Source organism: Leptonychotes weddellii, chromosome 6, assembly GCF_054177405.1.
Source record: "Leptonychotes weddellii isolate Sample4059 chromosome 6, ASM5417740v2, whole genome shotgun sequence".
NCBI lineage: Eukaryota > Metazoa > Chordata > Mammalia > Carnivora > Phocidae > Leptonychotes > Leptonychotes weddellii.
The window spans coordinates 99814471-99869328 of record NC_138374.1 but is presented as its reverse complement, the minus strand read 5'-3'; the positions used below and the strand labels follow the sequence as shown (position 1 = coordinate 99869328).

General features: G+C 41.8%; 1 long non-coding RNA gene across 1 annotated transcript; it reads right to left on the bottom strand.

The window, feature by feature from the left end:
• Positions 1–19001: 19001 nt before the first annotated feature.
• LOC145722299 (uncharacterized) lies at positions 19002–35125 on the bottom strand. Its single transcript, XR_014146454.1, has 2 exons — positions 32285–35125; positions 19002–32074 (listed from the first exon to the last, which is right to left on the bottom strand). It is a non-coding gene; the product is annotated as an uncharacterized LOC145722299 (long non-coding RNA).
• Between the last annotated feature and the right edge of the window lie 19733 nt (positions 35126–54858).

Below are 54858 nucleotides of genomic sequence, written 5' to 3'. Positions count from 1 at the left end.
ATAGCAGGAGGGGAAGAATGAAGGGGGGAAATCGGAGGGGGAGACGAACCATGAGAGATGATGGACTCTGAAAAACAAACTGGGGGTTCTAGAGGGGAGAGGGGTGGGGGGATGGGTTAGCCTGGTGATGGGTATTAAAGAGGGCACATTCTGCATGGAGCACTGGGTGTTATGCACAAACAATGAATCATGGAACACTACATCAAAAACTAATGATGTAATGTATGGTGATTAACATAATACAAAAGTAAAAAAAAGAAGAGTGTGCAACTCTTGATCTCAGGATCGTGAGTTAGTGCAAAGGACTCCATTTTGGATTTCTTTTTAAAATTTATTTATTTATTTATTTATTTTTAATTTGAGAGAGAGAGAGCGTGCGCACAAGCAGGAGGGGCAGAGGGAGCAGAAGAGAGAGAATCCCAAGCAGACTCCATGCTGACTGCAAAGCTCCCCCGCCCGGGATCGATCTCACCACCCTGAGATCACCGCCTGCGCTGAAACAAGGCTCGGACACTTAACTGAGGGTGCCACCCAGGCACCCTGGATTTCTCTTTTTAAACACTTTAGAGGAGTTGAAATCAAGAAAGGCTTAGCCAAGTAGGAGCTAACATCCAGCAGCCAGCGCAAAAAAAAAAAAAAAAGTCCTGTGTTGCTAGGCAACAAGGGCAGGACGTTGTTTGGCAAGATGATGTTCACAGGGACACTACCTGGCTGTGCCCCTGCTTAAAAGAGACTTGCCTTTACTGGGGCAGAAGCTAACTGTCCTGAGGTCTTTGAGAGCTATTTTAAATCAGCAAAGTTTTTGATCGCTCAGAGCAAGCATTCTCCAGTAGCCCGCACAGCTCTGTTTTAAGTATTCTAACGTCTCCTTGCCGGTTCCGTTGTATGTTCTCACCGGTAAGCCGGCAGCCAGGTCCCGCCAGCTGCTGAGTTCTGATGGGCGAGAACAGATCAGATGACGATGTCCTGAAACAACTTACTTCATTGTTACACCGAAACAACTTCACCTCTAAAAACAGTTTGTCTTTGTCATAAACAAGTGGACTTGAAATCCTACCAAACCAATAGACAACATAGGCAGAGCTGGAGGAATGTGGACTGCCTGGCCCTCGGGGGCGGGGAGGGCTGTCCATTGTATTCTTGGATAACACCTGGGAGGCTCCATTGCTGGAGAAGCCCAGGACCCCCAACGGGCAGCCAATCCAAATGAGGACAACCTGTCACCAATTTAAAGCTGCCCCGCCCCCCACCCTCCCAACAAAGATTTTCATGTGGCGGTTTCCCTACAGCCGGAGGCAATTCAGGTGACTGGGTTCTGATCAGAATTTCACAGGCCTGGGGTGTCCCCTGCAGCCCTAGTCCGGCTGACAAGGCCTGGACTGCATGTGCCCACTGGGCAGGTCAGGATAGCTAGAGGCCTGGAACAAAGTAATGTTGAGGGAGGGCAGGTCACAGGACGGGTCTATTAGGAGTACAGGTCAACAGCCTACATCTGCAAGGCCTACCTACCCATTGTGGAGTTTTCCCCACAAGGCAAAGCTGGGGGTTTTCCGTCTGCTTTGCCAGGGAAGGCACAGCTTTCGGCTCAGAGTGATTTTTCAGAAGATTGGCTCCCCCCCACCCCCACCCCCACCCCCATGCTGGAGGCTACGCAGGTGATTGGGGCCTGGTGGGAGGTCGACTAGTTTAAAGGGCGGGGTCTGCCCAAGTCCAGCTTCCGAGTGCATACTGCGCATGTGCAGGCTACACAGGTAAAGCCAGAACACAGAACAGGGCAATGCTGGGCAAGGCCCAGTTACCTGAGGAGGCTTTTGAAGGTACCCGACATCTGCCTAATCCCAAACCTTCACCTACGCAAATAAACATTCCCACTGAAGGCAGACCTGGAGTAATATGGAGCGAGGGCCTTGCCAGAGTTAGATCAGCGAGCTGGCTGTGGTATCCTCCAATAAGGACACCTAGGAACCTTGATTGCTGTAAAAGTCCCGGACCCCAGCTGACGGTAAGTCTCTTTGCTCTGAACGGCTCCCACTGGTTGTTTCAGAGCGATTTTCAGGGGGTTGGGTCCCTGCACCCTTGAGGTTGTGCAGGTGGCTGGGGATGAGTCCTACCTCCAAAGGCCTGGTGGCCTCAGCTGCCAAAAGGATAGCTAATGGGGCACATACTCCTGGCAAACGCCATACAGGTTAACATAGCTGTGGACCTGAGAAAAGATGAGTGTCGTGTGAGGCCAGGTCACAAGAGCAGGCTATTGGAAGTACCAGGCATCTGCCTAATTCTAAGGCTTAACCTACCCAAATGCGTATATTCCCCATCAAGCAGAGCTGGAGAAATCTGGACTGCCTTACTAGGACCAGGTGGGATGCCCCCTTATACGATACACCTGGAATCCTTAATTGCTCAGGGGTTGGGACCCCATCAGACAGCCAGTTCAAATGGGGACTGACAGTTCCCAGTTTAACCTGGAGCCTCAGAAAGATTTTGCCTAGCAGGTGATAGGCAACTGGTTTGAGCTTCACAGGCCTGAAGGACTCCACCAGCCAAAAGCTGGCAGACAGGGTGCAGAATGTGCATTGCAGGTCCCGAGGATTGCCAGGATCCTGGAACAGGGCAATATCAGGTACGACCAGGTCCCAGGAGGGGGTATCGAGGCTACAAGGCATTGACCTAATGCACAGGGCCTACCTATGCATTGTGGAATTTTTTCCTCCGAAGGTAGAACTGGATGTTTTTCAACTGCTTCGCCAGGGAGGGGACCTGCTGGCAAGACAGGTGATCCTCCATTTGGAGGCACCTAGAAGTCCTGGTCCCTAGAGAAGCCCAGGACCCCTCAGGCAGCAAATCCATATAGGGACTGATTGTCACCCATCAGCAGCTTTCAGCTCAGAGCAATTTTTGGGAGATGGGCTCCCTCCAGGCTGAAGGCTATGCAGGTGTTTGGGGCCTGGCCAGACTCCCATAAGCTTGGAGGGCTGGGTCTGCTCGAGGCTGGTTTCAGGGGGTGTAGGACATGTGCAGGCCATGCAAGTCAGGACGGCCAGAGACATGGAACAGGGCAAAGTTGGGCAAGTCCTGGACATCCGCAGGGGCTTTTGAAGGTACCTGGCATCTGACTGATTCCAAGACTTTACCTACCCAAATCCACATTTCCCACTAGCGGTAGACCTTCAGTAATCTGGACTGCCTTGCCAGGTTTGGATCAGTGGGCTGGCTGGGATAGCTTCAGTAGCAGACCTCTGGGAGCTTAGATTGCTGCAGAAGCCCAGCACCCAAGCTGGTAGTAAGTCTACATGGAGTTTGACTCATCCATTTCAGAGGGCCCGGCTGCCTAAAGCTGGCTTAGGTGGGTCCTGCACACGTGTGGGCCTCCCACGTCAGGGTAGCCAGTACTTGGAACTGGGAAAGCACGTGTAAAGGCCCTGTCACAGGAGGGGGATGATGTGGGTACCTGGCATCTGTCCAATATCAAGGCTTAACCTGCATAAAGGCTCATTTTCCCCCTGAGGGCAGAGCAGGAGGAATCTGGACTACCTTGGCAGGGTGGGCTTGGGCAGATTGGCCTGAGTACCATTCAATAAGAGATACTTAGGAGCTTTGGTCAGGGGAGAAGCCCCAGACCCCATTAGCTAGCTGGTTCAAGTGCAGACAGACAATTGCCAGCCTAAGCAAGAGTCTCTGAAAAATGTTCAGTTGTGGGGTCTCCCCAAGCTGGAAGTTAGCAGGGGGTTTTATACCAGCATGAGCTCCACAGACCTGGAAGACCCCAGCACCAAGGCAGCCTGACAGGGTGGGTACTCTGCACATGTGGGCTGTGTGGGTCAGGCTAACCAGGGACCTAGAACAGGGCCCGGTCTAGGCCAGGTCCCAGGAGGGGTTATTGGAGAAACTGGCATCTCCCACATTCCGAGTTAACTTCCACAGATGTGCATATTCCTCCTGAGGGGAGAGCTGGAGTGATCTGGACTGCCTTGACAGGGCTGGGTCAGGTGGGATGGCCAATAAGCAACAACTGGAGGCCTTCATGGCTGCTAAAGCCTGGGACAATAGCAGATGGTAAGCATACTGGGGACTGTCACCCATTTTAGCACCTACCTCAGAGCAATTTGGGGGCAGGGGTCGGCCTCCTCCACACTTAAGACTATGCAGGTGGTTGAGGATGGGTCCTAGTCCCACAGCCCTGGAGGGCCCTGAGGACGGTTGCCGGACAGAATGGCTGGGGTACTGTTCCCAGTAAGAAACACCTGGGAGCCTTGGTGGCTGGAGGAGCCTGAGAACCTATTGAGCAGCAGCCCGTTCAAATAGGAACTGAGTTACCAGTTTAACCTCATATTTCCAGAGAAGGGAAGGTGTGGGGCTCTTTCCCCCTTTGAAGTCTCACAAGTTTTTGTTCACTGGCGTGAGCTCCACAAACCTGGAGGACCCTGAAAGCAAACAGAGGACTGATGTGCAGAATGCACTGCAGGGTGAGCAGGTTATGGTGGCTAGGGACCTGGAACAGGGCAATGTCAGTGAGGCCGAGTCACGGGTAGGGCTTATTGGGGGGACCTGGCATCTGCCTAATTCCACCGCTGAACCTACAAGAATGCATATATTCTCCCTGGAAGCAGAGCTGGAGGAATGCTGAATGCCCTGCTAGGGCGGGACCCGGAGGCCTGGCCACCTAGCCTCCTGTAGGACACACCAGAGCACGTGGGCAGCCAGTCCAGTTGGGAACTGACTGTGGCCAGATTACAGCTGCTGCCTCCGAAAGAATTTCGGGGTGGGTTCCCTTTACCCTGAGGCCATTCAAGCATTTGGGGGTTAGCCTCCACTCTATAGGCCTGGAGTGCCCCCCCACCCCCCACCCCGTGTAGTTCAAGGTCAGGGGACAGCGTGCAGCCTTGATTGCTGGGGAATCACCGGACCCCCTCATGCAGACAGTCCAACTGGGGCAGACTGTTGATAGATAAAGCTGTTGCCTCAGGAAAATTGGCTGGGGGTGGGGGAGATGGGGGGTGGGAGGTGGGGAGGGGTGGGAGGTGTTGGGCTCCTGCACCCTGAGGCCATTCAGGTGGTTTTGATCGGGCCAGAACTCCACAGGCCTGGAGTGCCCTCTGCAGTCCAAGACGGGTGGCAGGGTGGGGACGGCACGTGCACGGGCCAACAGGTCAGAGTAGCCCAGCACCTGGAACAGGGCAATATCCAACACAGCAGGGTTATGGGAGAGGGCTGTTGGGGGTGTCAACCTCAAAATAAAATTGCCAGTTATTTTTACTAGTAAAGCGAGTTTTGGGGGTGGGGAATAGCAGAGGAATTGTGATTCGGGACAAACAAACTATGGCAAATCATAGGCAAGCTGGAAGAAAGGGAAGGTCTGCTTTTATTAGGTTTTTAGGAGGAAAGTGGGGAGGGTTTTTATTTTTTTTAAAAGATTTTATTTATTTTTTGAAACAGCATGCACAAGGAAGGGCAGAGGGAGAAGCAGGCCTCCCGCCGAGCAGGGACCCCGATGTGGGGCTCGATGTGGGGCTCGATCCCAGGACCCTGGGATCATGACCCTAGTGGAAGGCAGACACTTAACGACTGAGCCACCCAGGCGCCCAGTGGGGAGGGTTTTTGAACAAAAGTTCATTGGAGAAAAGTGCGAGGTTGTGGTGGTTTCTCATTGGCTGTAAGAGGTGGTCAGGGCACTGTTGCTGGGACAAGGAGAGCTCTTCCTTCCTTAAAAGCAGGAGGTAAATTTCTATATGAAAAGTGTCCTCCCTTGTCAAGGTAAGAATTCTCTTCCTTCCCCTTGCTGGATATGCAGGCTGCGAGGAGTGGTAGGAGTATGACCGCTCCCTTTTCAGGGCTTCCCCCATTCAATTTTTAATGGGGTTTCCTTTACTCGGTTTCATAGGGGTAGCTGGATTCCGCCTAATTCCAAGCCTTAACTTCCACAAATGCAAGTAATTCCCCTGAAGGCAGAGCTGGAGGAATCTTGAATGTTGTGCCAGGGTTGGATGGGGGCAGGGGTGCTGGCTGGGGTATCCTTCCATGAGAGATACCTAGGAGGACTGGTTAGTGCAAAAACCCAGGATAGCAGCAGACATTAAGTGTATATGGGGTCTGGCACCCATTTTAGCAATCGCCTCGGAGTGATTTTGAAGTGGTAGGCCCCCTTCACCCTTGAACAATGCAGGTGGTGAGGGATGGCTCCTAGCTCCACAGGCCTGGAGAGCCCTGGTTGCACAGAGGGGACAGTCTGGGTTTATTGCACATGTGCAAACCCCCCAGACAGGGACCGGTAACTGGGTAAGTGTCAGGGTCACCTGAGCTGAATGGGGTGGGGGAGGTACCTGGATTCCACCTTATCCCAAAGCTCAACTGACACAAATGTACATAGTTGCCCTGAAGTTACAGCTGGAAAAATCTGGACTGCCTTGCCAGGGCATGGCTGGTTGGGATGGCTGGGAGTCTTGATTGCTGGAGAGGCCTGGGACCTCATCAGGCAGCCAGTCCAAATAGGGACAGACTGTCACACAATCTAAACCACACTGAAGCCATTCAGGGGGTTGAGTCATGGCCAAAGCTCCACAGGCCTGGAGTGCTTCCTGCATCCCAAGGCCAGGTGACAAGGTATGAAGTGCCCTGGTACGAGCCCCACAAACTAAAATAGCCAGGGACCTGGAACTGGGCAAAAACTGGCAAGGTTGGGTCATAGGAGGGGTGCTGTTGGGGGTACAATAGCACCCATTGTTTCCCAATCCCACCCATTGTTTCATAGTTCCCCCCGAAGGCAGAGCTGGAGGTTTTCCAACTGCCTTGCCGGGGAAGGGCCATGCCTGCACGAAAGTTATCCTCCACTGGGAGCCAGCTGGGAGTCCTGCTTCCTAGAAGCCTGGGACCACATCAGGCAGCAAGTCCACATGGGGACAGACCATCCCCAGTTAAAGCTACCACCTCAGACAGATTTTCAAGGCTCCTTCCATCCTGAGGCCGTTCAGGTGGATGCATTCCAGCCAGAGTTCCCTAGGCCTGGAGAGCCCTTTACAGCCCAAAGTTCACTGACAGGGTATGAAGTTCACAGGCTATGCAAGTCAAGGTAGCCAGCTACCTGAACTGGGCAGTGTCAGGAGAAGCTGGGTCACCAGAGGAGGCATTTTGGGGGTTACAAGGCATTGGCCTAATGTGCAATGATAACCTACCCATTCTGGAATACTCCCCCTGCCTTCAGGGCAGTTTTCCAACTGCCTTGCCATGGAGCAGCCATGCTGGCAGGATAGGGTATCTTCCTCTGGGAGGCACCTGGGAGTCCTGGTTCCTAGAGAAGCCCTGAATCCAACAAGCAGCGAGTCTATGTGGGGACTGTCACCCACTGCAGCTTTCTAATTTTTTTTTTAAGATTTTATTTATTTATTTGACAGTGCACACACAAGCAGGGAGAGGGAGAAGCAGGCTCCCCACAGAGCATGGGGAGCCCGATGCAGGACTTGATTCCAGGACCCTGGGACCATGACCTGAGCCGAAGGCAGTCGCTCAACCAACTGAGCCACCCAGGCGCCCTGCAGCTTTCTAATTAAAGTGATTTTCGAAAGGTGGGATCCCTCCACACTGGAAGCTCTATAGGTGGTTGGGGCTGGCCAGAGTTTCACAAGCTTGGAGAGTCCGGTCTGCTCAAGGCTGGCTTACAGGGTACAACTGTGCATGTGTGCATCTCCAAGTCAGGGTAGCCAGGTATTTGGGATAGGGTAAGCATCCAGGGAGGGCAGCTCAGGAGTTCAGACTCTTGGGTTACATGGCATCTGCCTAATTACCAGCCCGAACCCACACAAGTGCAGTGAAGGCAAGGCTAGAGTAATCTGGATTACCTTGGCATGGCTGGATAAGGCTAGCTGGGTGGGGTATCCTCCAATAAGACACCTCTGAGAGGCTTGATTCCTATAAAAGTCTGGGACCAGACAGTAAGGCTAAATGGGGACTGAACTATTGCCCATTTTATCAGCCACCTCAGAGCAATTTTCAGGAAGGGAGGCCTCCACCAATCTTTGAAATGCAATGTTAGGAAATGAATTTTAGTTCCACAGGCCCGGAGAGCCCCGACTACCCAAAGGTTATTTTCAGGGCATACACTGTGCATGTGTGGACCATGTAGATGATGGCAGCCAAGAACCTGAAATAGGGCAAGATTTGGGAGAGAGCAGGTCACAAGAGCGTGCTGTTAGGGTACCTGGCATCTGCCTAATTCTAAACCCGAACCTATACAAATGTGCATATTCCCACTGAAGACCAAGATGAAGAATCTAGCCTGCCTTGCCAGAATAGAACCAAGTGGGGTGCTGTAGGATTCTCTCCAATAAGAGATACCTAGGAGCCTTGTTGGTGCAAAAACCTGGGATCCTAGCAGACATTAAGTCCACATGGGAACTGACCTCTCTCATTTTAGCAGCCACCTCAGTGATTTTCATGAAATGGGTTCCCTCCAACATTGAGGCTATGCAGTAGTTGTAGAGGGACCCGAGCTCCACAGGTCTGGAGGGCCTGGGTTGCCCATGGGCAGCTGACAGGATGCATACTGCATATATGTGGGACATGCAGGTCAGGCTTGCCAGGGATCTAAAACAGGGCAAGTGTCTGGGGACACTGGGCCATAGGAGTGGGTTACAGGGAGTTCCTGGCATCTAATTCCAAGCATTAAGCTACACGAATGTGCATATTGGCACTGAAGGTAGAGCTGGAGGAATCAGGTGGGATTTCTGGGGTGCCCTCTGAAAAGATATACTTGGGAGCCTTGATTGTTGGAGAAGCTCAGGATCCCATCAGGTAACCAGCCCAAAGTGGGACTGACAATTGCCAGTTTAGGATGGAGCCTCAGAAATACTTTTGGGGGGTGGGCTCTCACCACACTGAATGCCAGCTGGTCAGGCACTGACCAAAGCTCCACAGGACTGGATGGTTCTGGCTAACCAAGGCTAGATGACAGAAGGCATACTGAGCATACATGGAATGCTCAGGTCAGGGAAGCCAAGGACCAGGACCTGGGCAATGTCGGAGGATCCAGTTCACATGATTGGGCTTTTGGAAGTTCATGGCATCTGCCTAATTGCAAATCCTAACCTACACAATTTTGCATATTTTCCTTGAAGATAAAACTATTAATCCGGACTGCCAAGACTGAGCCAGGTGACCTAGCTGGGAAACCTTTATTAAAAACACCTGGGGGGGCGCCTGGGTGGCTCAGTCGTTAAGCGTCTGCCTTCGGCTCAGGTCATGATCCCAGGGTCCTGGGATCGAGTCCCACACTGGGCTCCCTGCTCGGCAGGAAGCCTGCTTCTCCCTCTCCCACTCCCCCTGCTTGTGTTCCTGCTCTCGCTCGCTCTCTCTCTGTCAAATAAATAAATAAAATCTTTAAAAAAAAAAAATAAAATAAAATAAAAAAAAAATAAAAACACCTGGGAGCCTTGGTTATTGGTAAGCCTAGGTCCCCATTAGGTTGCCGGTCCAAATGGAGCTCTTCGTACCTTAAAGCTAATGCCTTAGAAAGATTTTTTGGGAATTCTGCACCCTGTACCCTGTGGGTATGCAGGTGGATGAGGACCAGTTGGAGCTGTAGAGGCCTGCAGTGCCCGGCTGCCCAAGGCTGGCATGTGGGTGCATACTGCACATTTGCAGACTGTACATGTTGGGTTCGACAGGATCTGTTACGGGAAAAATGTCAGCAGAAGCCTGGTCATATGATGGGGCTGTTTAGGGTATGAGGCATCTGCCTGTTTCCAAGCCCTAACTTAAACAGATGTTCATATTTCCCATGAAGGCAGATCAGAAGTAATGTACTGCCTTGCCAGGGTGGTGTCTGGCAGATGGCCAGATATCCTCTAATAGGAGACACCTGTTACCTTAGATTGCTAGAGAAACCTGGAACCTAATCAGGCAGTCAGTCCAAGTGTGGAGTGACTTGCTTGTCTAAAGCTGCCTCCTCAGAAAGATTTTTGGGTAAGGGATCCTTCTACCCAGGAAGCTATGCAGGTGGTTGGAGACGAGCCTGAGCTCCACATGCCTGGAGGGCCCTGGCTGCCTGTGGCTAGATGTTGGTGGGGGGTGGGGGGTAAGCCATGCAGGTCAGGACAGCCAGAGACCTGGGACAGACCAAGTATTGGAAGATGCCACGTTACTGTGCGAGCTTTTGTGGTTCAAAACATCTGCCTAAGTCCAAGCCCTAATGATCGTTAATGTGCATATTTGCCCTGAAGTTATGGTTGGAGGAAACTAGATGCCTTTCCAGGGTGAAACTGAGCAGTCTGTCAGGGGTATCCCTCAGTAAGAGACACCTGGGTACTGTGATTGCTGGAAAAACTTGGGTCCTCATCAGGCAGCTAGTCAGATGTAGACTGTTTAATGTTAATGCCTCAGAAAGATTTTGAAGGTAGGCTTTTTCTGCCCTGGAGGCTAGGCAGGTGGTTGTAGACTGGCCCAAGCTCCACACTGGAGGGCCCCAGCTGCCAAAGGATGGCTGTTAAAGTGCATACTGTGCACATGCGTGCTGCACAGGTCTGAGAAGCCAAAGACCTGGAACTGGGAGGTGTCTGGAGTATTCTGGTCTTGAGAGCAGTCTCTCAGGGGTCCATGGCATCTGCCTCATTCCAAGCCCTAACCTACACAAATGTGCATGTGGGGGTCAAGGGTAGTCTGCCCCAAAATGTGGCACTTCAGCATATTGATTATTTTGAATTAGAAGTTATTTAATAAATAGCCAATGCAAGAATACCCAGACCCCCACTTTGTCTTGAGAAAGCAGGAAATAGATCTCTCATATGAAAGATACCCTTTCTGTACAGGAGGTAGAAAGACATCCTTATCACCAGAGATAGAGAATTCAGAGAAGAGAAGGCTATTTAAATAAATATTGTTACTTTTACTAATTTACTACCCCCAGCCCAAATTCCACTTAGAATTCCTTACTAATTGAAGCCCTCAAACATTAGTTTTTCTTTTTACTGTCAATTCCTCACAAGTTTATTGTTTCTTTGTCTAAAAAGTATGAAAGCTGCCTGCCTTGGTCATTTCTTTGGGTCTCAATTTTAATATTGGGCCTATGTACACAGTTAAGTTTTGGGTTTTTTCTCCTGTTAATAGGGCTCCTGTCCATTTAATTCTTAGGCCAGCCAAGAATTTTGAATAATAGAGGAAACTTTTTCCTCCCCAACAGTTGGCATAGTTAGCAGGATAAACTTCTGGCTGGACATTGCTGCAGCTGAGAGATCCTAGGACATCTGACAAAAGCCAGCAGAAGGAATTCTTATCACAGCAGCCCTTGGGGAGAGTCCTGTTTCTCTCTAAATTTAGATCAGTGGGAGAAAATATTTGTGGAACTAGTTTCTTGGGCTTAGCAATTCTGGTAAATTTGGTAGCATACTCTTGGTTTGATTGATCCATTTTCTCCCAGAGATGGTCACAGTTTTTCTATTTGTGCCATTTGTCATAAAAAAGAATTGCCATAGAGAAAGGCAGGCATAGGATCTATCAGCCCGCTGTTTGAGCCAGGTTCACAAAGTAGAGAGTTCATGATTCTCATAAAACTTGCTGGCGTCTGTTTAGACAAATTTTGCTGTGGGTCCTATTTGTAAAAACTGGATGAGGTTTTTCATTTCACTGTGTTCTATGTCCTGAGAGCCTGGATTTCTGACCAGTGACAATATTCTCTCTGGTCTCCACCATCTGGAGTGTATACTTACTTGGATGTACCTTAGTGGCCAGTGAAATTGCCTGGGCTTTCAAGGCACATATTTGCAAGCAGTACTCTCTTTGCCAGCCATACCAGCTCTCAGAAGAGTTTGTCACAGGACGTCCTAGCCCTTAAGGGACTTTATCATCTTAATCTTTGTTGCTTGTTGGTGCTGGAAAAGTCTCATTTCAGTAGCATGTGCTCAGTGTCACAAGTTAGCAGGCCTTTGACTAGAGGTGTCTCAAATTTTCCTGGGACCAGAGCTACCATGTTTTCTATACCACCCTTACTGCCTGTGCAGCAAAGGCTTTTGCTTTCTTAAACTATTTTTGGGAGTAAACTTTTGGATCATTGGGCTACATCATCTTGCCCTCTCCAGGGATGCCTCTTGCATCTATGAGCTAAGCCTGGAAAATTGCCTCCAGGTCATTCCATAGAGAGGCTTATTGGTTTGAGTAGCTATTGAGGATTAACAAGATCCTACTTGTCAATGGCTAGCCAGTGGATCCTTTAAAAGAAAAAAAAAATCCTTACAGAGCTCTCAAAATTGTCTTATTAGTATTAACAGCTAGCCTTAGGGACTCCCTTGATAAGATGAAAGAACAGAAATTAGACTTAACACAAAAAGTAATGTCCACATCTAGTGTAAATTTCCCTTCTCACAATCTGGTGCCACCTTCCTGTTTTAACTTCCCTTTCCCTGCATGATCTACAGAGAGCACTCTGGACTAATCTCTAGATTCAAAATACACAGGTTACTCATATAAATGCTGAAAGCTAGTAAATGAATTTAACACAAGTTCCAGAGACTGGTAGTAAGGCTGGATTTGCTCCTACTTTCCAGGGCTCTGTAATCAGGTTCTTCCAGCTTCAGGCATTCCTATGCAATGTCCTTTGCAGATGTACCCTAGATACCCCACCAAAATGAAATTCAGGTCCCCTGAACAGCAGCAGATCTCTTAAATTATAAAACCCTTTTACCTTCACTTTCAGAAGGTCCTACCAAGTTAGAGAGGAATTAGAAAAATTAGTGGCCATTCACAACATTCGCCTCACAGATAAAACAGGTGACCAAAATTTCTCCTGGGCCCTCCTACAAAAGATCAGCAGAAGGAATGTTTAGGGACTAATAGAAGCGAATGTTGAATTATGTACTCAGAAACAAGGCTTTTATTAAAATGCCTTATACAGATACCTATTTTAGTTAAAAATCTTTCTGACATAAAGTAGTAAGTTTGATTGAAAAGGTAGGTCAGTCCCTTAATACTTAGGCTGTAATCCATTTCTTTTGGGGGAATTAAAAACAACTTCATCTTGCATCTCTCTACAAAACCAGAAATGCAAATCTAAAACAAGTCAAAGCCTACCTATCTTTACTAACCTCCAAAGCTTGCCTATTTCTGTCAAAGTGCTTGTAGATAAAGGCCAGGATATTGGAACAAAATTGTCCTGTACTTCAAAAAGATATATTACAATTACCCTGAAACTCTTAGGAAAAGAAAAATTACATTCTTTCTCTGTTCCTTAAAGTTACAAATCTTATGTCTTTGAAATGTAAACACAGGCCACAATCATGTGAGACTGAAGGAGAAAAAAAGGGAAGAAGCCTCTTTAAAATACAGACAGCTAAAAGGGCCCTTGGGCCCAAACTCTAGCACAGTTTAAGATTACTTCCAGGGACAAATACAAATCTTAAAAGTCATCTCCATATATGTATGTATGTACATTATATAGTATTTTTCTACCTGTGGATGGTATTGCCAAAATTAATTTGTAAAGAAACTTGAATTGGCTTAAATTTAAGCACATAAAATTCTCAAAAATAAAACACTACAAATGAATTTCAGGTTATATGATCTGGGAAAATATTTGGTATTAAAACTACTTAAGTTGGTTGGTTTAATTAAAATAGACAAGTCTTTAAAAAAAAAATGGATGTGTTGGGGTGCCTGGGTGGCTCAGTCAGTTAAGCTCTGATTCTTGAGCTCAGCTCATGTCTTGATCTCAGGCTCTTGAGTTCAAGCCCTGCTTTTGGGTGTGGAGCCGACTGGAAAAAAAAGTAGACATGTCTTTAGAGTTATCAGCATTAAATATACTTCTGTCCAGGTTTATTAATCAAGTAAGTTCATGTTACCCCTGTTATAAAATTTGTGAGCAAACATCTTAGAATAATAATTGACTTTAATGTCTCAAGAAGTGGGTAATCTAAACATAATTTTGGGGAGCAAAGGATTTAGATAGATGTAAGTAAAATATAAATTAACTTTTAGCAACAACAATTATATTTTATGGTATGCATACTTAAAAACAGCTTCCAAAAATTTTTGGTAACCTGAAACTTTACAATTTTGCTAAGTTGGGTGATGAGTTAATTTAAATTCATTGAATATATTTCCAAATAAGATAATGAAACATTAATGACTGAATATAGGTTTATCTACTTTTGTCTTCCCAATTTAACGATAAAATTTGGGTTTGTGAGTATACATGTTTTGTGTTTATTTAAACAAATGGACACACATATGTCCAGAATAAAATGTATTCACAAATTTGTCAATCTAAAAAAAAACAGGTGTAACAGTTCACAATTGCTTACTACTTAAATCTAACTAGACATTAATTTCTAAGGTTTAAGAATTCTAATTAATATATGTGCTTAAAGCTACTAGAAATAAGAAAGGAAACATCTCCATATGAAAAAAAATAGCAGGATGTATGCTTTTGGTTAAAGGAAGGTATGAGAAATGGAAATGCATTTTTGTTAAAGGAAAAAGAGAGTAATTTTGTTCAAAGGCTGGAAAAGAGGGACGGCATAAGACAAAATCTGAGTGTAAAAAAGTTGTAAAAGGTTTACGGAGGGGCGCCTGGGTGGCTCAGTCTGTTGAGCATCCAACTCTTGGTTTCTACTCGGGTCATGATCTCATGGGTTCTGGTATGGAGCCCCACACCATTGTCTGTCTTTCTCTCTCAAATAAATCTTTAAAATAAAGGTTTATGGAAAAAGAATCTTTGAAAAGAAAATTTATGTCTGGCCAATAGTGGCTAAGATGGGAGTAAACTTAAATGAGTCCACACTGACTTTCTAAGTGATTAATCTATCTTTACTCTATGTATGCTTTTAACTGTAATTTTTCCTTCTAGTTATGGCCTTTTCTTTCCATTTAAGAATTCCCTTTAATATTTCTTGAAAGGCTGGGTTAGGAGTGATGAACTCCTTTAACTTCTGTTTGTTTGGGAAACTTTCTCTCTCCTTTCATTCTGAAGGATAATCTTTCTGGGTAGTGTACTCTTGGTTGTATTTTGGTTTTTTTAGCACTTTGAATATATCATGCCACTTTTTTCTGGCCTGCAAAGTCTCTGCTGAAAAGTCAGCTAATAGCCTTCTGGGGTTTCCATTGTGTGTAACTGTTTTCTTTTCTCTTGATGCTTTAAAATTCTTTATTGTTACATTTTGCTATTTTAATTATTATGTGTCTTGATGTGGTCCTCCTTGGGTTCATTTTGTTAGAAACTCTCTATGATTTCTGGAAATGGGTGTCTGTTTCATTCCCCAGATTAGAAATGTTTTCAGCCATTACTTCTTTAAATAAGTTTTCTGTCCCCTTCTCTCTCTTCTACTTCTAGTATCCCTATAATGTGAATGTTATTATGCTTGATGATGTCACCAAGTTCCCTTAACCTATTATTTTTATTTTTGTTTTCTTTTTGCTGTTTCAGCTTGTTTGCTTTCCACTACCCTGTCTTTCAGATCACTGATCTGTTCTTCTGCATCCCCTAATCTGCTATTGATTCTCGCTAATAGATTTTTCATTTCTGTTAATTGAATTCTTCAGCCCTGACTGGTCCTTTTAAATTTTTTTTTCTATCTCTTTGTTGAAGTTCTTACTGAGTCATCCACTTTTTTCTCAAGTCAAGTATTTTTGTGACAATTACTTCAAGTTCTTTATCAGGCATTTGCTTATCTCCATTTCATGTAGTTCTTTTTCTGTGATTTTTGCCTTGTTCATTCATTTTGGACATATTCCTCTGTCTCCTCATTTGTCTAGTTCTCTATGTTTGTTTCTATGTATTAGATAGATCTGCTATGTCTTCTAGTCTTGAAAATAGTGGTCTTGTGTAGAAGAACTCCTGTGGTGCCCTATAGCACAATCCCCCCCCAGCTCACCAGCTCCAGGCACTCCAGGGTGTCCCCTGTCTGGGGTGGGTATGTCTTCTTGTTGTGGATGAGCCTCAGTTGCCTTCAGTCCAGCCAGCTATAATAACCCACTCTGCCTTCCGTGGGTACACAGGACAGGGTTTACTCCCTATTCCATTCAGAGGCCTGGCTGTGGCCACTGTAAGCTTATTGGTGGATGGGGCTAGCAGTCAGCGTAGCTGTCTTGCAATTTGCCTGCCTGGCTCAGCTGCAGCTACACCAAAGGGGAGGGCTTGCTTCCTGTGCAGCCAGCCAAGAGATCTGGCCACACAAACTGTGCGTGCTGGTGTGTGTGCTTACCTCCCACCACCTCTCTAACCCCAGGGCAAGAGTCACTTTGGACTGGTACCTGTCCAGGCTAGGACTGCCTGCCAGGTGTGGGGCAGGAACCACTTTGTAGGACCATATATTGATTTGCAGAAGTTTAAAAGGAATATGATCCCCAAAAAAAGAATATGATCTCCTTATAACAGGATATAATTGGAAGCATTGTCTAAATCTCCAAGGCTTTGACTAGAATATCATATTTGAGAAAAAAAATGCAGACTCAGATATAAACAGGCAGTTTTAAGGAACCAAGGTTGACTTTAGGGAGCCAATAAAGCTCCTTAGAAAAACAGCCTGATACTTTGTTTACAGGGTTCTTACTAGGTAAGTAAATAAGATGACTTCCAAGCAGGTATAAGAACCTCTGGATATTTTAAGCACCTTGAGAAGAGAGGAAGTAATCTAAATCTGTATTACAAGCAAGTCTGATGGCAACTATTGGGCTTTTTACCCTTGAGAGGTTGTTAAAAGTTCAATCTGCAGATTCCTATAAAAAGTTCCAGCAAAGCAGATATAAAAGAGCTTATATCATCAATTGTTATTTTGTACTTATGTAAATGATCAGGTCTGGTTTATTAAAACTAAATTTATTTTACAAACTAAAGTTAATTTGGCTAACTCTAAAAACGTGATCACTTCAGAGAGAAAATTTATATTTCAGTAACATACCTTTGTGGATATTAGATTCCATTTCTGTTAATCATCTTTGAGGTTTTGTTTTTCATCTGTAAATCAGATTAGATTCTGAATTCTATTTTCCTCCTGTGTCAGGCTATACTCTAAAAAATAACATTTTCAATTTTCTCCATCCTTTCAACTTGGAATCATTGAGAACTAAAACAGCCCTTTTTCCTGAAGGCCTGCAAACTGAATATGAATGTCTTGATAAAAACTTCAGGGAGGGGCACCTGGGTGGCTCAGATGGTTAAGCATCTGCCTTCGGCTCGGGTCATGATCTCAGGGTCCTGGGATCGAGTCCCGCATGGGGTTCCCTGCTCCTTGGGAGCCTGCTTCTCCCTCTGCCTCTCTCTCTCTGTCTCTCATGAATAAATAAATAAAATCTTAAAAAAAAAAAAAAAAACTTCAGGAAGGTCACCCCAATAGCTCATATATAGATAATCTTCATGCCTGTTGTTCTATGAGCCTCAAAAAGATCACCAGAGACATAGAAACTATAGGAAAATCTGTAAGATTGACAGTGCCTGCCCTCAATCTGAAGTTGTTTTGAGCCTGACTTCTATGCTGTTATTTGTGGAGAAGCCCAAGTTCCACAGGCCTAGAGGCCCTGGCTAACCAGGTGCATATTGCGCAAGAGCAGGCCATGCAGGTCAGGCTAGACAGAGACCTGGAATAGGGCAAGTGTTGAGAGAGGCTGGGCAACAGGAACTGGCTGCTGGGAGTCCACGGTAGCTGCTTAATTGCAAGGCCTAACCTACACAAATACACATATTCCCTCTGAAGTTAAAGCTGGAGGAGTCTCAACAGCCTTGACAGGATTAGGCCAGGAGGGCTGGGCCAATAACAGACACCTTGAAGCCGTGATTGCCGGAGAAGTTCTGGACCTCATCAGGCAGCCAGAACAAAAGGGGACTAATTGCCACCAGTTTAAAGCTGCTGCCTCAGAAAGATTATGAGGTCACCCTGAGGTCATTTAGGAGCTTGGAGGTCAGCCAAAGCCCCACAGGCCTGGAGTTTCCCTTGAATCCCAGAACCAGGTGACATGGGGATGACTGTACATGCGCACAGCATGCAGGCTGGGGTAGTTAGGGACCTGAACAGGGCACCATTGGGTGAGGTCAGGTCGCAGAGCATGCTATTGGGGATACATGACATCCTCCTACTTCCAAGCTTTCACCTGCACAACTGTGTGTATTCACACTAAAGCAGAGTTGGAGGAGGACTGCTTTGCCAGGTGGGGACTAGACAGCTGGCCAATGTATCCCCCAATAAGAGACTCTCAGGAAACTTGATTTCTGGAGAAGCCTGGACCCTATCAGGAAACCAGTCCAAAATGGAGATTGACAGTCACTAATTTAAACCTGGTACCTCAAAATGGGGGGGTGGGGGGTTGGCTTCTTTCTACTGTGGAGGGCAAGTAGGTAGTTGTGAATGGTCTCAGTTCCACAGGCCTACTGGGCTCCTGCAACCAAAGGCCTACTGACAAGGTGTGGGCTGTACGTGCATGGAAGGCACAAGTCGGGGTAGACAGGGATATGGAACAGGGCAACGTACGGGGAAGCCAGGTCATAGGGTAAGGCTATTGGGGATACCAGCCTAACCTATACAAATGTATATATTCCCCCTGAAAGCAGAGCAGAGGAATATGGACCACCTTGCTGGGGCTGGATTAGGTAGGCTGGCTGACATACTTTCCAGTGCTAGACTGCTGGGAGCCTTGATTGCTGCAGAAGGCTGGGACCCAGTGAAGAGTTAAGTACGCATGGGGACTGACTGTTGCCCATTCAGTGGCCACCTCAGTGATTTTCAGGAGATGGATTTTCTCCACCCTTGAAGCAATGCAGGTAGTTGGGGACCTATCTGAGCTCCACAGTCCTGGAGGGCCCCAGCTGGCTCTGGGCAGCTGACAGGGTGTAGACTGTGCATGGCAGGCGAGGCAGGTGAGGCAGGTTAGGGTAGCCAGGGACCAGGAACAGGGCAATGTTGGTTGAGGCTGTGGCACAGAAGTAGGTACGGCAGGTACAAGGCATCTGCCTAATTTCAAGACTGAACCTACACAAATGCACATATCTCCCCTGAAGGCTGTTTTGTTTAGGGAAGCAAATAATGCTCAAAGACTGATTTTGTCTTTGCCAACAATGTATTTAACACTGATTCCCTGCAAATTTCACATGCCAATAGTGTACAGAATAATGTCTTTTAATAAGCCAATAAAGAGGGCATCTGGGTGCCTCAGTCAGTTGGGCGTCTGCCTTCAGCTCGGGTCATGATCCCAGGGTCCTGGGGTTGAGTCCTACGTCGGGTTTCCTGCTCAGCGGGGAATCTGCTTCTCTCTCTGCCCCTCCACCTGCTTGGGCTCTCCTTCTCTCTCTCTCGCTCTCAAAAATAAAAATAAGCCAATGAATATACCCCAAACCAATGTTAGATGAATCACACTATGGTTCTAGGCAAGGAGAGGTGAAAGTAGTAAAGTCGAAATTTAGTTGAGGTGTATCTTTATCAGAGTTGGTATCTGGGAGAGCCAGCTAAGCCAACCAAGAGCTGAAGTCCACCTGCCAGTACAAAAGTAAGATTCCTGTGTTGCTAGAGCAGACTGCTAGCGAACGGCCACTCTAGTGTTAACAGGTGAGGTGATCATCTTTGTGAGGCCTCTGTAGAACTTTCTCCACTGCTTGTGAAAGAGTGGCTTTTACCAAGCAGGAGCTAATTGCCCCAAGGTCTTTAAGAGCTGTCAGTTCAGCCAAGTGTCACCTTGCCCTGACCAAGCACTCTCAGATCATCCTCACAAACTCTTTAGTGTTTATAGTCTTAATGCCCCCTTGCCATAATTGCTTCTTTATATATTTTTTTTAAAGATTTTATTTATTTGACCGACAGAAGAGCACAAGCAGAGGGAGTGGCAGAGGGAGAGGGAGAAGCAGGCTCTGCACTGAGCAGGGAACCCAATGCAGGACTCGATCCCAGGACCCCGAGATCATGACCTGAGCCGAAGGCAGACGCCTAACCATCTGAGCCACCCAGGCGCCCTCTTTATATGTTTTTATAAACACTGGGCCCCCTCAACAGTTGAGCTATTATTGAGTTCTTATCAGTGAGAACAGTTGAGATGACATCCTGACACAACATACTTTATCCTTATATTGAAACAACTTTGCTTCTAAAAGCATTTTTTGTCTTTGTCATAAACAAGTGTATAGGAAATCATATATACAACACTGCACCCTGTGATTTCCAAATCTAAGCTCACAAAAATATTAATCCACCCGTGATTCTGTATTACATAATCTTAATCATATTTGGGGAGTATTTTTCCTTTGATGCACATTCTTTTACACCATAGTTTAATGACCAGTTTAAGCAACCATATTCCTAATACTATCAATATAAATATAATAAAGAACTCTTTAGCATGGTACCGTATTGAAACACCAAAAAACAAAAACTTAACCTTCTTAAACCACTTGGTTGAACTTCCTTAACAAATATGTACCCAAGTGGAGACCATTTTTATAAAGCTCCAGGGTTACAAGCTTCCATAGCACTATTAAATACGTATTTAGTTGTCATAACATCAGAATTCAAGCCTGTCATCATTTTAGGGATGCATGTCTTTGTTCCCATTTCAATTCCTGCGAAGTTATTTTGACTTTATTAGTCTCCTCTTCTAAATGTGCCTTTACTTATCCTAAGTTTCCTAATATATTTAAATTTATCAGATTGATTTGAGGAGGTCTAATGTGAAATATTTCTACAGTTATTTTAATAGTTGCTTCATCTTCTACTGATCTGGAATAATCTCTTTTTCTTTCTATTGTAGGATTCATTACCTGTTAGAGTTTTACACATCCCATTATGTTGTGTTCCTTATTTTTCCCTTGAACTGCAATAGGTTAGGGTGAGGGTTGACTTAGAACATACTATCCTGGTCCAGTTTTCCATATTATACATAACTGGTTGAGGAAGCTTCAAGGCCATATTCGTAGGTACTTACACCATAGGTATATCCACAGTCTAGCAGTAAGAAAGGTACTATGGTTCCATTCCAACAACATGTACTTAGGAACATGTTTTCCTTTTACCATAAGGGAGCTTTCTGTGGCCTGTAGGCTCTACTCTCCCTGTTGATATTATAAAAGTATGCACCCCAATATCATGTGGGTTTTTTTGCCTTTAAGTGCCAATATTTTAATTTTCAGTTGCCCAAGGAATCATAGCCATTAGGGTATGTGGTATCTACTTTACTTCTTGTTGGGCTGTTATCTCAGGCAACCAGTATTACCCCAAGATTATAGCTGTTCTAAGAGTATTCCACACATCAACAACTGGCAATCTATAGTTAGAGGAACATATTTTATGTCTGTCTTTATTATAGTTGATGTACAATGTTATATTAGTTTCAGGTGTACAACATAGTGATTCAACAGTTCTATACGTTATGCTAACCACAGTCATACAATGTTATTACAATATTATTGACTATATTCCCTATGCTGTACTTTCCATCTCTGTGCCTTATTTAATAACTGGAAGTTTGTACCTATTAATCTCCTTCACCTATTTTGCCCATCCCCAATTTATTCTCTGTATTTATGGTTCTATTTCTGTTTTGTTTGTTCATTTGTTTTTTGATTCCACATAAAAAGTGAAATCAAATGGTATATTACTTTTTCTATTTCCTTTAGCATCATACCCTGTAGGTGCATCCATGTTGTCACAAATGGCAAGATCTCAGTGTTTATAGCTGAGTAGTATTCCATCATTATGTACATATACCAACTTTTTTATACATTCATCTATCAACAGATCCTTAGGTTACTTCCATATCTTGGTTATTATCAATAATGCTGCAATAATCATAGGGGTGCATGTATCTTTTCAAATTATTGTTTTTATTTTCTTTGGGTAAATACCCAGTAGTGAAATTACTGGACCATTTGGTATTTCTATTTTCAATTTTTTTAGGAAACTCCATACTGTTTTCCATAGTGGTTGCGCCAGTTTACATCCTACCAACAGTGCACAAGTGTTCCCTTTTTTCCATATCCTAATTCTTGTTGTTTCTCGTCTTTTGGATACTAGACATTCTGACAGGTGTAAGGTGATACCTCATTGTGGTTTTGATTTGCATTTTCTTTTTTTTTAATTGGCTCTATGCCCAACATGAGGCTTGAACTCATGACCCTCAGATCAAGAATCACATGCTGTATGGCCTGAGGCAGCCAGGTGCACCTGATTTGCATTTTCTAAATGATTAGTGATGTTGAGCATCTTTTCGTGTGTCGGCCGTCTGTATGTCGTCTTAGGATTTTTTAATCAATTTTTTTTTGGTACTGAGTTGCATAAGTTCTTCATTTATTTTGGCTATTAATCCCCTATTGGATATATCATTGGCAAATATCTTCTTCCATTCAGTAAGTTGACTTTAGTTTTGTTGATGTTTTCCTTTGCTATGCAGAGATGTTATTTTTGTATAGTCCCAATAGTTTATTTTTGCTTTGTTTCCATTGCCTGAGCAGATATCTAGAAAAATGGTGCTAAGGCTGATGTCCAAGAGATTACTACTTATGTTTTCTTTTAGGAGTTTTATGATTTCAGGTCTCACAGTTAGGTCTTTAATTCATTTTGAGTTTATTTTTATGTATAGTGTAAGAAAACAGTTTCATTTTTTTGCATGTAGCTGTCCAGTGTTCCCAACACCATTTATTAAAGAAACTATATTTACCCATTGTATATTCTTGCCTTCTTTCTCATAGAGTAATTAATCATACAAGCATGGGTTTGTCAGGTCGCCTCTGTTCCATAGATGTGTCTATTTTTGTGCCAGTACCACACTGTTTTGATTACTGTAGCTTTGTAGTGTATCTTGAAATCTGGGATTGTGATATCTTCAGTTTTATTTCTCAAGATTGGTTTGGTTATTTGGGTATTTTGTGGTTCCATACAAATTTTAGGATTATTTATAAAAAATGTAATTGGTATTTTGATAGGTGTCTATTGAATCTATAGATTTTGCTTTGGGTAATACAAACATTTTAACAATATTCTTCCAATCTGTGAACATGGTATATCTTTCCATTTGTGTCTTCAGTTTTTTTGGTCAGTGTTTTATGGTGTTAGACTATAGGTCTTTTACCTTCTTGGTTATATTTACTCCTAGGTATTTTATCCTTTTTTGGTATAATTGTAAATGAAGTTGTTAATTTCTATTTCTTCTACTTTGCTATTGGTGCATAGAAATATAACAGGGTCCTGTATGTTATTTTTTTATCTTGCAACTTTACAGAATTCATTTATTCTAGTAATTTTTTGTTGGAGTCCTTAGGGTTTTCTATATGTATAGAATTATGTCATTTGCAAATAGTGCAGTTTTACTTCTCCCTTACCAGTGTGTATGCCCTTTATTTCTTTTTCATGTCTGATTGGTGCAGCAGGACTTCCAGCACTATGTGAGTAAAAATACAGAGAGTGGACCTCCTTGTCTTATTCCTGATCTTAATAGAAAAGTATTCAGCTTTCCACCATTAAGTATGTTAATAAAAAAGTGACTGCCATTGTTCCTCCAGGTAAACCTCCTGCAAGTCCAACAGGGAACTGCAAGAATTTCCTTCCTTTAGTGAATTTGTTTCTGGCATAGGTTATAAATTGGGCATATGGATAAAACTGAACATAATTTCAGGATTTGTATCTGGCTTAAAAGTTCTGCATACTAAATATCAAAGTATAGCCTACTATTATACGTTCCAATATGACCAGGATAGGTTTTACTAACCTCAGTTCCCATGTTCTTGAGGGTAGAAACTTGTGGTGTGCGAGAGAAGCCTGATGTACACCATGAAGGATAATGATATGTGTTATATGCTAAGTTTTCTACATGTTGCTATAACACCTGACAGGTTGTCCCTATTCTTGTAAAGACTGAACATGGTATCCATGGATTGATTGATTGTTTTCTAATATATGAATATGGATTGAGTTAATTGAGTATAGTAACTGATCAATTTCTGGCCTATTAATAAAGATACAATTGCTCATTTTGCTTATTCAGCAGCTGCTCTTTTACAAAATACTGGCACAGAAAGTATCTCAGAAATGAAATTGAGGTTATTTTCAGTCTGCCATTTGTCTGCTTACTCAATTCAGTAAGATATGATAAGGAACGTAGAAAAGTCAATATCTGATTGTCTTGGTATATAAGCTGGGTTATAACAAGGGCCAATTAGTAGTTTAGGCCAGTCTTCATCCTTCAAGTCAGTCTCTAGTAGGGGATATCATTTAAGAGATTCTTTGGAGACTTCCACTGCTTCATCAGGTTCCCTGAGTCTTTGGTTTTTCCATTGATTAAAGGTTTCTCAGTGAGCAGATAGTGCTGATACTGACAGGTGAGATGGAGAGGTTGGGCTTGGTAGTATAGATGTTACTAGTGATGCTGTCGAGTCCTCAGTTAAAATATGGTGACCCAGGATGGTGATCTGCAAAGGAAGTAGAGGATATCACAGACAGTGGAGTTGTAGCTGGACCGGAAGGCGCCTTCCACTTTGGAATGATAGCATAACTACTATTGCTGAAACTGTTAGAAGAGAAACCCATACATATAGTAAGTATGATATCCAATGGTAAGCAATAGGTAAAATAGTATGGCCAGCAAGCAGAATGCTGCACTGATCCACTTCATAATATTGTTAGAGTTGAAGATGCATAGTGGCTTTTATTTTGTAGGCATAAAGTTCTAGGGAATTGTGTGTGTGTGTGTATTTACATTCAATAGGAGTTTTTCCATCCTTTCTATATCTATGCTTTAGAGATCTTGTCACCTCCCATTTTGTTTTAGTCCAAGCTTTCACATCTAGATTGTTAGGAAGCAACCTAAGCTTATGCTTGAACAAATCATTATACTTTTCAATTGACCCAGAGGCAGTAGGATTATAGGGTAAGTGGAAGTTCCACATCATGCCTTATTTCTTTGCCCAATCTTATATTCACGTTCTTATAAAGTCGTGCTCTGATCTGGTTTTATGATGGCTGGGATACCAGAGCAAGCATCCATATTTCTAATGCTCAGACTTGTAGATTTTTTATTAATTTTCCTGAAAGAATAGGGTAATCCTACTCTTCACCGTGTGTCTACAATGATGCATGCATATAGTTTATTCTCTAATATAGGCAGGTGTCCTATATAATCATTTGTATAATTTTAAATGGTCTGTCTGCTTTGATTTATCTGAAGTATTTATTAATGACATCCATGCTTTAAACTTTTAGCAATTCTCATATTTAATTTGAAATTGGAGGTATTTAATGGTACATACATGTCTTTTTCCTCTAACCATATTCTAGTGCAATGTGTACCAGCATGACCTATTTGATGTTGTGCCAATAGAATGATTCTGTTATTTGGCATAGCTGTGTGTTCAGGTTGTAAGCCCATTGTCCTTCTTGCTTATATACAGTTATGCTTTGAATTGGTTTCCTCACTAACCATAAATTATTGGGTTAGTTAAAATTTGACACATTTCCACCTCTTTACCTACTGAGTTTGTCCACCTGGTTATTAAATTTCATTACTTCAGAGTTCTCCTGAGGTATAGAGACATCTGTGATAAATAAGGAGATATCAGTCAGGGCTATTTTCTGCCCTATGTCCTTACCTCATTATGTTCTTATTTGGTATTTTACAGTAATTTTCCCACCATGTTCATGTCCAAAATTCTTATTCCATTAGCTACTGTCCATGAGTCTGAGAAAAGATATACCTGACTCACTTTCCTTAACAGATTATTCACTCACCAATTTATGGCTATTTGTTCATCATACTGTGTTCTCCAGAACCTGATTCTGTCAAGTTAAGACCATCATTAGTCCTCAAGGCCACAGTGTGCCAGCCTTCTCTAGATGGTGTGAAGGAAGCTGATTCATCTAAAAACCATTCATCATTGAGTGCCATGGACCAGAGTTGTCTCCATTGCCCAACTGCTCAAGCTTAAATAGGTTCATCCCTCAGAAATTCTGTAAAGTCCACTTCTGGAATTTTGGAGGTTTCCTCAGTTCATGCAGAGGGCTGACCCTCCATCATTTAGTCCTGCTTGGAAACAGACATTCTCTATGTTAGGACTTTATGGTCAGGAATAATTCCCCTCTGTCTGTCAGGGGTCTGCTTAACTCCAGAACAGGCTATTGGAGTTTAAGTATAATTAGCTTATTTTCTGTTAGTGGCTCTGTAGTTTTCAGGGCCTCATACTGTGCCCAGTTGAGTCTTACAATTCACTGATATCTGTTGGACCACGGGAAAATCTTAGTCCAAAATGCAATCTAGTAAAAATTGAGTTCCTACGATGTCTTAGTCCATAGACACCATGTTGCAAACCCTTGTGAATATAGGCACTTTAGTTTCTTGGGTTTTTTTTTAAAGATTTTATTTATTTGAGAAAGAGTGTGAGGGAGCATGAGCTGGGGGTAGGGGCAGAGGGAGAGGGAGAAGCAGTCTCCCCACTGAGCAGGGAACCCAACAGGGGGATCCATCCCAGGACCCTGAGATCATGACTTGAGCCAAAGGCAGATGCTCACTGAGCTACCCAGGCACCCCTAGGCACTTTAGTTTATATTAGGAGTCCTCAATAGCTGATACCAATGTATTAAAAGTTTGAGAGCATTTTGAAATAAGTTGTCTCTTGAGTCTCTGTCCATCTGAATTCCCTATCTTTTTTGCTATTTTATAAGTGTGTTTTGATATTATCTCCATTTAGTGGCGTGTGCTGTTTCCAATATCCAAACAGTCCTATCGGTTTCTGAGCTGCTGCTTTTGTGGTAGAAATAGGGATGCAATGTATCTTGTTTATGACTGGGTCTGTTATTTTTCTGCCTTCAGAGGACCAAATTATACCTAGAAATTTTCCTATAGTATAGGGTCCTTGGACATTACTTGGGTCAGTTGTCCATCCTCTGAGCGTAAAGAATTGAATTGACTCTATTGTAACCCAGGTGTTCCAAGTTATCACCATAAATAAGCATGTTATCAGTACAAGAAATACTAATTTGTGTGTGTGTTGTGTTTTCCTGAAAGGCCTGGAATTCTTGTTAGAAGATTGTGGGCTATTACTGGGTTGTCAAGGTATTCTGTTGGTAACCTAGAAAACTGATATCATCTGCCTTCCTATGTGAATGCAATCATGGGTTGGCTCTCCTTAGCAACTGGAATAGCAAAGAACATGTCAGATAAGTCTATCCCCATGCAATCAGTTCCAGATCCAGTGGTGATATTGCTTATGATAGCACCTATATTTGGGAGTGCTCCCTTAGCTTGGGGAGATTCTCTGTTTAAATTCCTAAACATCTGTAAATCTATATGACCTGTCTAGCTTTTTGATAGGCCAGATTAAGTTATTTATATGGTGAAATAGTAGGCACAAAAATTTGTTCTTTTACAAGTTCCTGAATGTTTTCCTTATTATTTGTGTGTCCTATTATATCCATTCCAAGAATGTTTTCTAAATTGGGACTTATAGGGCATTTAGTTTTAAAGTCTGTCCTCATTGCTGGAATCTATGTACCCACGTGTGTGGGGTTAATTTTCCTTCTCATCCTTCAATCGGTCCCTTTTTGTTGCTTAAGTTTTCTAAATTAGTAGGATATCCTTGTGTCATTATTAGGACCCTGTATCTAACAACACAGTGGTATATGTAGTGTTTTTATTTGCAAAAGAGGTTTCTGTTGATATGAGCAATTGTCTCTGGCTTGAGCCAAGAGGAGAGACTGCTGAATTCCTATGGGGAGCTCATAGGGTTTGCTCTCTTTGACTAGCAGTGATTTGTCTATTAATTGGATTAGGTTTTATAAAGGGACAGTATTTACAGCAAATGGACTAGTGGATATATGTGTGTTTATTTTCTGTAGGTCTATTTACTGTACAAGGTGGTTGTTTCTGTTTCTCTGCCTCTCCTATGTAGTTTGTGGGGTATCTATTTGAGTTTCTACTTTTATAATTTCTTTTCAAGGATAGTGGTCGAAATAGTGTAGGTGGCCAAAAAGGCCTTGTAGATTTGGGTCTAGATGGTCTATTTTGATTTGGTCTATTTTTATTAGGTGTAGGCCTGTTGTGTCTGCATACATGAGGGTTAAAGCTACAGCCTTTATCTTTTGCTTTTAAAGTTTATTTTTTTTTAGCAATCTCTACACCCAAAGTGGGGCTCAGACTCCCAACCCCAAGATCAAAAGTCGCACACTCTTCTAACTGAGGCAGCTAGGTGCCCCTCTAGCCTTTATCTTGACCTACTTCTTGAGCTGTTCATACTAATCAGTTTTCCTGTGTTTCTGGTGCCTGCAAATAATGTGGATCCGTCCCATGGGGATGCAGCTTAGAAGATGACCTCTTAATTTGTTCTGTGCTTCTACATCTAGCAGTGTAGGTGTCTGTCCCTTAACATATAGGTAATAGTCCTAATTTCATTTATTAGCTTCCCCTGCTGTTTTCCATGGAGATGTTTTAAGGGATGATATATTAGGTATAGGCCATCTTAATCTCCAGGTTGCTGCTACCCAAATGAAGATCTTTGTAGATTAATATTATCCTCTCCAGATGCTCTAAGATGTTAATTCAATTTAGCATTAGTGGTAATGGGTTTGAGGTACAGAACCTCTGTTTCTGTGAGGATCAAGTTTTGTCCTCCTTTGAAACATAAATCTAATAGCCACTGGATTTCTGTGACCAAATCATTTTGTTCGAATTCTATTTTAATTGTTACCATTTCTTGTCTGGTATAAGCTCTCCAGTGACTCTGATTGGTTCCATATTATCAAATTTGTCATTTTGTCTATTACCATGGGCTTAGCTTCTAGTTAATGTTACTGGTGTCAAAAGAGTTAAAATAATTATCATTCTCAGGATGTGGATTAGTGCCCTTAGAGGCAAAAGGATCTGGGTTTCTGTCTACCCTGGAGATAACTTTTTGGGCCAGTGATGGCTGCACACAGGATAGAATTGACATGTGAGCCACAAGAGGTGAAAACAGAGTTAACCAAAGGTATATAGAGAATAAAGATACAGACAGAGTATCCGGGAGACTCAGAAAGCAAAAGAGAGTCTCATCTTTGCTTGGGGTCTGGGGTTTTTACTGAGGATTGTGGGTTTGTTGTATGTGTCCTCTCAGGCATCCAGGAACTGGTTAGAACAAAGACAAGGGCATATGTGTTATTCCTTGGAGCCAGGAGGTCTTGGCATTGAGATGTGTAGTGCTGGTGTTCTAGAATATGTGTACGATGGCTTTATCTTGTCCTTCTTTAGATGTTATCTATTCTAGAGAAATCATTAACTGCTTGTCCCTTATAAAGAAGACCTACACTATCTGCTTTATGAGGCATGTGTAAACTGGGGGTGCATGTTCTAGCAAGAATAGAAGCAGGAGAAGGAGGAAAAACAGATTTTTATAGAGTCCTTCAGTTTCCCTATCTCACTAGCACTCTTCTTTTCTACCTGTAGGTGTCTATGTATCTTAATGCTCCTAAGAAGATCTCTATAATGTCTTCCTTAGTTGCTCTTTTTAATACAGGATATAACTGGGTTGGATGATCAGACCAACATCTGGAGTTTCCTTAAAGTTTTGCCCAGACTAAGTCTTCAGTAGGTTTCTAGGGATCTTCAGAAGTTAATACACAACCCATTCTATGCCTAAACCACCTCTTGAGTAATTTTGGTAGGGTTTGTGAGTACGACACATTTACTGTTTCCTCCTGCCAGTCACAAAGATCTATGATATTTTATCATCAAGATGCTTAATAGAGCATTCCAAATGGTTTATAATATGGTTAATCAGTATTAAGATAACTATTGGGTCGGGGTGCCTGAGTGGCTAGTTGGTTAAATAGCCAAACCTTGATTTCAGCTCAGGTCATGATCTCAGCGTCCTGGGATTCAGCCCCATGTCAGGTTCTGTGCGCAGTGGGGAGTCTGCCTGAGGATTCGTTCTTTCTTCTTCCTCTGTCCCCCGCCCCCAAATAAATCTTTAAAAAAAAAAAAAGGAACTATTGTGGGCAACATTAGCACCAAATTTTAAGCGTTCTATATTTCAATGTGGAATTTTACAAGCCAATAGCATATACAATAATGTCTTTTAATAAGCCAACAAAGAAATATCATATTCCAAACCAACGATAGATTAATCATACTATTGTTTCTGGCAAAGGGCAATGAAAGGAATAAAGTCTAAATTTAGGTGAGGTGAACATTTTGTTAAACTAAATTCAACCTAGCAAATTAGAATATCTAATTAGCTTTATTAAGCAATTCATGAATAAGGCATCCTCCCATCTAGCAAAGAGCTGCTCCAAGGAGTTGTACAAAATGAAAGGTTTTTGTAAGAAGGAGGGTAGAGCAAGGAAGTCATTAGCAAAAGAAAAGAAAGGATTGTGTTTCAGGCCAGGACATCTTCTGTTAAGGGGAAAGGGACCCGCGGGGTTTGTTACCATGCCACCTCATTGGTGCTGATCAGGAAATTTCAAATTAAAGATCACACTCCTGGGATATGGTGAAACCTCACTGAGTCTTGGTTTGCTGTGGTTGAGGGCAAAGGACTCCATTTTGGACTACTTGTTTCTTTTTTTAACACTTGATAGGAGTTGCTACTGGGGAGAGACAGGTTAGTCAACTGAGAGCTGACGTCCAGCTGCTGGTGCAGCACAGAGAGTCCTGTGTTGCTAGAGCAGGTGGCTAGGGATTGATGGCCAGAGTGTTGATGGGCAAGAGGATGACCTTACCAAGGCCTCTGCATGGTTTTTGCCACCATCAGTAAAGGAATACCCTTTATCATGGCAAGAACTAATTGCCCCAATGTTTTCTGAGAGCTATTTTAGATCAGCGAAGTGTACCCTTGTGCAGATCAAGCTCACAAGCTCTCAGTGTTCACAGTCTAATGTACCCTTGCCATACTTATTTCATGTATTTTTACTGAGAAGCTCTCAGTGGGGCCCCTCAGCTGCTGAGCTACTAGTTCTTATCAGTGAGAACAGATGAGATGTTGACTTCCTGACACATTTTACTTTATTCTTATATCAAAACAACTGTACCTCTGAAAACACTTTTTGTCTGTCATAAACAAGTAGATTTGAAGTCGTATCACACCAATACACAGCAACAGAGGAATGTGACTGCCTTTCTAGGATGAGGCCAATTGGCTGGCTGGCCAGGGGATTGTTCACTAAACAACACCTGGGAGCCTTAATCAGTGGTAAACCCAGAACTTCGTTAGGCAACCAATCCAAATGAGAATTGGTTGCTGTCTCAAAAAGATTTATGAGCAGTGGGTTTCCTCTGCCCTGGAGACTATACGGATGATTAGACACGGGCCCCAGCTCCACAGGCCTGGAGGGCCTCAGCTTCCCAAGGCTGGCCAACAGGATGTGCCCTGAGCATGTGGTGCAGTTCACTTCAGGGTAGACAACTGGAATAGAGCACAGGTCTTGAGAGGCCAGGTCACTGAACAGGGCTTTTGGGGGTACAAGGCATCACCTAATTCCAAGCCATAACCTACATAAATGTGAAGAATCCCCCTGAAGGCAGAACTGATGAAAACTGGACTGCCTTGCCGGATGGGGCTGAGCAGACTGGACCAGGTATCCTCCAATAAAAGACACCTGGGGGAGAAGCCTGGGACCGTGTTAGGCAACCAGTCCAAATATGTACTGAGTGTAGCCATTTTAAAGATGCCGCCTCCGAAAGATTTTTCTGGGAGTGGGTTCTCTTTTGCTCTGAAAGCTATGTAAGGGGTTGGATACCGGCCCCAGCTCCACAGGGCTGGGGGCCTGGCTACCCATGGCTGGCTGACAGGGTATATACTGCACATGTCCCAGCCACACAGGCCAGGGAAGCCAGGGACCTGGAATGGGGCAAGTGTTGAGAGAGTCTAGGTGTCAAGAGCATCTGCCTAATTCCAAGTTCTAACCTAAACAAATGCCCGTATTCCTCCTGAAAGCATCACTGGAGGAATCCAGTCTGCCTTGCCAGAATGGGACCAGTTACCAAGGCTCCCAGTTATCTCTTGTTGGAGGATATTCCATCAGTCTGCCAGGCTATACCCGAGCAGGGTGGTCCAGTTTCCTGCAGCTCTGCTGTTGAGAGAATATGCATATTTGTGTAGGTCAGAGTTTGGAATTAGAAAGATACTTTATACCCCTAATAGCTCACTTCTGTGACTGGCATTGCCTGACACCTTTTTTTTTTAAAGATTTTATTTATTTATTTGACAGAGAGAGCACGCGAGAGAGGGAACACAAGCAGGGGGAGTGGGAGAAGGAGAAGCAGGCTTCCCGCGGAGCAGGGAGCCGGATGCGGGGCTCGATCCCAGGACCCTGGGATCATGACCTGAGCCGAAGGCAGACGCTTAACGACTGAGCCACCCAGGCGCCCCCTTGCCTGACACCTTAACAGATCCATGTAGTCTATGCATGCAGAGTACCTCCTACCTATTAGCTGGCATTGGGCAGCCTAGGACCTCTGGGCTGTGGAGCTGCAACCTTCCCAAACCACCTGCATATTCTCCAGCATAGAGAAAATCCACACCAAGAAAATCTTTCTGGGAAGGGAGCTTTAAACTGGACAGTCTTCATTTGATCTGCCTGGTGGGGTCACAGGTTTACCAGAGCAGGGTTCCAAGGCAGCCCACCCCAAAATGTTCAACAACTGCGTATTAATAATTTTGTTGAAGTTACTTAAGAAACAGCCAGTGTAGGGAGAACACTCTGATACTCCTTTTCTCCAGAAACCAATGAGTAAATCTCTCACATGAAGGACCCTCCTTGTACCAGGAGGTTTGGAGACATCCTTATCATAAGAGACAGGAAATTCAGGACCAAGGAAGCCTATGTGAATGACCCTTGTCACTTTTACTGATTTACTACCACAATTACTTACTAATCAAAGCTCCTGAACATAAGTTTTCTTTATTCTGTCACTTCCTCATAGATTTAGGTTTCTTTGACTAAAACATCTAAAAGCTGCATGCGGGGCGCCTGGGTGGCTCAGTCGGTTAAGCATCTGCCTTTGGCTCAGGTCATGATCCTAGGGTCCTGGGATCGAGCCTCACATTGGGCTCCCTGCTCAGCGGGAAGCCTGCTTCTCCCTCTGCCTCTCCCTCTGCTTGTGTTCCCTCTCTCGGTGTGTCTCTCTCTGTCAAATAAATAAATAAAATCTTTAAAAAACATGCTGCATGACTTGATCATTTCTTTGGGTTTCAATTTTAATATTGGGCCTCTGTGCACATGTAATAAACTTTGGGGTTTTTAATTCTATTAATATGTCTCATATCAATTTAATTCTTAGGCCACCTAGAAGAATCTCGAGGGGTAGGATGAAAGTTATCCTCCCCAACATTTGGCATAGTCAGTAGGATAAACTTCCCTCACTGGATACTATTTGCTTTGACGCTGTTGCCCCTAAGAAATCCTAGAACATCTGATGAACAGCCACCAGAAGGTAAGAATCCTTGGCAGAAGGTAGAAATCATTATCACATCAGTCTCCTGATCTCAGCCTGCATGGTCTAATGGAGTGAGATTGGTGAGTGTCTATCTTCTCTCTCTTTTTTTTTTTTTTTAAAGATTTTATTTGACAGAGAGAGAGAGACAGCGAGAGAGGGAACACAAGCAGGGGGAGTGGGAGAGTGAGAAGTAGGCTTCCTGCAGAGTAGGGAGCCCGATGTGGGGCTCGATCCCAGGACCCTGGGATCATGACCTGAGCTGAAGGCAGACGCTTAACGACTGAGCCACCCAGGTGCCCCTCTTCTCTCTCTTTCTAAATTTAGATCAGCAGGAGAAAATATTTGTGAAAGTAGACCCCCAACACAAAAGAATTAATGTCCCCTGGACAACAGCAGATCTTTCCAATCATAAAGCCCTTTTACAAAACTCCATCCTCCTCCTTCCCAAATTTAGAGAGGAATTAGAAAGATTAGTGGCCATTCACAACACCACCCCTACACACACACACACACACACACACAGGTGACCAAAATATCTCCTAGGTCTGCCTACAAATGATCAGCGGAAGATTGATGTTCAGGGACTAATAGAAACCAAGTTTGAATTGTGTACTCAGAAAGAAGGCTTTTGTTAAAATACTTTATACAGACCTTACAAAGTCTTAAGTCTCTTGATTCCCATTTTAGGTAAAATCTCCCTGATATGAAATAGCTAGTTTAATTTAAAAAGGTGACTCAGTCACTTAGTATTCAGGCTGTAATCCAGTTCCTGGGAGGGAATTAAAAACAGCCTTTGCCTTTACACATGAAGGACCAGAAATGCTGGTCTTTACTAACCCCAAACTTTGTCTATTTCTCTCAAAATGCTTGCAGATATTACAAAAGATCAGGATATTAGAACAAAATCGCCCAGTGCTTCAAAAAGATAATTACACTGAATCTCTTTAAAACAACAACTGGCATTCTTTCTCTATCCTTTAAAGTTATAAACCTTATGTCTTTGAAATGTAAACACAGCCCCCAGTCACCTGAGACTGAAGGGGGAAAAAAGGGAAGAGGACTTTCTAAAATGAAAACTGCTAAAATAGCCCTTGTGTACGAACTCTAACACAGCCTCCATAAGATTAATTCCAAGGACAAATACCAATCTTAAAAGTCTTTTCCACAAATAGTAAAAACACTTCAGCCATCTGAGCAAGTAAACTTTATGGCAACTGTTTATAAACTAGTGAGTTTTATATTGTGTATGTATGTGCATTATAAGTAAGGTGTTTTTCTACCTTTCAATGTTATTTCCAGAGTTCATTTGTAAAGAGCTCTATTTAATTGGCTTAAAAATTAAGTGCTTATAAAAATTTACTATTATGAAAATTGTCAAAATAGAAGCAGTCCAAACGAATTTCAGGTTCACATGATCTAGGAAAATATTCAATTGGAGAATTAATTTATCAGTTTTAAAATGAAAATTCTTACTTTGGGTTTACTGAAAGTCAAGTAAGTTCATATTTAGGTTACAGAATTTTTCAAGAAGAACAGAATAGCTTAGAAGAATGGCTGACTTTGGTATCTCATGAAGTGTTTGTGGGTAATCTAACCATAATTGTTAAAAACAAGTAAATTGGGGTGCCTGGGTGGCTCAGGGGGTTAAGTGTCTGCCTTCCACTCAGGTCATGATCTCAGGGTCCTGGGATCGAGCCCTGCATCGGGCTCCCTGCTCAGCGGAGAGCCTGCTTCTCCCTCTCCCTCTGCCTGCTGCTCTGCCTACTTGTGCTCTCTGTCAGATAAATAAAATCTTTAAAAAACATAAAATAAATTTAAAAGTTTTAGGTAAACTTTCTAAATAGCTTCCAAAATGTTTTGATAACAGAAAAATTTTAAGGTTTCAGGTTAAGTAATGAATTAATTACATTGAATATCTAGATCTTTAAATAATGAAACATTTATTACTGAACATGGGTTTATCTACTTTTGGCTTCCTTATTACAGAAAAACTAAAGATAAATTTGGTCTGTTAGTAAACATTTTTTGTGCTTTACTGAATTTTGTACTATGAAAAAGCATGTTTCTAGAAATTATGAAATGTATTCATAAATTTACCAATCTAAAGAATGTTGGTGCAACAATTCATAATTTCTTACCACTTAGACTCTAAACTTTATTATCTAGTGAAATCTAAGGGCTAAAAATTCTAATATATGTGGTTAAATCTACTAAAATTAAAGGAAATATCTCCATATGCAAGAAAAGTAGGATGTGTGTTGTTGGTATTAAAAAAAAAAAAGGTATAAGGAGTAGGAGCACCTGGCTGGCTCAGTCAGTAAAGCATGTGACCCTTGATCTAGGGGTCATAAGTTTGAGCCCCACATAGGGGGTAGAGTTTATTTCTATTCCTCATACCTTTTATTTTTTGTTAAGAAAAAAAAATGTAGGGGCGCCTGGGTGGCTCAGTCGTTAAGCATCTGCCTTCGGCTCAGGTCATGGTCCTAGGGTCCTGGGATCAAGCCCCACATCGGGCTCCCTGCTTGGTGGGAAGCCTGCTTCTCCCTCTCCCACTCCCCCTGCTTGTGTTCCTGCTCTCCCTATCTCTCTCTCTGTCAAATAAATAAAATCTTTAAAAAAAAAAAAATGTAATTTGTCCTAAAGTGAGGCTTATTATTTAAAGAGGAAAAACAAAAGTTGTAAAAGCCTTGTGAAACAGGAATTTTTAAAATGGGACTTTAATGTGTGCTTAATTGGGTAAGATTAAAATTTATTTAAAATGAGTTAATATCAAAAGTAAGCTGGTACAAAATTAAAATTTGGTTTTTCTCTGTTAAAAGGATAAACTTAAATTATTGGTCTGCTTTTAATAAAAAATTGTAAATGTTCTTTTTTTTTTTAAAAAAAGATTTTATTTATTTATTTGAGAGCGAGAGAGCACAAAGGGTATAGGGTCAAAGGGAGAAGCAGATTCCCTGCTGAGCAGGGAGCCCGATGCGGGACTCAATCCCAGGACTCCAGGATCATGACCCAAGAAGGCAGTCGCTTAACCAACTGAGCCACCGAGGCGCCCTAAATAATGTTTTTCTTTACCTTTAATGCAACCTACCTAGAAAAACAAAGATTCTGTGTGTTGTCTTTATCAGGTCTTTGTTGCTTTTTTTTTTTTCTATTTAATATTAAAAGAGCTAAGGCTTTTTACAGCTATTTAACTTTCTGTGTTTGCCTGTGAAGTCTTTAAGGCACTTTGGTTAATTTGATAGCTAAGTATGGTTACATAATGATCTGTGATCCTATTTAATCAAATATGCAAAGCTTTTGATATTTGACAAACTTCCCAAAATCAAATTTTAAAATGAAGTCTTGACCACAAACTAACTTTAAAATATTCCAGAGGATTCCTAGAACATTTGAAGGATTTGTTCTCTTTATAAAAGAGAGAATTTGTCTTATTTCTATGTTAAATAACATGGGAAGCAATGTCAAATAAGTGATGCTAAACTTTCTTAGATTATATTTAAATATGTTAAGATTAGTGTTCTAGAAATTGTATGGAACTCCTAGAAATCTGATATGTCCTGGTATGTTATCACTTGCAATTCTAGTTCTAATCTTGAAGTGCTGTGTGTCACAGAAATAACCAAACTACCTTGTTGGTTGCATTGTAATGAACTCTAATCAGATCCTTAACCACTGCAATTTTTAAGACTTTTGGCATTTACAGACAAAAGATTTACTCTGATGCTTTTCCAACAGTCCTTCATTTATGGAGATTCAGGGAAAAGACTCTGACAAGTACTCTAGAATACAGGTCTCTAATAACGTTAAGACCATACCATTGAACTGGGTAAGAATTTATAGAACTCTAACAGAGAAACTGAAGGCTTCATAAAACTACTAACAAAAGATCAACAAAAAATAACCACATGGTTCTGAATAAAAATTATAATTTTTATCACTTTTTGTTTGAAATAGTGCTTGTTATTTCATCTTTTGTTTTCAAGATACAGGAAAGCCCTTCCTCTTAAGCTAATATGACTCACAGCAATTTGATAAATTGTACCTTTGGAAGCAGAATTGAAACATCTATCTTTTTCCCCTACTTGATCTCTCCAGGATTTGGAATCTCTCTCAGTGAGTATCCTTATAGTTTCATAGAAATATTTGCCTGAGTTCAATAAGAATCTGTTCTCTTTGTGACAGGACATAATTGGAAACATTCGTTATATTACCAAGGCTTGACTAGAATGTCATATTTGAGAGAAACATGCAGAGACTGATATGACCAGACAGCTTTATGAACCTAAAGATGACATTATGGAACCAATAAATCCCCTTGGAAATATCAGCCCAATATCTTGCTTACAAGGATCTCAGCAGCCTTATCAGGTGAGTAAAGGTCACTTCCTGGCAGATGCAGAAACCTCAGGAGATTAGGGGATCTTGAAAAGAGAGAAAGTAATTCAACTCTATCGGTATTGCAAAGTCTGATGGCAAGTATTTGGCTTGGCTTCTTAGCTTCAAGGGGCTATTAAAAGCTCAGTCTAGAGATTCCTTATACCAAAGCAGATTTAAAAGAGCTTATATGACCAATTGCTACTCTTGCTGCATTTACGTAAATAATCAAGTTTTTTGAAACTATGCTTAATTTGCGAACAAATTACTTACTGTGATTATCATTGAGAGGAATGGGGTAATGGTAGAGAGAAAAAAAATGCTTCCTTTAAAACTAAAATATTTATTTTTGGATATTCTATTTCTACCTGTAAACTCAACTAGATCCTGAACTGTTCTGGTTTCATCCAAACTCTGGCTACAGTTCTCCAAACTAACATTTACAATTTCCCATCCTTTTGACTTGAAATCATTGAAACCTAAATCTGCCGTTTTTCCTGAAGCCTTCCAAACTGAGTATAAATGACTTGATGTAAACTTCAGGGAAATCATCACAACAGCACATGTATGGATGATCTTTGTGCAGGTTGCTATGTGGCCACTCGAAGGATCACCAAGAGACATTCAAACTGAAAACCAAGAAAATCTCTAAGCTTCCCTCTGCCTGTTTTCAGTTCATCTAAAGATACTTTGACTCTGACATCTAAAACTCTTCTCAACTTGGTACTCTCGGAACTCTGAAACTGGTTTATAATTTGCTCCAATCCTTAACCATTGTTTTTCTCTTCTTTCCACAGAAATGCCTCTTAATACCTGACTGAACTGTAAGCCTAACTTTGGGAACACACATGCATCACTACCTCCTGAAAGGGGTTTAATAGAACTGACCTATTCTCAACACTAAGAGACTGGTTCCACGAAACAGAACAATCAACCAGCTCAGATTTTAGTATGTGAAGTCTCTAGGGAAGTTTCTAGGGAACTCTAGGGGCCCAGGACAGGCCACCCCAAAATATGCCACTTTGTCCTGTTATTTTGAATTAAAGTTATTTAAGAAACAGCCAGTGTAGGAAGAACACTCTGACCCTCTTTATCTCCAGAGAGCAGAAAATAAATCTCCAATAGGAAAGATACCCTTCCTACATCAGGAGATAGAAAGACCTTATCACCTGAAATAGGTATTCAGAGCCAAGATTATATAAATAAGCAAGTCTTGCTACTTTTACTAATTTACTACTTTAGCCCAAATTGTTTATAATTTTGTACTAATTAAAGCTAATGAACTTAAGTTTTCTCTGTTTTGTTCATTCCTCACAGATTTATGTTTCTTTGCCTAAACCTTTAAAAGCTGCATGCTTTGGTCATTGGGGGCGGGGGGTGGGGGGGCGGGTCTCAGTTTCATTATTGGTCATCTGTGTGTACAAAATAACTTTTTTTTTCTTGTGTTAATCTATCTCATGTCAATTTAATTCTTAGACCAGCTTGAAGGGTAGAAGAAAATTCTTCCTCCCCACAAACCAACAATCAAGTCTCCCAGGTACTTCTAAATGCAAGGCACCCCAGCTGGCCCCACCCGGCAAGATAGTCCAGATTCCTCCAGCTTTGCCCTCAGAGGGAATATATGCATTAGTGTAAGCTGGATCTTGGATATAGGCAGATGCCATGGACACCCAAGAGCCTGCTCTTGACACCTGAACTCTCTGGATACTTTCCATGTTCCAGGTCCCTGGCTACACTGCCCTGCCTGGCATATGCAGGAGTAGTACATACCTATCAACACGGGCCACAAGGGCCCTCCGGGTCTGTGGAGCTCTGGCTGGTCCCCAATCTTCCCTATATCACCTCTGCGGCAGTGAGAGACCAACCCCCAAAATATTCCTGAGGTCTCAGCTTTAAACTGGTGATGGTCTATATTTTCACTTGTCTTCCGATGAGTTCTGGGGTTCCCCAGCAATCAAGGCACCCAGGTACCCCTTCTGGGAGGATACTCAGGCCGGTTTGCATAGGCAAACTGTGCAAGGCAGTCTAAGTTCTTTCAGCTCTGTCTTCAGGAAGAATATGCACATTGGTGTAGGTTAGGGCTTAGAATTGGGAAGATGCCCTGTACCCCCAGCAGCCCACTCCCATGACCCGGCTACTCCTGACAATTTTTCTGAAACAGGTCCCTAGCTGACTTGCCTATTTCTTCCCCATCAGCAGACTTCTATAATATGTGTTCTATTTTGAACACAGTTGTGAAGGGCAAGAGGAAATAGAAAATATGCCTTGGTAACTAACCCCACCAAAATTACTCAAGAGGCAGTTTAGGGGTAACATAGATTATATATTCAGAGGATTCCTAGAGACCTATTGAAAACAGGCTGGACAAAGCTTAAGGAGACTCCAGATGTTGGTCTGGATCACCCAACCCAATGAGTTATATCCTATATTAAAGAAGACATTATAGCACTCTTATTAGGAGCATTAAGTTACACAGATGCTTATAGGCGGGAGGGAGAAATCCAGACCCTTTTGCTCCTTGGGGCACCAACCCACACCCAGAGCTAACAATTATTTTAACCCTTTTGACCCTGTTTAACTAGAAGCTAGGCCTATGAAAACAGATAAAACTACAACAAATAATATAGAACCAGTCACTAAAGAGAAAGCTTATACCAGAGAATAAATAACAAAAACTAAAGTGGAATTCCAATATACTGATTGATAGTGACACAAAAAGTCAATGACTATTAGATTTATGGTCCAAAGGAGGACAAAACCTGGTCCTCACGGAGCAGAGATTGTGCACCTCAAACCCATTACTAGTGATGCTACTTTGAATCAACCCCTTGGAGCATCTGGAGAAAATAGTAATTTACAAAATCTTTGGTAGCAGCAACCTGGAGACTAAGATGGCCTATTCCAACTATATCATTCCTTACAACATCTCCATGGAAAACAGCAGGGGAAGCTACTAATATGATGAAAGTAAGACTATTAACTGATTTATGATAGGAACAGACACCCACACTGCTAGATGTGGAAGCAACAGAACAAATTAAAAAGTCTAAAAGCTGCACCACCACAGAACAGCATTATTTACGGTATTTGCAGGCACCAGAAACAAAGGAAAGCTGATTGATAAGAACAGCTGAGGAAGTAGGTCAAGATAAAGGCTAGAGGGGCGCCTGGCTGCCTCAGTTGGAAGAGTATATGTATCTCGATCTTGGGGTTGGGAGTTGGAGCCCCACTTTGCGTGGAGAGATTGCTAAAAAAAATAAAAGCAAAAGATAAAGGCTATAGCTTTAACATTTATGTAGACAAAACAGGCCTACACCTAATAAAAATAGACCAAATCAAAATAGACCATCTAGACCCAAATCTACAAGGCCTTTTTGGCCACCTACACTATTTAGACCACCACTCTTGAAAACAAATTATAAAAGTAGAAACTCAAATAGATGCCCCACAAACTACATAGGAGAGGCAGAGAAACAAACAATCACCTTGTACAGTAAATAGACCTACAGAAAATAAACCCACATATACCCACTAGTCCATTTGCTATAAATACTGTCCCTTTATAAAACCTAATCCCATTAATAGACAAACCACTGCTAGCCAAAGAAAGCAAATTCTATGAGCTCCCCATAGGGATTCAGCAGTCTCTCCTCTTGGCTCAAGCCAGAGACAATTGCTCATATGTTACACTGGCCATATCAATAGAAACCTCTTTTGCAAATAAAAATACTACATATACCACTATGTCATTAGATACAGGGTCCTAATAACAATGATACAAAGATATTCTACTAATTTAGGAAATTTAGACAACAAAAAGGGACCGACTGAAGGATGAGAAGGAAAATTAACCCCACACACATGGGTACATAGATTCCTAACAATGAGGACAGACTTTAAAACTAAATGCCTTATAAGTCCCAATTTAGAAAACATTCTTGGAATGGATATAATAGGACACACAATAAGGAAAACTTTCAGGAACTTGTAAAGGAACAAATTCTTGTGCCTACTATCTCACCATATAAATAGCTTAGTCTGGCCTATCAAAAAGCCAGACAGGTCATACAGATTTACAGATTTTAGGAATTTAAACAGAGAATCTCCCCAAGCTGAGGGAGCACTCCCAGAAATAGATGCTCTCATAAGCAATATCACCACTGGATCTGGAACTGATTGCATGGGGATAGACTTATCTGACATGTTCTTTGCTATTCCAGTTGCTAAGGAGAGCCAACCCATGACTGCATTCACATGGGAAGGCCAATATATTTACTAGGTTAGCAACAGGATACCTTAACAACTGTTCCATATGGGTGGATGTTTCTATGATTTGTCCTGCATAACTGATCATCTGGACTTATATATATGCAAGCAGGCTAAGAAATGTTTGTGACACTCATGCTATGTGAATAACCTTGGGAGCCTGGGTACTTAAAATATATTATCCGGCCTCCAGGTCAGAACTGGCCCTTCTGTTCTGGGTGCCAAAAGTTATAAATCTTGCCTCACATCCCCTCCTGCTCCAGGCTGGGCTGGCCCCCCGGAATGGAATCTGAGGCAGACACACATAGCCGAGGCTCCTAAAAATATAATAACATGATAACATAGAAATGCAGCTCGTACCATACTGCACGTAGGCAAACAAATGTTTAACTTCAAACCCTGTTATTTGGCCTATGAATATGGCCCTATGGGGATGGTCAGTTGGAAGGCTCACCTGAGGGGAGGACACTCTGTCCAGGCCTCTCAGGACTCCAGCCTGGCTGTTTCCACCGGGCTTTCCCAGCTGATGAGATTGGATGTTATAAGTACCTGATTTGATGTGACTTTGCCTTCTTTCATTTATTGCCTACTATTACCTTCATCTGTGTGCAGATTCCTTTCCTCTTTTTCTATTAGGTTTCTACAATAATAATAGTTAAGTTTTCCTTCCTTTTTGAAAATGAAACACGGCTGTTGTGGATCTTTTCACAGAAGAACAACCCAGTAATAGCCCACAACCTTCTAACATGGGAATTCCAGGCCTTTCGGGAAAACACAGCACACACAAACCAGCATTCCTTGTATTGATGACATGCTTATTTATGGTAACTTAGAACAACGGACTAGGGCTACAATAGAGTTCCTTATACTCAGAGGATGGACAACTGACCCAAGTAATGTCCAAGGACCCCACACTACAGGAAAATTTACAGGTACAATTTGGTCCTCTGAAGGCAGAAAAATAACAGACCCAGTCATAAACAAGATACACTGCACCCCAATTCGTACCACAAAAGCAGCTCAGAAAATGATAGGACTGTTTGGATATTGGAAACAGCATGTGCCACTAAATGGGGATAATATCAAAACACACTTGTAAAATAACAAGGAAGATAGGGAATTCAGATGGACAGAGACTCAAGAGACAGCCTTAACTTATTTCAAAAAGCTCTCAAACTTAACACATTGGCATTAGCTAGTGAGGACTCCTACTATAATCTACAGTGTCTATATTCACAAGGGTTTGCAACATGGTGTCTGTGAACTAAAACATTGCAAGACCTCAAATCTTACCAGATTGTATTTAGGACTAAGAAGTTCCCATAGTCCAAGACCAGATACCAACCAATTGAACCCTATGAGACCCTACAAATCATAGCACCACTAACAAAAACAAATGATACTGAAACTCCAATAGCCGATTCTGGAGTGGGTAAAGCAGACCTCTGACAAACAGAGGGGAACTGCTCCTGACCATAAAATCCTAACATGGGAATTGTGTATTTCCAAACAGGACTAATGAATGGAGTTTTGACCACCTGCATGAACTGAAGAAATCTCTACAATGCCAATAGTAGAGTTGCTGGAATTTCCAAGGGGTGAGCTTATCCAAGCATGAGCACTTGGATGATGGGAGGCACCCTGGTCCTTGGCACTCAACAATGCATGGTTTACAGATGGATCAGCCTCGTGATGTCATCTGAATTATTCTGGCAGGCTGTAACCTTAAGGACAGCGATGGTCTAATCCTGGCAGAATCAGGCTTTGGAAAATCAGCACAAAACACTGAACTAATTATAAAATTGATAATTGAACACTCAGGGAAAATTAGAATGAGACATATGTTTTATCAGACCCATAGGCAGTAGCTAATAGAGCTAAAAGTAGCTCTTGGGTCAAGAACACAGCAGGAAAATGACTGGAAAATGGGAAATAAGAACATATGCGGTAAGGACATGTGGCAGAAAATATCACTGGCTGACATCTCCCTATTCATCATACATGTCTCTACACATCAGGAAAACTCTGAAGTAGCCAAATTTAATAACCAGGTAGACAAACTCACCCAGAGAACTAACAAAGCAAAGAATCCTAAAATTTATCTTAAAACAGAAAAACAAAAGTGATTCATGGCTAAGGAGGTAACCAATTCAAAACATAACCATAAACAGGAACGACATTGGAATGTAAAATCCAAATACACAAATATGCCAAATGGTAGGGTCCTTGCATGGGCACGTTACCAAAGAGGTCATGCTGGCACACTTGGCATTAGAATATGGTTAGAGAAAAAAATATGTATATACACCTACTACATACCTCCCATTTCAAATTAAGAAATATGAGAATTGCTGAAAGTTTAAAGCTTGGGGGTCATTAATGAATACTCCAGATGAGGCTAAAGCGGACAGACCCTTCAAAATTATACAAACTGATTATACAGGACATTTGCCTATATCAAAGAATAAACTATATACATACACCATTGTAGGCATATGATCACAAACAGGAGCATCCTATCCTTGCAGGAAAATTATTTTTAAAAATCCACCATCAGGATAGAAATGTTGATGCTTTCTATGGTATTCCAACCATTATAAAATCAGATTATAGCACCCACTTCACGGGAAAGTGAATATAAGAATGAGCTAGGGAAGTTGGAACTTCAACTTACCCTACAATCCAATTGCCTCTGGATCAATTGAAAGGTAGAATGGCTTGCTCAAGCAAAAGCTTATAGAGTGCTTGCTAACAATCCAGATATGAAAGCTTGGACTACAACAATTTGGGGGTGGCAAGATCTCTAAACCATAGTTGTAGAAAGGATGGGAAAACTATTGAATGAATATTGCAGTTATCCACAGAGCTAAGAATTAGCTAAGAATTCCACAGAATCTAAATTAAAAGGAAAAGCATTAATTAAAAACATACTAATATATATAGTATGGGGGGGAAATAGCACTGGCCACAAGTAAAACCTACTGGGTGACCAAAGGAAAAACAATATCACATGAAATTAAGGAAAATCATGTGGTACCTCTATAACAATTTCAGGATGAAAGAACACCATCTTTTATTTTATCAACACTAGATGCCTAATATTTAGCCTAGCATGAGCAGGATGATTGTACTTGGAGGAATATTGACAATAATGGCCATAATCACTACAGATGTCCTTGAGTGGCAAGAACAACAAGGAAGAATGGAAAATTATAGGACACCTACCTTTGTTTTGTAGGCATGAATCCATTATGCATCTTTAACTAAGCTGGTCAGTGCAGCCTGCCGCCTGCTGGCGATACTATTCTGCCTATTGCTTACTGTTGGTTCCCGTACTCACTGCAGCTATGGATACCCTTCTGACAGCTCCAGCAAGAGTAGTTGTGCCACAGTTCCAAAGTGGAATATGACCTTCTGGTCCAGATACTCCATTGTCTGTGACATCCTCTACTTTCTTTACAGATCACCATCCTGGTCACCTTATTGCAGCTGAGAACTCACCAGCAGCACCAACATCATCCCCATCACCAAGCCCAACCTCTCTCCATCTCATCCTTTACTATCTACTTTACCATCTACTCTCTGGGAATCCTTCAATCAATGGAGAAACCAAATACTTAGGCAAGCTGATGAAGCAGTGGAAATCTCCACAAGAATCAATAAGGATCCTGAACAACACTCTCTACTAGACATTGACTTGGAGGATGAAGATTCACCTGAATTACTAACTGGCCTTTGTTGTTATGACCCAGTGTATATATCAAGACAACCAGGTACTGACTTTTCTACTTTTCCCTTACTGTTGAGTTCAGCATTGGATACATAACCCAGATTGAACTCCTGACTTACTCTGTGTGCTAGCATTTTGTAAGAGAGCAGCTGCTTAAATTGCAGAATGGGCAATTATATCTTTAAGTATAAATAAGCCAAAAAATTGAAATTTGCTACAGTCCCAGTTAACACAGTTTAATCCATAATCACCTATGAACAATAGATCCATGGATATCACATCCAGACTTTAAATGAACAGGGACACCTTATAAGGTGTATAGTAAAATTTATATAGGAAACAGCATATAACACACATCACTGTCCTTCATGGAATACATGAGGCTTCTATTTTATACCACATATTTCTAACCCTAGAATATGGGAACCTCTATTAGTAAAACTTGTCATGGTCTTATTGGAACCTACAATAATAGGCTGTGCCTTGAAATTTAATATGTAGGGTTTTCAAGCCAAAGACAGATCCCCAAATTGTGCTCAGTTTTATGTATCTTTGTTTATGCCCAATTTACAACCTAGGCCAAGAACAGATTCACTAAAAAAAAATTAAGAACCCCTTGCAGCTCCTTGTTGGACTGGTAGGAGGTTTAACTGGAGGCATACGCATCTTGTTTTAGGTCCCTGTCTCCCCTGACCTGCATGGCAGGCATCTGTGCAGTGCCCCTGTCAGCCAGCCTTGGGTTCCAGCGGGCATTCCAGGCCAATGGAGCTCCAGCTGACTCCAAGCGCTTGAGTGGCCTCAGGGTGAAGAGAGCCCTCCTCCAGAAAATTTTCGTGAGGTTGCAGCTTTAAACAGCCAATAGTCAGTCCCCACTTAGATGGGTTGCCTGATGTGGTCCCGGGCTTCTCTAGCAATCGGCTCCCAGTTACTTACATAGTTTTACATATGGAGGTATATGATGGGCCATAATATACACTATATTCTTGCTGTGGAACGATCCAGCATGTTTGAAGGCCACTGCTCTTATATCACGGTTGAGCAACGAAAGGGGCTGCGTCACCAGCTGACATGGGGAATGCAGAAACAAACCCCCTCTCTGCCCTGTACAGACACAGTGGCAAACTGTCTCACTCTTCGATAGGCTCACACTTTGCTGCCATGTCTTTTCAGATTTGCACCCAGGCAGCAATCTATTTAAAAGACTTTTCCCCCATTTCTTATCACTACTGGCAAGGCTTGGAACTCTGGTGAAGGCTTCCCAGATATTTATAGCTCTGCCATCAGTTTAAAAGTTGCCCTATTTTTCCAAATCTTGATTCGGTGACTCAATGTCAAGCAACCCTCTTCAATAGTAATGTGGGGATCCTGTTGCCCCTGCCTGTTCTATCATTCCTGGTCCAACAAAGCAAAGTGAGGATGAGCCTATAAACACACGTGAATCTCATACCATAATTTCCAAAAAGCATATGGTTTATTATAAATATATTATGTAAGAGCAGTTTACATTTTTTAATGTAATGCAAGCAATTATGCTATCCTCTAAGAGTAAATCTGTAATTACTCTGTAACAACTGCCTTGTATCATTTCTTTTCTAGATAAGCTCTGTAAGTTTTTGAAATTGAGAAAATGACATTTGAACTGATAAAGTTGAAACTGTCACCAAAAAACGTTTTTTTAATAAAACTACTAGAAATGATAAAAGTGAAAGAAAAATGATTGTCTATGAAAAATAGGTTTAAAGTAGAATGTGTGTTTTAGATAAGGAAAGGTATGAAGGACATGAGGTTTGTTGTTGCTTTTGGTGGTGGTGGTGGTGGTGAAGTTAAAAGAAAAAAAATAATTTTGTTCTAAAGTAAAATGATTGCTCCAGAATTTTTAATTTTAAATATATAAAGGTGTGTAGAAGGTTTATGGAAAAGAAATATTGAGGAAGGAATTCTATATGTAGCCAACCTAAAATTAGAATGGATTTATTTAAGTTAAAAAAAGAGTTTTAGGGGCTCCTGGGTGGCTCAGTTGCTTAAGCGGCTGCCTTCGGCTCAGGTCATGATCCCAGGGTCCTGGGATCGAGCCCCGCATCATTGCTTCTCCCTTTCCCTCTGCCTGCCACTCTGCCTACTTGTGCTATCTCTCTGTCAAATAAAGAAATTTTAAAAAATCTTTAAAAAAAAAAAGAGTTTTAATATCAAAAATACACTGGTGCATGGGTGCCTGCGTGGCTCAATCGTTAAGCATCTGCCTTCGGCTCAGGTCATAATCCCAAGGTCCTGGGATCAAGCCCCGCATCGGGCTCCCTGCTCAGTGGGAAGCCTGCTTCTCCCTCTCCCACTCCCCCTGCTTGTGTTCCATCTCTCACCGTGTCTCTCTCTCTCAAATAAATAAATAAAATCTAAAAAAAAAAAATATACACTGGTGCATAAAAGAGCCAAGTTTTCTTATAGGTCTCTTCTCAATAAGGTTTTTCTTTACCCTTAATGTAATCTGCATAGAAAACAAAGATTCTATATTGTGTCTTCATCAGGCCTTTGAGTACTCAAGAAAACCAAGTCTTCTGGATATTAAAAAAGCTGTTTTTCTTACAACTTTGTGACCCTCTGTATTTGCGTTTGAAATCCTTTATTGTCACTTTGGTCAAATAGGTAATTAAATACTGCTTCAAAATGATCTGTAATCTTATTTGGTCAATCATCCAACACCTTTTGATGTTTTTGACCAACTTCCCAAAATTAAATTATACATAAAGTCTAAAAGTAACTATGAGTATTTCCACAAGATCCTTAGAACTTCTCAAAAGGTTTGTTCCCTCTCCTTATAAAAAGGGAAATGTTACACTATACTAATTAGGCTTATTTGATATGTTAAATTACATGACAAGTAGTGTCAAAAAAGTGATGTTAAACTTTCTTTGATTATATTTGTATAGATACATGTTAAAATAAGTGTTCTACAAATTGTGTGCAACTCCTAAAAATCTGATGTTTTTCTATGTTATTATCTCAAAGTATGTCACAGAAATAACCAAATTCCCTTGCCAATTACATCATAATAAACTCTCATGAGATCTCTAACCATTGCTATCTTTAAATCTTTTGTCATTTACAGTTGTCTTAAGTACTTCATCCTCAAGGAGATTTATGAGATAGATTTGACAGGTTTTAATAAGTTCAAGATATTAACACTGAACTGGGTAAGAATTTCTAAAACTCTAATGGAAAACAAATTGTTTAATGTGTCGTTTTCCAGATTTAAAGGGCTTCTGTTTTATTTCTTCTATAAGCTATCTATAATTCACAGCAATTTGGTAAGGTATATCTTTAAATGAAAATTAAAACATTTAATTTTTTCTCCCTACCTGATCCCTCCAGAATTCTGAAACTCTTATTAAACTCATATTAAATATTTAATACTAAATATTAATTACTAAATATTAAACTCTTATTAAGTATTCTTATTATTATTTTTTTTTTTTTTTAAATGTTTTATTTATTTATTCATGAGAGTCAGAGAGAGAGAGAGAGAGGCAGAGGCAGAGGGAGAAGCAGGCTTCCCCGCGGAGCAGGGAGCCCGATGTGGGACTCGATCCCAGGACCCCGGGATCATGACCTGAGCCGAAGGCAGACACCCAACCATCTGAGCCACCCAGGTGCCCCTAAGTATTCTTATTATTTATGACAATGTATGCATTTACATAAGTTACATAATTCTCAGTAAGAATCTGTCCTCTTTGAAACAGGAACCCGATACCCCTAACCCCTGCTTTGACCCACAGTTGATAAAAGGAGATATACCTCAATATTATAAAGGTCTAATTACTCCTATTAAAATAATCATGCTTTTGTAGAGCAATCATTCCACAGCACACCCTGGAAGACAGAAACCTCAAACATCACCTTTATAAATTAATGACTTTATCTATTGGAAAAAACATCTCCGGAAAGAGTCTCTTCAATCCCATTGGAAAGACCTTAATCAGGTACTATTATACCAACTCTTGTGCCACCAAACTCCAAAGAATAGACTCTTGGATTCATGTGTCACATCTAAAGAAAGCACCAAACCCTGACTAGACCTGCACACCAACTGGTGACCTCAAAAGCAAAGATCTCCAGAAACTGAAGCAGACAGCTGAAGGAGAGAGCTTTCCCATGATGATCAGAACAGGCCTGTCTACCCTTTTCTCACTGCTGCTGCTTTTTGCCCCCTCTTTCATTTGAAAAGACAATGCTCTTATCTATATTTCTCAGTCTACTGCAAAAAGGGGGAAACCTCTCTGAGTATTAGATCTGTTGCCAGAAACTCTGATCCGTTCATAATGTTGGAGACCCCTTGGTCTTTCCTGTAAAACTAACTTCCCTTTAGTCCCAAATTCCACTGCCAGTTATACCTGCAAGCCTATGGATATTACCTGTCAGGTGAAGTTGTTACAACCAGGTGTTCCCATAGTTTGTTTCAAACTTTCCCCAGTCATAACCATACTAGCTCAACTAAACACCTCCCTATTTGTCAATTGTACAACCTCGCTCCCCCTGTTCTTTTCCTTACCCAAGTACCATCTCAGTTCCCCTGCACCCAAGGGAAATACCAACAGGTTTACACCTACTTGCAAGAACTTTAGAAAAGACTCCTCTGGGAAGGAGTAGCCTCTCACAGAATAGCACTCCAACTCCTCTGACTCATGGCTGGAAAGGATCAATCAACCCGACCTTACCTAGGGCCCTTACACTGCACCTGGTTTCATTTTTGTGTGCAGTAGACAGCATTTCCCATGGGCATATGAACATTTAGATAGCTGGTAAATGGGAGATCAATGCATACTGGGATATTTAAGTGTCCCTATCAACATCCATAACAAATCAGTGGCCTCCCACTGGTATATCCATTGAGCCTCCATGACGGTCTTAAACAAGAACTTCATGGCCCTCCAAGACCGCATTCCTATAACCCAGACTCTCCCAACACTTGCCCCATTCCAGGTCTCTGCTTGGCTTGACCTGCATATCTCAAGCAAGTGCAATATACACCCAATTTGCTGTCCTTGGGTAGCTGGGGCCCTCTAGGCATGTGGAACTTGGGTCTCTGCTTAGCTTGACCTGCATGACTCAAGCAAGTGCAATATACACCCAATTTGCTGGCCTTGGGGAGCTGGGGCCCTCTAGGAGTGTGGAACTTGGGGCTATTTATAATCACCTGCATAAATGTAAGGTTCAAAGCATCTTCAGAGAGTATGAGGGCAGGCAGGAGCGATCTGAGAGAATTTCCTGGTTGGCAGTTTGTCTCTAGTGATCTTATTGAGTGGCCCAGCATAACAGGCATGAAGATTGTCTATACATGAGCTATTGTGGGGATTTCCCTGAAGTTTACAGCAAGGCATTCATATTCAATTTGCAGGGGTTAGGGTGGGAGAGGGCAATTTTAGTTCTCAATGATTTGAAGTCAAAAACGTGTGAGAAAATTGGAAATTCTATTTGGAAAGTTGTAGCCAGATACTAAAGGAAACTAGAATTCAAGATCTGGTCCAGTTTACCGGTAGAAAACAAACCTCAAAGTCAATTAATAGAGTGATAATCTAATATCCATGAAAGTGTGTTACTGAGAAAATTTTTCTCTCTGAAGTCACCCTCATTTCAAAGTTGCTCAAATTAAGACTAATTTATTTGTAAATATAAGTTTAGTCTTAATAAACTTGGACTGATTATTTACATAAATGCAGCAAGAACAGTAATTGATCATATAGGCTCTTTTAAATCTGCTTTGCTAAAACTTTTCATAAGAAATCTCCAGATTGAACTTTTAACAGTCTTTTGAGGCTAAGAAGCTAAATATTTGCCATCAGACTTTCCCTGCAATACCTATACATTTGGGTTCCTTCCTCTCTTCTCAAGGTCTCCAAAATATCCTCAGGTTCTCACACCTGCCAGGAAGTGATTTTTACTTATCTGGTAAAGCTGCTGGGAACCCTGTAAGCAAGGCATCAGTCTGTTTTTCCAAAGGGCTTTATTGGCTCCATAAAGTCAACTGTGGTTCCTTAAAGCTGTCTGGTCATATCTGAGTCTATGTGTGTTTCTCCCGAAGATGATATTTCAGTCAAAGCCTTGGTAATATAACCAATGTTTCTAATTGTGTCCTGTTACGAGTAGAACAGATTCTTTTTGAACTTATGCAAGTACATATATTGCCATGAAAATATAAGAATACTGAAAAATGGAGATGCATTTTTGTTGATGGAAAAAAAAGTAATTTTGTCCTAAAGTAAAGCTGATTATTACTGAATGGGAAAGAAAAAAAGGACAAACTAAAATAGACATAGGAAGTTGTCCCTTTATAAAAAAGACCAAAATAATTTCCTGTGTTTATCAGGTCTTCGTATACTGAAGAAAACTGTATCTTCTCAATATTAAAAGAGCTAAGTTTTGCTAACAACAACCAAGTAATCTTTTGTATTTGCCTTTAAAATCTCTTACTGTCACTTTGATTAAGTAGATAGATAACTAATACTGTTTCACAGTGACATATGATCCTATGTGACCAAGACCTTTAAAATCCTTTTGGATGCTTTTGACAAACTTTACTAAATCAAATTCTAAATGAAGTTTTTTGACCTGGAAGAAACTTTGGGATTTTTTTTTCCAGAAGATTCTCTGGAACATTCGGAAGGATAGTTAAGCTTATTAGGCTTATTTGATATGTTAAATTACATGGGAATCATTGCCAAATAAGAATACTAAGCTTTCTCTACGTTGTATTTGTATAGATAGGTATATAAGTGTTATAAAAATTATGTGAAATTCTTTTGCCTTCTGCAATTGCTGTCATCAAAATTGAGGCTCACATTGAAAAAACAAAGCTTGAGAATCAGGAAAATGCCCCAGCTGCCTTTTATGCAAAGGCAACAGAATCCATAAAAATTGTGGTACATGTGGATAATGTCCATTCCACTTCTGCAAAAAAAATGGCCCCTTATGGCCAAACTTTGTCATTCTTTTTTTTTTTTAATATTTATTTATTTATTTTAGAGAGAAGGAGAGAGAGCATGAGCTGAGCAGGAGGGGCAGAAGGAGAGGGAGAGAGAAGCAGACTCCACGCTGAGTGTGGAGCCTAATGCAGGCTCGATCTTATGACCCTGATGTCACAACCTGAACCAAAACCAAGAGTCAATGCTTAACCAACTACTCCACCCAGGCACCCCTTGCCAAACTTTGCCATCCTAATATCCTTGTAACATAGCAACAATCTCTTCCTGAATCAGTGAAATTAAGATGGGTAAACAAGGGCTATAAATTAAACAAATAGTTGGGGCTATGAGAAACCCAAGACAGCCAACTGGTTCCTCCCATCTCCCTGACAAACTCCCATTTTCTGTTTCCGCATTCTTTCACCCACCTTAGTGCATTTAAGAAAAACTATTTTTGTCCCTAGAGACCTCAGATCTTGTCCCTCTGGATTTTTTGAACACCTGCAGCTGGACTTCATTCAACTGCCATGTACATGGAGTTTTCTGACTTGTCCAAAGTATTATTGGTTTTTAATCTTTTGTTTTTCCAGATTTAAGGAAATTTTTTCTCTTAAGCTGTCAACAACTAGGTAAGATATACTTGGATGAAAGGAAATATACTTTAATTTTGTAAAAAGCCCAGTTGCTCTCTATTAAAAATAATCATGCTTTAGTAGAGCAATCTTTTCAATCTTTTTCTTCTTACCTTGTTTTTCCCCCCTTTCACTTTGAGAGGTAATACTCTTCTCTACATTTCTCAGTCTGTTGCAAAAAGAGAAAACCTCTCTGAGTGTTAGATCTGTCACCAGAAACTCCAATTTATTCACAATGTCAGAGAACCCTTGGTCTTGTAACTAAATTCTCTGTAGTCCCAAATGCCACAGCTGAATATAAGCCTATGGATGTTACCTATCAGGTTAGATTATTATGACCAGGTGTTCTCATAACTTGTTTCAACCTTTCCCAGTCATAACCCTTTAGCTCAACTAAATACCTCCACCTTTGTCAACTGTGTGACTCTTGTTCCCACATTCTTTTTCTTACCTAAATACCATCTGTTCCCCTGCACCCAAGGGAAATAGAAATGGATTTATACCTCTTTACAAGGATTTTAGAAAAGACCCCTCTAGGAAGGCATAGCCTCTCAGGAAATGCCATGCCAACTCCTCTGACCCATCGCTTGAATGGGTCAACAGAAAATTCCAACTAATTAATCTATCAATAACCAGACCTTAGCTGGAGTCCTCTGTGCTCCACCTGCTTTCATTTTGTCTGCATTTTAACAAGTCTTGTTCCTGAGTACACAATTCAGCATTGGCTTCTATCAGTCCCTGAACATCAGCCCTTCTGCTGATCATTTTTAGGCAGACCTAGAAGATATTTTGGTCACCTGTTTTCTCTGTGAGGGGGTGTTGTGAATGGCCACTGATATAATTTCTCCCTAAATTTGGGAAGATCTTATGAAAATGGAGGTAAAGAGCTTGAAGACTGAAAAGACCTGCTGCTGTTCAGGGGATAAGAATTTCCTTTTGGTGGTGGTGGCTGGGGGACATCTAGGATGTATCTGCAAAGGATGTCACATAGGAATGCCTGAAACTGGCAGAGCCTGATTATAGAGCCCTGGAAAGTAGGAGCAAATCCAGCCTTACTACCAGTCTCAGGAGCTTGTGTGAAATTCATTTCCTAGCTTTCAGCACTTACATGAGTAATCTGTGTACTTTGAACCTAGAGATTAGGCCAGAGTGCTCTCTGTAAGTCATATAGGGAAAAGGGACTTAAAACACATAGATGGGGCCAAATTGTGAGAAGGGGGATTTAAATTGGATGTGGACATTAAATTTGGTCTTAAGTCTAATTTCTGTTCTTTCATCTTATCAAGGGAGTCCCTAAGGCTAGCTGTTATACTAATAAGATAATTGAGAGCTTTCTACCAAGAAATTTCTCTTCTTTCAAATATAACAAATTTAAAGGATCCATCATCTGGCCATTAAGAAGTAGGAGCTTATTATGTTGGCGGGGATGCGGAGAAAGGGGAACCCTCCTACACTGTTGGTGGGAATGCAAGCTGGTGCAACCACTCTGGAAAACAGTATGGAGGTTCCTCAAAAAGTTGAAGATAGAGCTACCATATTATCCAGCAATTGCACTACTGGGTAT